This window comes from Physeter macrocephalus, chromosome 5 (genome assembly GCF_002837175.3).
Source record: "Physeter macrocephalus isolate SW-GA chromosome 5, ASM283717v5, whole genome shotgun sequence".
NCBI lineage: Eukaryota > Metazoa > Chordata > Mammalia > Artiodactyla > Physeteridae > Physeter > Physeter macrocephalus.
Genome location: NC_041218.1, coordinates 97,686,252 through 97,758,340, shown reverse-complemented (window position 1 = coordinate 97,758,340; position 72,089 = coordinate 97,686,252). Strand labels below are relative to the sequence as shown.

At 42.4% G+C, this 72,089-nt stretch overlaps 1 protein-coding gene across 2 annotated transcripts; it reads left to right on the top strand.

Moving 5' to 3' along the window:
- The first annotated feature begins 25,278 nt into the window (after nt 1–25,278).
- INHBA (inhibin subunit beta A) lies at nt 25,279–42,888 on the top strand. 2 transcript variants are annotated; one of them, XM_055085096.1, is made up of 3 exons: nt 25,279–25,356; nt 27,791–28,319; nt 37,491–42,888. In XM_055085096.1, the coding sequence occupies exons 2-3, from the start codon at nt 27,932–27,934 to the stop codon at nt 38,378–38,380; spliced, it is 1,278 nt and encodes a 425-aa protein (XP_054941071.1). In that variant the 5' UTR covers nt 25,279–25,356; nt 27,791–27,931; the 3' UTR covers nt 38,381–42,888. The 2 variants fall into 2 exon arrangements, with proteins under 2 accessions (XP_054941071.1, XP_007125740.1); XM_007125678.4 differs by lacking the exon at nt 25,279–25,356 and having other exon boundaries at nt 27,607–28,319.
- The last annotated feature ends 29,201 nt before the right edge of the window (nt 42,889–72,089 follow it).

The following is a 72,089-nucleotide window of genomic DNA, read 5'->3' as shown; positions in this document are numbered from 1 at the left end:
CCACTCAGCACACACTGAAAGTAGAAAGGAAATTCTCTTGTCTAAGAAGCAAGATGGGCTTCCTAAATGCACGTCTGCCATGGATCCCTGATCTTCAGTTCCATTTTCATTCCCATGTGACTTCTTTGAGAGGGGTTTTTTAAAGTCTAGTAATAAACTGGTGGGCTACTGGAGAAATATCCTTCCATGGAAAAATCTGGGAAACAGCTAATTAGAGGAATGGGACTTTAGAGAAACCTCCTGTTGGCGATTCTCTAGGACGAATCAGTGAGGTGTCTAAGACGGAGGCTGCAGCCACTGTGCACGGCCCACAGGGGTCCTTAGGGAAGTTCCCAGAAGACCCTGTGCTCTAGAGAGTTGTGAAAAAGCAAGTATTGTCAGTACTTGAGGGGAGACTATTTTCCAAGCAGAATATTAACTTCGTGTGGCTTTGGTTGCCAATTTGGCAACATTACAGTGGAAGATGTGAACAGTGATAACGTAGCTGTCAGCATTTCATCAGACATTCTCCTGGATTCTCCAGCTCTCATCTTTGCCACAAAAAGGCTGCCACGATCCAAATACAGCAGCTTTTCCAAACACAGAGGACCTTTTGGTTTGGCTTTCCACATCTTATGTCAGAGGGAGGGTTATTTGCAGGAAATGAATTGGAATCACTCCCAGCCTCCTATAACGGTGGCGATGCATCAGTATACGTTAGCTTCTTAGGTAGAGCTCAGGCTGCTAAAGGAAAGAGAGAATTCTCTCCAAAAAAGTCTTTTTGGCAGGGATGGTGGATCTGGCATTATAAAGGCTATGTTATGAGTTTGCGACTTATTTATAACAGATATTTTAAAGCACTTGTTGCTAGACTCTGAAGCTTTACTATTTAAACAACTCCCCTTATCTGCCCCCATTCTCACCAGACACACAGCCCTCCCAGCACTCATAAACTCAGTACTGTCTCCTCTGGAGTATCTTCGTGCTGGGCGTCTTCAGTTGTATTATAAATGCGTTAATTCCCGTAAGCGCAGGATGCAAATGCTAGTGGGGCAAGGGTCTGTGAACCCATGCAAAATGGAATTTTTTAAAAAGCACTTCCTTTTTTCTAATACCATGACAGTACAAGATAACGACAGTACAAGATTTAGAATGTAAGACCCGGAGGGTGTGCAAACAACAATAATGAAAATCAAACAACTTTTAAGATCGTGGGGTTAAGTATAGAATATATATTTATGGCTTGGTTGTAACCGTCGGGCATGTCTAGCCTTGCCATATATTGGTGACAGATCAGGAGGCAGCTGTCTCACTGTTTATTCTTTTTCTCAGTTTTCTGACATTGGCTTGATTCATAGTGGTAGGCAATAAATTCTAAGGTTGAGTCTAGTTTCTTTTTTTAAAAATAAATTTATTTATTTATTTTAATTTTTGGCTGTGTTGGGTCTTCGTTGTGGTGCGCGGGCTTCTCGTTGTGGTGGCTTCTCTTGTTGTGGAGCACGGGCTCTAGGCACGCGGGCTTCAGTAGTTGTGGCTCGCAGGCTGTAGAGTGCAGGGTCAGTAATTGTGGCGCACGGACTTAGTTGCTCCACGGCATGTGGGATCTTCCTGGATCACGGCTTGAATCCGTGTCCCCTGCATTGGCAGGTGGATTCTTAACCACTGCACCACCAGGGAAGTCCCTGAGTCTAGTTTCTAACCCTCTGGCTAAAGATTTCCCATTCCCTCGTTAAGCAAGCTAAATATTTTATTTGAAATGACATCAAAATCATAATATGAAAATCATTCAAATGAAATTGAATGCCAGTGGATTTAATTTAACAAGCAACTCCCTATATGACAGCGTGGTAGAGTAGAAAACACATAGTCCCGTGAGCAAATCTGGCTTCTATAACTAAGGCAAGCCACATCTTCTCTGTGAGTCTGAGTTACTTTCTCCACCCCAAACAATCTCAAGATTCTGTGCCTCTAGGGATGATTGTTGTATCACTTAGGACACTTTCAGCTGCAAGTAACAAATGACCGAGCTAAAAGTGACTTAACAAATAACAAAGTGTATGATCTTACTCCACAGGAAGTCTGGGCACTGGGTAATCCCAGGGAAGTTCTCAATGTAGCTCAATGATGTCGGTTCTCTTGCAATAATCTGGGATTTTTCTTCTTCAAGGTCACAAGTTGACTGCACCCAGTATCACATCTGAGTGACATTCAGAGATAGGAAAATAGGTATCTTTCATATTTCCATTTTCTTAAGGGCAAAGAAAACTTTTCCAGAAGTTCCAGACTTTACTTACTGGCCAGAATTGTGCACTGGGTCCATCCCTTGGTGAATCAGTGGTCCAGGAAACAGAATAACCCTAGTTAGCTTGGATCAATCAGCACTGACCCCTGCAGCAGGAGGAAGTCTCAGTCTCAGTGAACGTGAACAAAAATCAGGGTTCAGTGGGATAAAGGCGATGGCGACGGGTCTTGTGTAGGTGATGGGCAGTGTCTGTGGATTCCACTCAAGCTCTATTCGCACGTAACAGTGCACACAAGACTCACTCGCTTGTATGTTTCAGAGTAACCTGAAAGCACAGTAAATACTCCAAACGACAGATCGTCCTATCCAACTAAATACAATTCCATTAGCTACTACACAGTTTGAAAACCCTCCTCTTTGAACATATTTGGAGTTTGTTCAAAGTACTTAGGAACACATATTACATTTCTCAAGCAGGATGTCCTAAACCTACTGAGTTTAATTGAATCCTTGTAACTAATGACTGAAAACACATGGCACTCCGTGATATAGATTATGGGGGAAAGCTGCTTCCTCATTACTGCCCAAACCTTACTACGTGGTGATGGTGGGGGAGGGATGAAGAGTGCAGTGTTGCTTCTAGAACCCATCATGGTCAAATCGTAAAGTTCACACAATCAGTTTTTACTGCTCTTGGTGTTGGATAATTTCCTTCCAGAAAGATCCAGAAGATTCCCTTTACCAGGTGTTTCCCACTCTTTCCATTTCAGGGAGCCTCTTCAGTTTAAGATGGTTTTGTTCATGACCAACACGATGGTCTGTCTTCCCTTCTCTTCATGTGGATGATAACACAGATAAAACCAGGGATCACTTATGACCAGGACAAATGTCAGGAGGCTGCCACCTTTTATTTTCATCACTGCCGCTCTCCAAACCCCAGTAAACTGATGGTGTAAATGATATGGAAGACCATTTTTACCTCTGGCTTTACTATATTGTCTGAAACTTTCCTGTTCCTGGGCATGGAGGGAAAATGGGGATTTTCTGCTGGAGTGGGGCTGGATTTCCTTCTCATCCAAGTCCAACTGAGATGGAGGTGCAACGTGAAGTTCTAGGAGATGGTCACGGTACAAGAGCAACTGCACTCATAAATTATTAGAGCGGAGGTCCCAAATTCTAGAAGGAGAATCAGGATGTTCTCAGCAGTCAGAGGAGTGGGGTAGAGGTGGATGTCTGTTGGGAAATGGATCCAAAAATTCATAGCCAGGATATTATAAGCAAGAGAAAGCCCACCAGGATCTAAGAGCACAGGTAGAGAGAAGGGGACCCAGCTACTTATGCTCATGCAGGTGAGTCAGCCTGGCTTAACCAGGAGCAGTTGGGATAAAAAGAGTCTTCCAGATCATTTACACCATCTATTTACTGGGGTTTTGAGAATGGCAGTGATGAAAATAAGAATGCATTTCAATAAAAAAAATTGTAGAGTGGTTGCTTTGGGATCCAAAACTATTTACTCTCAGGGTAATCTGAGGTTCTGTCAACTCCTTTTTTTCTCATATTTTAACCTTACCTTACTCAAGATTCTTTCTAGATTTGGGGATAATTACTCCACAGGCAGTTAAAGTGTGTCTTCAGGAATAATGAGTTGATGTGGAATTTGTTGTGTTTGCCTACCTATTATTGCTATAGGTTTAGGTGTATATATCTTGTAGAACATCACAAAGAAAGAGTCTGAAGACACTATACGTATTTTGAGTTCAGATTACAAATGTAGTCTATAGATTCACATCATATAGAGTGATTAAGCTGTATTTGCTTATATGTACCAGTACTGAAAAGAGTCAGAAGGGTTTTCAAGGGAGATACACACACACACACACACACACACACACACACACACACACACACACAGAGTTTAGGTTGGTTTGTGGCTTCAAGTAATAGAACACTTGATTAATAGTGACTTAACCAAATAGAGACTTGTATTTTTCAGTTAACACTTCTCGAGACAGACAGTCCAAGCACTGTTTTTTAATCTTTTAGTCTGCCATTCTCAGCATGATGGCTCATTGCCTCAACGTCAAAAGATGGCTGCTCTGGCTCAAACCATCTCTTCTGTGTTTGAGGCGTGAGGTAAAGGAAATTGCTGGCACCATCTATCCTTTTATCAGGAAAGGACAGCTTTTATTGACCAGAACCAAGTCACATGGACATTGCTAGCTGAAAAGAAAGCTGGGAAAGTGTGTATATTATTTTTCAGACTTAATGTAGGAGGTGGCTAAGGGAGAATGGGGTTAGGAAGGGACTTGGAATAAACCAGCCGGCTAGGACCGCCACACCTTGCTACCATGAAGGTCCCACACAGGGAAGCTATTGAGTTCTAAAGGCAAGTTTTTATTTAAAGAAAACTTTGTCTGGCATGCCATAACAGCCCTGAAAAAGAGCAGAAACTTAGAATTTCACAGACTGAATTTAGAAACACTCTGAGAGCTGATGATTATGAATGTGAAACCAGTTTTTAAAGTCTAATTTACTTACTTATTTGCCTACTTATTTCTCTATACCTATACCTATCTCTTCCTAAAAGAAGTTCAGGAATCTTATAAAAATACAGAAATTATTACAAAGTACTGCAAGTGAAAAATGGAGCAAAGGAATAAGAAGAACAAACTGGAAGCAAGAATTTGACTAAAAACGCAGTCCTGGTGGAGGTCAACATGCACTGTGCGTGAACCCAAAATTTGCCTTTAATCTCTCTGTCAGAAAGGAAAATCCTGGCAGTTGATACATAGTTCACAGGGCATAGAAGGTAAAAACAAACAAATGTTTGGAGGAAGAACTGAAAATAGGGTCCTCAAGCCAACTATTTCATTTACTTGCTTAATTTCTCTTCCTTGTTGTTTGCCCTATGTTTCCTCTAAAAGAGACTCTGTAGCGTTTTCTTCACCTGTAGTGGGCATGAACTCTTGCTGGGGTCTGGAGCAAAATCAGTGCAGAGAGCAAGCATCCACTCAAGGATGAGCTTCTCTCTCTGAAGTTATTGCAGCCATTTCTTGGGACTGAGGTCTTCACAACTGGTTGGAAACATGGAGTGTTTTTCCAGTGCTTCTTTCATTAAGGGACATTTTATTGTTATTGTTGTTATGCACTTGATAAACAATTTTGCTTTATTTTCTTTCTTAGGAGAAAGGAGACAGATTTACTTTTTGGAGAACTTACACAGTGTCAGGTACTGTAGCTCATTCAATCTTCCTGCTGCCTTGGAAAGAGTCTCTTATCGAAGATGGAGAGGCTGAGGTCTAACAAGGTCAAATTACGTGCTCACGGTTAGACCTCATCAATGACAGAGACAGGATTCGAGCTTGGATTTGACTCTAAAGCCTAGGTTCGCCCATTGGACCACTTTAAAGGAACTGCATTTGTTCATAAAATCAAGGTCCACTGTCAGAGTTGGACATCTGAGGTTATGTCATTTCCCCTAATTCTCTGCCCCCCAACCAGCTTCCCTGAAGGCTGTTCTAGGAAGATTCCTGGACTTGGAATCGGAAGGCTTGCTTACTACTTCCTGATCTTTTACTTAATAGCCAGGGTAATTCACTGAAGCCTCCCAAAGCCTGGTTTACTTATTTGTGGAGTGAGGATGATGCCAGGACCCCACTCACTTCCTGGCAGTGGTGGAGGGAGGGGAGGGATTGGTGTAAAACGCACCCTAGATCCTCTGTGTTGCGCACGCTTCGGAGAAATCCTAAGCTTTGATCACATTCAAGGCATTATTTTTTATTTATTACTGTGATCTCAAGATTTTCAAGGATATATCATACAACATGGGGAATACAGCTAGTATTTTACAATAACTATATATGGGGTAAAACCTTTAAAACTGTGAATTACTATATTGTATGCCTGTGATTTATATAATATTACTGTAGATAGACTATACTTCAATAAAAAATAAAATAAAATAAAAATTCTTTTAACAAATTCTATTCAAAGATACTATCTCATTTTGTTGAATTTTGCCTTTCTTTGATGATTAATTGGATTAAATAGTTTTTCATAAGTAAAAAAAAAAGATTTGCTATAGAGAAAATCTTACTTATCCTTTAGTTTTCTGGCTTCAGGTAACTTTTGAGGAAGGTCTGACCTTTCTGTCTAGGAAAACCCTGACTTTGTGAACACACAGTCATCTGTTCAGGGCACTCACCTCAACTGTAATCAAATAATCAGCTCTTATTGTGTGAGAGGGGAGTTTGCCGCTTTACTTGAAGCTCTGTTCCCTGCACCCACTACACTGGTTAATGGGTATCAATAGGGATTTGATGAATTTTCACGTCAAGGATACTGTCCCGTTGAGGAGTTACTTAGAAAATTCCTAAAAGGTGAAAGGGTGAATTTCTCTTACCCTTTATCACCTGCCACTGGGGTCGTTCCTTTGGAAAGGGAAGGCTTTTCAGGTCGTGCCCAAGGTAAATAGATGGCTTTTGACTCAGACATCTCACAAGGCTGATCCTATTCAGCTGTAAGAGGAAGCACTCATGCTGGAGAAGTAAGCACAGGAACTGCTAGCTAATAGATCCTAATTGACATTTCAGTGCCCCCTTAAAACATGAATTGCCTGTGTGCTGCAGTTATTCACACACACGCACACGGGCGCTCACGCCCCTCTACATGGGCTCACGTGCACGAACATGTACCACTGCACTGGGCACCTCTGAAGAGCCTTCCCTGGGCAGAAGGTGACTTGGGAAAGCCAGCTCATTCTGTAGACCCCTTTGTTACTAGAGGCGAAGTCAGCCACCACGTAACCACAGAATCAGGAAGTCTCTGGATCCAACCCTCTGGATTCCCAGTCTTCTGTCTCAGCATAATTCCCAAAATTTAGGAAAAAAAAATAGGTGGAAAAAAATTATTTTTCTCATAATGAATGGATGCAAACCAAACTCAGCTTATACCTAGAATCCAGGATCGTGTTCTTGGACTTGGTTACCTGGAAACAAGACATTTGAAGCAGGGTCCCCCCAGCATGACTGCCTAACCACCAACACAGTTCGGGTACATGTACAAGACAAGAAACTCAGACTATGGAAACATTCAAGGGAGACGGTTGGAAAAATTTCTTTTGACTGTGCAGCCAGTCAAGCAATGGAATAAATTACTTGGGGAAACATTTGTGGCTCCCTAAATAGAGGCGTTCAGGAGAAAAGGGAGGTGGAACACACACCCCCATTGTCACTATCAAGCAGCATTTATTGAGTGTGGACAGGGTACAAGGTAGCTTTCCAAACGTGGACGCACCCCCAGTTCCTGTGGTAAGTCTGGAGGAGAGCTGCATTTCGGGCAGCTCCGGGCTGAGGTGGAGCTCATGACTCATGAAGACCCTGCCGGCCAAATGTGCAGCTCCGCGGCAAGCTGACAAACTGAGATGCCCCCTGCTCAGCAAACCATGTCTCAGGCTGGCTATGAACACGGAAACATCGATTACTATCGTGATCATTAGTGGCAACTCTAACAATTAGTACGCTTAGAAGTCTATGCGTCATTTGACTTGTTACCATGTTTTAAAACATTACTAATCCGACAAATCTCTGTCTTTATATGATAGAGAAAATTGTGATTGGGAAGAGCACCCAAGTCGTGACATCTACTGCCTCATTTTGAACAGAAACAGGCTGGTTAACAGAAAATGGCCTGAATACAGGGAATCTGCTTTTCCTTAGAAACACTTCACTGATGGAAGATAGAGGCATAGTTGAATTGATTCATTGTTTCGCTGAAAGAAACATGCTCCTGATTCACTTTTTGGTTACCTTCAATACCAACAGATAACCAAACCGAGAATTTGGGGACCCGTTTCATTAACTCTGATTTCACTGCGGCCTGACTGGCCAACCTGTGCATTGATCCATGAAATAAAGAAGCACTTTTCATTGTACAGAAGAAAGGAAAACATTTATTCCTCCCCAACATTTGATTCCTGGCTAGTCAACTTAGCACCCCACTTTCGCTGCATAGGTAGGGCTTTCCAACGGGGCTAAAACATTGCTCTTTTCCCTTCTTTCCTCTACGTTTCTGTCCCTTTCACCTTTCTGCATCAATCTTGGGACTGTCACTTCCAGAGAACAAAGGGACAGATGCTGACACATTGAATCCTGGAAATAGCACCCCCTTGGTAAAGCTCTCCTGGGTAGAAGTGGAAGTACCTCTTCAAAGGTGTCTCGGGAATCATAGGTTTTCATATATGCCACTGGTACAGAATATCACAGAATCAGTCCTCTTAAGAAGAACACTTGCCAGATTCTAGGAATCACTACAAACCTTCCTTCCAGGGTACTTCACCACATCATAGAAGTCAGAGAGCAGAGCCGAAGAATCCACACACTCTGTCTAATTGCAAACATCAAATGTGATAGCTCTCCTTGCAATGGAAGAGGAAAAGGAAAAAAGGAAATACCAACATAAGAACTATGCAGTTGAAAAAAAGGGCCCATGATATATAACATTCAATGGAAAAGTATTCTTCCTACAACTATTTACTAATAGAAGAACATTTTAGAAATCTGGCATTCTAAAGCAGTCTAAGAAGAAGTAACCTGGAAAGAGAAGGCGATGTGATAAAAGGCAATAGAATAACTTACAAAGAAATAAAGGATGAAAAAATAGCTATGAGAGATAAAAAAGACTTGTAAAGAAAATAAGATTGCAATAACAGAATTAAAATCTGTACTAGAGACTATACAGAACATGATCCATATTAAATAAACTTTAACACTGATGTGAGTGACACACTACAGTAGCTCTTCCAGAAAGAAGAAACATACCAAGAGATGAACACTGAGAGAAGAAAGATATGTGGCTCATAAGATGAAAAGCCAAGCTAAGAATTAAAGATGTCTCTGGAGAGGAAACCAGACAAATTATAAGAAAACATTCTTGAGCTAAAAGAAACACCAGAGTGTGCAGGCTGAAAAGCTCTAAACAGGCTTCAGGAAATATTAATAAAAGAATCATCTATCCTTGCATCATGATGAGTTTTTGAGATGTGAAGATAAAGAAAAACAAAATAAAACAGAGCTTATAAGCATCCATGAAAATAGAGAAGATAGGAAAAATCTAACTTTGAGAACAACAAAAAATTCAAGTGGGCTTCAAACCTCTCCAGTAGCAAATAGAAGGCTATGAAGAGAGAACATCAGTAGAGTGTTAAGCTTAAGAGATTAGTGCCAGGGAATCTGATTCAATCAAGTTTTTATTCACACATAACAACCCAGAAAGACATTCTCTGATATGTGCTATGGTATGAGTTATAGGTACAATTATAGGTACATAATTATGGTGCATAGGTACAATTATGGTGCAATTATGAATGAAGGCTGGTGATGAGTATTTGTGAAACATATTGTTTTTAAAGTGATTGAAATAGCTTTTTAAGACATTTACTTAAATTCCCACAAAACCCTGGGAAACAAGCATTTGATGAGATTTACGGCCTCTAGATTTAGAGAAACTAGGATCTTAGCTAGATTAAGTAATGCCAATTAGAATCTCACTAATACAAATGTCATCAGGATTCTTATTTTCTGATTCTTGATGCAGAGGGTACTAGTAATCAGAGTAGCATTACCTCTTTCTATTTTTGATTTAATTTTAGGAAGTTTCTATAATAAAAACAAGAGAAAAAAGAAAATTGGCTTGAAAGGTTGACCATGCTTAAAATATGTTCCTCTTCTCTTTCCCAGGTTTAGGTTAGTGCCTATGTTTCATTAGATGCTTTCTTTAGATTCCACTAACAATCTTGTCAACGACAAGAGGGAAACTCCTTCAACAATGATGGGTTCTTATTTTTAGGTCCAAATATGTGCCAGGCACTGTTCTGGGCACTAGGGCTTAAGAAACAGAGAACTAAACCATACAAAACCACATGTTCATGTCTCTGACCGTCAAGAGTTAGAGGAGAGGCTTTTTGGAGAAATAGACCTGCCTAGACTACAGCCAAGGCACCCATTCCCGTCTGGCAATTAACATGCCAGCTGTGATCATTAACATAGTTCAACTTGAGTGTGAGGGTGTAACCCAGGATCACAAGGCATGAGGAAAGACAAAGGTATGAAAGATGAACAAACAGAAAAACTGCTGATGGAGAAAACAAATTATTCAGGGCACAGAACAGAAAGTGTTTTTTCTAAGGGCACTTTTAAAAAAGTGTCCTTAGGCCTATTTCAATAGAAATGAAACCCAAAGACATAAAGGAAATGGAGACAACACAAAAGCTTTTACAAATTAAAAGTATAAGTTAAACAGAAGTAAAGGAAGGGCTGGAAGATGAAGTTGAAGAAATCTCTAAGAACACAGAGCAAAGATATGGAAAACATGAAAGAAAAAAGAAAGAAGGAAACAATAGGAGCATTCACCCCAAAGATCCAACATTGGATTAATTAACAGTCATGGGCTGTGGTGGCACCATTTGCTTCTACTGTGGTGGTAGTGGTTGTTATTGTTTATGTATTAATAAAAAAATAATAGCTAACATTTGTTGAGGGTTTTCATTGTGCTGGAACCTGGGCTAAGGTCCTAACCCACAATGTCTTGTTTTATTATCCTACCAATTTTTTAATGGAACAGTGAGGTTAGACCAGAGAAACATTTAGAAGGTAAATTATTATGATGAGGTTATTGATTATATTTAGTTGTGGGGAAGAGAAAATAGTCGAGGGGTAACTCTTGGGTGATTGGATGGCAACAACTGAGATCAGAAATGCAAAAGTAGGAGCTGGTGCTGGGGACCAAGTAGATGTGTTCAATTTTATCACGTTGAGTTGAAGGTACCTAAAGGATATCCAAATGGGTATGATCTCTAGATGGTTGACTATGTGAGTCTGAGGTTCAGAGAGAGATTTAGGAATCACTCACCTATCAGTTAAAACCAGAGTGGATGCAATAACTCAAGGAGAGTCTGAGTGTAGACAGAGAAGAGCCAAAGGTCAAGGAGAAGGGAGCCCAAGAGAGAGACTAGGAAGGAACATTTAGTGAATAGGGATCCTAGGACCAGAGTGTCAAATAGCCATGGGATTAGAGAGGTCTGGGGAGGGAGTGTCCAAGGACAGAAACACACGCACAGAAATTTTTGATGTAGAGGATTATTGGTAGGTAGTATTTGTCCGAACAGTTTTAATGGCATTCTGGGAACAAGCCAGATCAGAGCTGAAGAATGAATATGAAATGAGTTCATCAAGTTCTTTATCTTCTTCATGTGTGAATAAGGTCTATGCCAGCAGGTATTGTAGGACTAAGAGATAATGTCTGTAGAGTATTTAGCAAAGTGCCTGGCACATAGTACATGCTCAACAAATGCAGGAGATAGGCATATATACATATATATATATATATATATATATAAATTTTTAAACTAGTGTGTTGTAGTGATTGAGTTGCATGAGTTTGGGATCTGGATAGACATGGGTTTATAGTCTACTCTGCCACTGTACAGTTGTGTAAACTTGGACCAGTCGCTTTGTTTCTGTGAATGTCCTTTCTTTCACCTATAACAAGGGGGATGGAGAAGCATCTACCTTCTAAAATGATTTCTAGGTATTATCCATCATATTTTTCCTGTTAGTAGTGATACAGTAATTTCTGAATATTTGTATTCTGTCGTCAGGGTGAACTCTCCTATTAGTACATGAATTGATATAATTAGGGTTTGTCTGGTTATATAAGCATGGATACAGTTTGGTTTAACATTGGTATGTGTTAGTTCTTCCTATCCTTCTCTTTTCCCCACGTGAAAGATAGAAAGCCAGGTCTTTTGTACATCTTTGCTCTGGGAACTTCTGCAGGGCAGACACTTCCTAAATTTGGAAAAGGCAGTGATGAGTATCCAGAATAGGAAGGGAAGAGAGGACATGGCCAAGGGCAGAGTAAGAGAGGTGGGTGGAGGACGGCATTCACATTGCAGGACCAGTGGAGACTCACAGGAGGCTGGGTGGTGCGCTGAGAGAGAGCAGCAAAGTCTCAGTCCTTCTGGGACCTTGTGGCCCAGATACTGGTATCTCAGCACTAGCCAGTGGGGACCTAAGGGCTCTTTCCGTTGGCTAAGGAAAGAGAGAAAGTCTATATGTAGTGGACTCCAGAGAAGCAGGGCCTGAGGAGGGAGCAGCCGGTCAAGGACTATGTCAGGGCTACTATAGGAGAAGGGACCAGCAAGGCGGGAGCAGCGGCCGGAAGAGGGCTGTGGCCCACACAGTGATAATTGCAGATGGAAGGACTCAAAGATGACCTGAAAGCTCTCACAAGGGAATGAGTCAGGGTTAAATATCTGCCAAGCCCAGAGTGCATGAGGCCAGTTTAGTTTTCTCTCACTAAGTTTTATTAGTGGTGGTACAGGCTCATCTCTAGAGGTAGGAGGTGGAGGACTTGTCATAGGTGAGAAAAGAAAATAAGGAATAAGTGTAATGGATGTGGGGGATGAAGAAGGGTAAAATACAGTAAAAGAGCAATAAAAAACATAAAGGCTGCACACTGTGTAGCATCTTTCTAACCCAGTTAATTCCAAAGCCAGGGAACAAACTGAAACCTAAGGGACATTCATCAAACAGAAAGGGATGTGCTTCCAGCTTAGCAGAATGGGCCCTGGCCTCAGGGTCACATTGACAGCTCCTGCCCATAGCTCCAGACACCATCAGCACCCAGCGCTCCAACTAAATGTCTAAGACTAAGATTGAAATAGTGTTCAGGGAAGTAGAGAGGAGGATAAGTGAAAATTCACCTACTGTTTTGTGTGGAACCATGAAAGCCACGAAAGAGCCAAAGCACTCTTGAAAGAAGAACAAAGGTGGAGGCATCCCACTTCCTGATATCAAGCTATATTGCAAAGCTATAGTAATCAAAACAGTATGGTCTTGGCATAAAAACAAACACATAGATCAACGGAACAGAATAGAGAGCCCAGAAATAAACCCACACATATATGGTCAATTAATTTACAACAAAGGAGCCAAAAATATACAATAGGGCAAGGACAGTTTCTTCAATAAATTATGTTGGGAAAACTGGACAGTCACATGCAAAAGAATGAAACCAGACCCCTATCTTACACTATATACAAAAATAAATCCAAAGTGGGTTAAAGACTTGAACATAAGACTTGAAACCGTAAAACTCTGAGAAGAAAACATAGGTGGTAAGCTCCTTGACATCATTCTTGGCAATGATTTCTTGGTATGACACCAAAAGTAAAGGCAACATAAGCAAAAATAAACAAGTAGGACTACATCAAACTAAAAAGCTTCTGCACAGCAAAGGAAGCAGTCAACAAAATGAAAAAGCAACCTATAACATGGGAGAAAATATTTGCAAATTATATCTCTGATAAGGGGTTAATATCCAAAATATTTAAAGAACCCATACAACTCAATAACAACAATAAAAATCTGATTTAACATGGGCAGAAGAACTGAATAGATATTTTTCCAAAGAAGACATACAAATGGCCAACAGGTTCATGAAAAGGTACTCAACATCACTAATCATCAGGGAAATGCAAATCAAAACCACAATGAGATATTACCTCACACCTGTTAGAGTGTCTGTTATCAAAAACAAAAACAGCAAAACAAGACATAACAAGCGTTGATGAGGACGTAGAGAAAAGGGAACCCTTGTGTACGTTGGTGGGAATGTACAGCCACTATGAATACAGTATGGAGGTTCCTCAAAAAGTTAAAAATAAAATTACCATATGATCCAGAAATTCCACTTCTGGAATTTATATATACAAAGGAAACAAAATCACTATCTCAAAAAGATACATGCACCCCATGTTCATTGAAGCATTATTTACAATAGCCAAGACATGGAAACAGCTTAAGTGCCTACTAACTGATGAATGGATAAAGCAAATGTGGTATATATAAACAATGTAAAATTATTTTGCCATAAAAAAAGGAAATTCTGCCATTTGCAACACATAGTTGACCTTGAGGACAATATGCTAAATGAAATAAGTCAGAGAAAGATAAATATTGTATGATCTCACTTATCTGTAAAATCTTAAAAAATCACCCAAACTCATAGATATAGAGAAGAGATTGGTGGTTGTCAGAGGTGGGGTTGGGGATGGGTGAAATGAGTGAAGGGGGTCAAAAGGCACAAACTTCTGGTTATAAGATAAATAAGTTCTGGGGATGTAATATACAGCATGAAAATAAAAATAAAGTTAAAAGAACAACATTAAGTTGGACAAAGATATGAATGGAATAGAAAGCTCAGCAACAGATCACCGGAATAAAGCATAATGTTCATATCTGTACACGTTCAATACGTGATAAAAATGTCATTCCAAAAGGGTAAATGAATAAATGATACTGGTGAAAGCTTTGGAAAAAAAATTTTAAGTTCTAGCTCTTCCTTCTATGTATGCCAAAATATATTCCAGATATTCTGGATTAAAGAATAAAATGCAAAACAAAATTTAGAGAAAAGTGTAGATAAATATCTATTTGATTTCCTGATGGAGAAGAAGCATCACCAGAAAGTGGAAGATTCCTAGATTAGTCTATGTAAAAATGCAAATTCTTTTTTGGTCAGAACACTATAAAAAAAATTAAACAGCAAAGAACAAACAGGGAAAAATTAAAACAATGGGTTTAAGACAATGGGTTAGGGTCCTTAATATTGAGTTCTCATTAATAATAAAAATATTTTAAATACATACATATATATAAATTTAATACAATTAATTTTATTTAAAATATAAAACTATTGATACATGAGGGGTTTTTTTGTTTGTTTTTTTGCGGTACGCGGGCCTCTCACTGTTGTGGCCTCTCCCGTTGCGGAGCACTGGCTCCGGACGCGCGGGCTCAGCGGCCATGGCTCACGGGCCTAGCTGCTCCGTCGCATGTGGGATCTTCCCGGACCGGGGCACGAACCCGTGTCCCCTGCATCCGCAGGCGGATTCTCAACCACTGTGCCACCAGGGAAGCCCTATGAGTTCTTACAGATAAAAAATATAAACAATGGGCAAAGGACATGAATAGCTACTCAAAAGAAAACTGTGAGAATGGACAATAAAATGCTTTACTTTAACTAATAATTTTAAAAATTCAAGTTAAAACAAACCATATACCATATCTGGGCTGGGGGAAAGACTACAGTAACCTCCAGGCTAGATCATGGGGCAAGAGCTATGCCCTTACACTACTGGTTGTAAATAAGTAAAACCCTTCAGGGGAGAAATTTGGCAATATATATGACGATCTGAAATACATCCGTACTCTTAGATCCAATAACTCAATTTCTAGGAATTTATCTGAAGGGAATAATCAGAGCTGCATTCAAAAATGTAAAAATATGTCTGTAATACTATTTATAATTGCAAAATTTTGTAAATGACTTCAATGAACAATAATAGTAGACTGGTTGAAAAATAAAGACACGTCTCTATGCTAGATTACTCCCCAGCCATTAATATTTTTCAAGGACTAATTGGACCATTGAAAATAACAAATGAAAAACACCATCGTGCAAAATTATATTTACAATATGTATTTACGATACATATTTTCAATCTGATCTCAGTTTTATCTTACACATACTCATGTGCATACTCTTGTGTTTATATATGGATATATATTATACATACATATATAAACATATACATGAGTATGTGTAATCATATAGATATATAGGTATGTATGTATATATAGCAACATTCTAATAATGATTATTTCCGGTAGGGATGATTCTATGTGATTTACATCTCTTATAGTCATCTATTTTTTCCACATTTTATGCAAAGAACCTGTGTTACTTTTAACATCAGGACCGATGCTATTTAAAAAGCACCAATTTTGGTGTTGGGTTCCCCTTATTGGTAGCTTCATGAGCTTTCTTTCTGTCCTGATGCACCAGAAGAGGGCGCCTCAGCCTCTTCCCACTTGCATAACAGCTGCATCACCTGGTAGGTCAGGGATGCTCCAGATTCTAACTTGACGAGTGTCCCCCTGGAGGTCACATTCCTTTCCTGGGTCTCCCAGAAATTTGTACAGCAGAAGGAGATGCTGATTTGAATGCCCCCGTGAAAGCGTCTTCTGGTTTGTTGCAAACAAAGCCCAGCGTTGATGAGCTGTGCTTGTCGTCCGTTCGCCCTAGTTCCACCGTGGCAGCTGCTAGAAATCAGGAGTCCCTCCTCACTAGGAGAAGATGGAGGCAAAGCATGACTCTATTCCATGGCTTTGCCTTCCCGGCCACAAACAGATTCGGGGAAGTGGCCAAATTCACACCTACAACCTAACAGACTTAACTCAGTCCTTGAGCCCTCCTTTGCTTCTTGGAAAAGGACCTGCTATTCTTCATGGTATCAGTTAGGGGGCAGCAGATATCCTGGCATCCTTTGCTGTCGAAAGGAAGCTTCCAATTTGGAGATCCTAAAGTTGCTGTGTAATGTATGACTATTTTACTTATGGAATATGGTCTGGCAGTTCCTTCCCGCAACAGCTGATGATCTTTGGGAGCCAAACCTCTCACCTCTTAGAGTGCTTATAATTCAACACTGAGCGAAGGTGAACCCAAGCAATAAACTACCCAAGTAATAAAGTGTAATTACTGCATTCTGCTTCATCGAGTCAGTTTCTTCACTATCTAAATATTACAGAGCCCCAGCCTTCTCTTTCGGTCTATCATTCTGTCTGTCACACAAGCCTAAGTAATCTTTATTTTGACTCCTTAAAATACCCTCAGGAGGGGACTGCAAGTAAAGGGAAGAGTGGAGACATTTATGAAATGCTTCTGCAAGGGCCCAAGTTTAAGAGGATGAAGTATAACTCGGCCCCGATAAAAACATTTTGTTTTCTGATGCATACACATTATGGAGATGCTCCTTTTTAACTTACGCAGAGAGAGCGGGTACCACTTCCCAGCTTGACAATTTTGTCTGTTCAGAACGTTTTAAAGAAACCACGGTATCTTGAGTCTGAGCTCTTGAGCATCTTCAAACCAATGTCTCCTTTTGACTTTAGTCACATGTCTTTTTCAGTTGTCAGAAGTTCCCTATCGGACAGATAGGACATGGGGAAACCGGGCCACAGAGAGGCGGACTGACTAGTAAGAGTCAAGCCAGTGATATGGCCAAAACGTGCAGTCGGGGCTCGCCAGGACCAGTCTGCCCAATGCCTTCTCATAGCACGTTTGCCCATCTTTCCAGTGGTCTACAGTACGGCAGGATCCAGGAAAGGTCAGTTCAGTCAGCAAAGCCTTTTAGGGAAAGGAGAATTAACGCTACTAAGTAGCACTTACTCTCTGGCAGGCACGTTCTCCATGCCTTGCAGGCATTAACTCATTGATTCCTCACAAGGATCCTATGAAGGAGATACTAGTATTATCAGCATTCATTGGGAACTGAGCTAGCGATAGGTAATTTGTCTAGCATCCCGCGGCTCGAAAGTGTCGAACGCTGAATTTGAACCCAGTCTATCTAGCTGCAGGGCCCCCACACTTAACCACCACCTTCGAGCACAGCTTCCAATGGTGCTTTTCACATTTCAGATCCTTGGGGCGCAGAGCCTATGCCCTTGGTTACCAGGAGGCCATGGGGAGCTGCCTCCACCCAGATCATTCCGGTCCTCTTCAGGATGAGCTGTCCTCTGCCGTCAGAGGCTGGAGTAAGCCAAGAGTTATTGGGATGCTGTGGTTCTAGAGACCACCTGCGTCTGCATCTTAAGACCAGGAAGAGGTGTTTTGAGCAGGACCTTCCTCCTTGGGACGAGGACCCTTGGTGAGATCTGGCCTCTGTGTGCCTCCATCTGAGAGCTTAGCTTTTCTATGGGAGTTTGGATTTGAAGGTTAGGGATGATGGCTCAGAGGAGGAAAGTGTGAAATGGTAATCGCTTTCATATGACACTCGAGAGATGTTCTAATAAAGCTGAGTAAATTGGAACATGAGTTAGCCGGCCCTTTGCCTAATGATGTCACCCACTTTCTGCTTCCTCCAGCCTATGATTAATAAAAGGGGGATTATTACAGTAACTCACTCTTAGTGGGCAGTAGTGACTTCAGCACCAGCTGAGAAAACTGACTACATTTAGTCGTGCGTGTGCATGTGGGCATTTTTCTTCCCTGTGACTAACATGAAACTAACAGCATCTAATAAAACAAAAGCTCCTTGAAATTTGGGGAACTTACTGGGTGAACTCTTTTCTACAGGGAGACCATTTTATTTACCCTCATTTCATACTCCAGTGATGCAAAAGTACAGGATTGGCTTCGTGTTCCCATTCATTAAGTGATCACAAAATCACCCCTGGCCTGTTGGGAGAGAGGTGTTCTGAAGCTTTTTTCCTTCACAAACAATGGCTCTTCCTTCCTCTATCATCCGATATCGTCTTTAAAGAGGAACTCGATGAATATCAAAAAAAAAAAAAAAAACAAAAACAACGGACAGTGGCCATAAGTTAATTTTTGAAAGTTGAAGGCTAGTTGTAGCCTCCAGAGATTTCAGTGAAACTCTCCAAACACTGTGCTTAATTATAGTTTGCTTTTCCAAAGCTGATAAAGACTAACAGGAAGTCTTGCCTGCCAAGGCACCTTTGCAAACTTGACCTTCTTAAAATTAGAGTGGGGCACCTGTAAATATTTACTAACCAAGCCGAGGCACTGCCAGAGCACACTGCCAGTGTCTATGAAAGTACACCGTGCCCAGAACAAGGGCACTCCCATCCTGCAGGCCTGGATGGGCCTTGGAGGTGCTCTGATAGAGGGGCAGAACCTTTGGACTCTTTCTATTAGCACACGAGGGAGGCAGCAATTCACTGATAAAAAGAAATACACACAGGACTGCCCCCAGCCTTTTTTCCGTGTCTTCCCTCCAAAGCTACAACTTAGGAGCAAGTTGTGGGGCATCTCTGTGGAGAGACGACACTGGATTAAGATCAAGATTTCCGCTTTTATCAGCCCGATGGCATTTATAGGCTAAGCCTATATGTCCTCAAGTCAGCAATATGGAACTTTTAACCCAAGGGCATCCAGGTGAGAACCACGATTAGGACAATCTGTTATCCGTTCTCTTGTAAGTACTTTTCGTAGTCTTCTGGGGCAATAGGAAGATCAACCAGATGTTTCCTGATGGGATTAGAACTGAGTTTTGATAAACAATTTGGAAATATATGTGGTCAGGAAGGCCTTTGAGGGCATGTTTATTCCGTTTGCATTCGTGTTGTGTTTTTGTGTTTTTTTCCCCCTCTTTTTCAAATATCTATTTTTCTCTAGAGGTTAAAAATGCTTATTTCTCTCTCTAGATTGAGTTTTTCACAAGTACTAAATGGTTACTTCTTGGGAAGACATGCAGGCTTTTCGGAATCATTTGGCTTTTCTGAAGCATTTGGCCTTTGGTTCTAAAACAAACATTTACCTGAGGAGACTGTGATTCAGGTGCTGGGGTTGACGAGATGGCTTCTGAGTGTCTAAGACATTCCCCTCGCGCTCCGTTCATCTCGGCACCGTCTCTGACGGACCCTCCCCTCTCTAGGTGATCCAGGTCACTCAGGGACTAAACGATAAGCCTGGGAAGTTGGCCTCATCGTCCGGACAACAGCGTTTCACATCTAAGCTATAGCTAGAGCCAAGCAAATTCCCTTCTGTGGGTTTCACCAACATTCGTTGATGGTGATGATTATTGTCCTTGATGTGGGCTCCCTCACAACACCTCCCCCAGCTCTCACAAGAGAGCAACACCTGAAGGGCCGTGGCCTTCCTAAGGAAGTCTGGAGAATACAATCTTGCTTGGAACATGCATTAGGATTTAGCAAAGCATTCTGTTTTCTCTCTGTGGATATTGATTGTGTGTCATTCCCCTGGGGTATTAAACCAATAAAACCAACCACATCTTATTTGTTTGCTCTGGGAGCAAAAGGCATGGTAATCTCGCTCTTGCGAATTTTACTGCAGGGAATTCACTAGTGCGTGGATTTCTCTGATACTGAATTGCTCAAATGAATAACTCATTCCTCATTCACTTTTTGTCTTCCACGATCTGTTGCCTCCTAACGACTTGGGTGGGGGCCAGCTCATCTCATTTTGTTGCTGGTCACCAAGATTCTGCTTTTGACTAGAACAGAAAGCCATCAGGGAATACATGGAGGCCACACTGGAAAGTTGGTGGGGACGCCTGAGAGGTACCGTCGCTGTGTCAGTATCTGCTGTGTGGTGTGGGCCTCCGTTAATCAGGAAGCACAAGACACATGAGGAAGCAGAATCCCTTGAATTATTAGTCTCCTGCCTGGTTGCTAAGGCCCCTTGGGTCATGGATGGGAAGGAAAGTAGGTGAAACTTTTAAATGATAACTCTAAACAAGGGTGTCTCGACTGCAAAGCAATTAACATTTGGGGCCGGTAATTTCTCTCCTGTGAGGGCGTCTTGTCTCTACTGTTGGGATGTTTAGAAGCATCCCTGGCTTCCACCCAGTAGAGGCCAGTAGCACCTCCCTTCCCAGTTAGGCCAAGCAAAAATGTCTTCAGACATGGCCAAATGTCTCCTGGGGAGCAAAATCATCCCAGTTGAGAACCACTGCTGTAGATGGAGAGGTAGCAGTTTGTTTACTGGGGTTTTTTGGTTTTGCTTTTGCTTTCGCTTTTCTTTCCTTAGTCATTTTGGTTCTAGCATCTGGGTTCCCTTGGTTCAGACAAGGCACTTCCAAATACTCTTAAAACAGAGCAGTTGCGCATAGCACAAAGCCTTGTGGGATATTCTGGTGGTTCTCAGAGAAGTGGGAGGCTTAGGAATAAGAGTTTTGGATTAACTATTTCTGACCCTGTTGTCTTCTAATGAATTCTGGAGGGTTTTTAAAAATTTTATTTTACTGGGGTAGAGTCGATTGACAGTTTCTGCTGTACAGCACAGTGATTCAGTTACACGTATATATACATTCTTCTTTCATATTCTTTCCGTTATAATTTATCATAGGATATTGAAGTATATGGTTCCCTGTGCTATACGGTAGGACCTTGTTGTTTATCCATCCTATATATAATAGTCTGCATCTGCTAATCCCAAACTCCCAGTCCATCCCTTGGAGGAATTTTAATGTTTCCCTCTCTCTCTCTGTTTAGCTGTATTCATTCATTGATTTGACATAAAAGCAAACAGCTTCCTTACTCCGTTTGGAATGTGAAATGCTCATCCTTCTTTGTCCCAAATCTCTCTACCTAACCTAGATCCCAGGCACTGGGCAGGCTCCAGCTGTCCAGGAAACAGGCAGGGGTTGCCAATCTTGTATTCAACCCAACCCATTTGATGAGACTCCAGAAATCTCGCTGCAGCAAATATCACTCTGGATCCCGCCCACGTTTTCTGGATCCCGAGCTGCCTCTCGAGGGAGTCCACTCCCCATCGGGGCAAGGTTTTCCTGCCTTGAGCCCAGAATAACACGTCAGCTGCTGAGAACACCTCGAGTCCTTTTGATTTCTCCCTCTAGTCACGTTTTATGTTCCGTTTCCCAGACGGGATGAACCAGAAATCATGCTTTTGGGGGAACAGATTTTTCACAGGAAGGAACTAAAACACCCTGAGTCGCCAGCAGCCTAGTCAGTGCTCTGAGCCCCCCAGCCTCGTGCCATTTCAATGGAATCAGATGACAACTTCCCAGTCACCTGCTTGGGGCGTTCACGCCTCCTGGTGTTTCATTATTATTGTTTTTTAAACAGAATAACAGCAAAGCGTGAGCAGCAGCTAAAACCACAGAGCCATGAAAAACGGGCCCCTTTTCTAGGCCTGTCTCCTTGTTCCAGGAGTAGTGAGTGAAGAGACCAATTAATAGCATGGATGGAAGCCGAAGGACAGACGGTTTGCTTGAGAAGAAAAAATGAACATTCTCGCTCCTTGATCTATGCCAACTTTGTACGGGGACAGCTGTTGCCACGGGTAAACGCCACTATAGGTTAGCCTTGCCCCAAGGTGTGTGTCACCGCGGGCCCCAGGATGGCACCGGGGCGCCGGTCTCTCCCCGGCTCACACCACTGAGCCCTTATCCTTAAAGGAACTTTGGGTTTTGACCAGCTCGCTAATTGTGATTGAAAACACCAGCTTTCCCAGCAAGGCACAAGCCCTGGAGTTTCGCAGCAGCAAGACAGGCCCTAATTGCTCCATTTACATAAAAGTAGAAACATACAACTTCTAAATATACATCTCTGGCACATCGCGCCTTTTGCAATTACAGTAAAATAAGGTACCACAGTTTCCCTCCCGGCTCCTCGAAGCAAGCTGCTCCACCGGATTCTCCAGGGGCCGCTTCTCCAGGCGAGAACAGAGCCCCGCAGAAGGCTCCAGCGAGGAGTCGGGGAGCTTTGTGAAGTCGCCAGTAAATCAGGCCGCCTGCACTAGGTGCAGAGCGCGGTGGCAGCGGGCCACCGTGCTCGCGCAGTGGCTCGGAGGACCCGGCTCCGCGATCGGAAAGGGGACAGAGCTGGCGGGGCAGGAGCGCTCCCCGCGCGCGTCTGTCCGCCCCGGGGCCGGCCCGCAGGTCCCGGTCCTGGTCCCTGACACTGGCCGTGCTTTCAGCCCTGGCCCTGATGGCTGGGTTCAGAGATTCGCAGCCGCCCTCACTGATCAGTGATTTTTTCCCCCCTCCCTCTCTGAATTCTCTAGCTGCCAAAAGGGGGGAAAAATCAAGAGCTGCTCTTAAAAGAAGTTGCCCTTGCTGGTTGGTGCTCGGGGTAAACATAGAGGCGGCCGCTTGCGCACGGCTTGGCCCGGACTCCGGCCCCGCGAGCCGGGCCCGAGCGGCGGCCGCGATCCGGCGTGATCCCCGGGAGCTGCCAGCAGGTGTTGCTCAAGGTACAGTAGCAGGCGAAGCAGCGGGACCGCAGGGCCGGGGTCGGGGAGCCGCGGGGGGGCGGCGGGCAGGAAGTGAAAGAGAAACCAAGCCGAGGAAGGAACGGGAGATGCTGATCAGGAGCTGGGCGAACCAGCTCCCCGCCCCTGGGCCCTGGAGTCCGGGACGGAAAAGATCACTCCGCCGTCCAGAATAGTCGACAGAAGCTATTTCAACCTGCCAACTTCCCCTCCCACTCCCACCTCACTTCCACCGAGTGAGGAGGCGTTTCCAGCGTGGCTCAGCTCTGGGGCTGGGGATGCAGGTGGAAAATGACATCACAGCTGGTGGGCTGACCTAGGCAGGTGGGCCCTTCGGTAGCTTCCGTGGCCAACGCGATCTGAGTCACCCGAGAGAGGGTGTCTCCTCTGGTCGGGGTGCCGCAGATTCCTGTGACACACATGTTCGGAGAGAGGCTCTGGGGCATCTCAGAAATCATATCACCTAGTATTTTCTGAGCACCGTGCTTGCCCCTGCAGTGGGGTATTGCGGACCCCACTTTATAGACGAGGACCCTGAGGCCTGATGTTATCTGGTTAGTAAGCAGTGGAATCAGGGTCTCATCCGGGTTGGTGTGTGCCCCCAAGCTCATAAACATGGTGGTATTTCCAGGACACCAACGTTCACGTTGGGGGGAGGGGAGCGTTTAGCTGCCCGGCCGGACACGGCTGTCCTGGGCCGCTCATGCGAAAAGGATGGGGGAAGTTCCTTTCTTATAGAGGGGCTGGGTCCGTCCAGTCTGAAACTGATGGGCAGCTTTGGAGTTAACCAACACTGATCCAGTTTCTATCTTTCCTTCTCAGATTCCCTCTGTTCCTGTACAACCTAACGATTTTATTTCCTACTTCATTTCTGCATATGCAATTCTTAGAATACTCCCCCCACCCCAACACACAGCTCAGCACCCACACTTTCTCTGTGTTTAGCCAAGACAGACCCCCTGAGACAGACTTCTGGTGTCCTAAAGGAACCTGCTTAAACTACACATCAGGAGGCCAGAGCCTCTATATTTTGCTTGTGGGCACAGTGAAAAGTTTATTTTATGCATGTTAAATCCTGCATACAAAACAGCATATCTGGTCATATGGCTTTCATTAGCTCCCAATTTTGCACATTTTATTCAACTTGTCATGAGTGCCCAGCTTAGGCTTCAGCTATATTCCTTCAAACAACCATTCCCCAGCATTCTTGTCGGAGGAGTCTTTCTCCTGTGTTATTTCCCTGGCTTGCTAACACTGCCTCCTCCCTCCCCCAAAACACCCTGACCAAGTTAACTCCTGTTTCAAGAAACGTTCACTTCTTTTCATTAGTCTCATGTTATATTTGTAACAATTTAGAAATCATAGGACTTGACGTTCTGGTAAAGAAGAATGATGTAGTATTTTTTTTTTTTTTTTTTTTTTTTTTTGCTAGTTAGACTGGGAAGGATACACATCAAGTTCACTAGCAGAGAATGACTATTTCCAAAGTTCTTGGTGATAAATGATTTATAAAGCAGGCATTCAATTTCAAGATGTAAAATAATAGTGTAAGTCAGCAGAGGGTAGACTATCAGCCTGTAAGTATACATATTTTCCCTTTCTTTTTCTCAATACGATATCTTATTTTTAAAAATTAAGTTATTCAAGATGGAAAATAACAGTGTTAAGTCAGGGGAGGGGAGATCATCCCATATAGGTATACATATTTTCCTATTTTTTTTTTCCGCTTCCTGAACTATCTTATTTTAAAAAGTAAACTCAGAATCTCTCTGAAGAGCACTGTGAATTTTTCTTCCCTGTTAGAAACGATAAAATACTTTGTAAATAGAGGCAACGTCATGAAGTAACAGATGTTTTATGTGAAGATATAAAACCAAGCCTGAATATAATGAGAAGTGTGTGCATATGATTGGTCAAAGAAAAGTTGAAAGTTGGAACCTCGGTGAGATAGAGCTGTTGGATTCCGGGATTTTTCTAAAAGGGAGTCCAGTCAGTCAGAGGTTTTTCACTGCCTCCGTGATCACCCAGTAGTGTCACAGCAGCCAAGAAAGGCTTTCCATTAGATAATGAGTTATGAAATATGTCTCACACTGGAAAAACCAGTCATCTGCTGATGTCATGCTGCTTCTAACCAATCCCAAACAAAGCCCCAGCCCTCTTCTGCTTGACTGGTACCCGTGTGTGACTGTACAAATAAGTAGTACAGTATAAAACTGCTCAGTGCCAATACCATGAAGAGGAACTTGGACAGCTCTTACCACATGAGACAAGAGTCTGCTGGTGAGAGGACCGGAAAGGTAATGCTTTTTCACTCTTACTTCTGAGCTCTTTCCACGTTCATAGTCAGGATGGTGAGCAAGACTTTTACAACTTACTGGCACTTCCGTGCAGATTGTGATCTGTACCTTTTTACGTATGCAAGCAAGTTAGTAGAGCTTTTAATAGTAGAGCGTGCAAATAGATGATGTGTTTCTACAACCCAGTTCAGCACCTCTATACAAGGACCTGTGCCAAAGAGAAAGCTGATTTTTAAGTTACATTCACAAAGAGTAAATTCAGGGAACACACACAACTCACATACAGAGAGAGTTCAAATGATGAGTTGCTCTTATCTAAATGCAGCTATTGGACTCTCAAGTTGTTTGTAGTAGTGAAACTTTGAGTTCTAGTTCAGCCTCTCTTGTAAAACTTAATTGGGCTACAAAATGCTTTGGGTATCGCATATGTGACGCCAAATAGGTAGATTATAAGTCTTCTATTTCCAGGGTATTTTATTAAGCAATGGTGAACACAAATGCTCCCCCTCCTTCCCCATTCTCTTTCACCATCCCCCAATTAAAAAAAAAAATTAGACTCTTTAGGGAAGGTCAACAAAATCTTAACAATAATAGCAGAGTGTAATTGATGGTAACAGACAAAGTCTCCCAGGCAGATGCTTCAGCAAAGGGGGGCAGGGTATCCAATTCAGAAAAGCATTGTTACCTGTGCAAACTGTAATTGTAACTTAGTATCACACTGGCCTCACCCTCCTCCCCTTGCCCTCAGCTCTTATGCTTGCAAGTAATGCTGTTTATTAACTTTTCCTACCCAAAGTGCATTGCTTGACTCAAATGCTCTGAACACACTGGGTGTCAGATATAAGCTGACTGTATCTACAGAAACTGAGGGGGCTTATGTGTGGGGGAAAAAAAAAAAAAAAAACCGGAGAGGGAAGGAAAGCTTTAACAGATGGACCTCTTAAAGATACTTCTTCAAGATAAAAGCAATAAGACAGAAAATGAAAAAGAAAGGGGGGGGGCAGGGGGGGAGGAGAATTAAAAAAACTCAGAGAGGCATTGTTTAAAATTTCACATTTTTCTTTTTCCGTGAACACTGAAATCCATGATGATTTCATCTGTGCTGTTCCTTTGAGAGAAAAAGAAGCCATCAAGAGGCCAGTCCGTGAACAGACTGGTCCGGGATGGGGGTAGGGGGCAGGCTGAACAAACTACCACATGACAGAGAAAATAATTTGCCAATATATTTTAGAGATTCTTTCCCCCTAGGACCAGTTATTCAAGTCACAGGAGTGCACTATTTGTATAAAGTAATGTGGGAAAGGCCAATGGAATTTTGCATTTTGTCTGTGAAGTCAGGGCCAGCGGTGGTGAGCTGTCATCCGGGAGTGTGTGTGCCGGGCAGGAGGGGCGGCGGCTAAAGAGAAGGGGACAGAGCTTCACAGGACAAGAGCATGTACCACGCTGCCTGCCTGCCTGTGGATCTTTCAATGCCCGGCTGCATTTTGCAGTTGGGAAAAGTAGAGTGCATTATATGACCCCAAACGAAAGTTCTATTGCACTCCCCTCTGATAGCCTGCCAGTGTGGATGGCCCTGAACATTGCAATATGAATGAATGGGGGAAAAGGAGGGTCTGCAGGAGTCCCTCTGGCCAGCAAGATCAGGCTGCCCCCGGTGACCCCTCTTTCCAAGCCCCACCTTCCAGGCTGTGGCCGGGCAGGATGGAGGGGTGCTGGGGGCAGGCTGTTTCCGTCTGGTCCTCCCTGTTGATGGAGACGGGCCATTGACTGGGGCTTTGCTTTCCCCTGCAAAAGAGGAAGAAGGTGAAGCAAGGGGACTGGGCAGGGGAAGAAAGGGGAAAGAAGCAGCGCCAGATCAGCAGCAAATCAGGAGAATTTCTTTCAGAAGGGAAAGTAGAACTGCAGAGGAGAAGAGTGATATTTGAAGAGAGGTGTGTGTGAGGGAGCGGTGAGGAGAAGGCAGGCAGCCTGGCAGAGAGAGCGGCCCCTCCCCTTCCTAATCACAGCCTTTACTCACAGACGAACTCCCTCCCTCTCATTCACTCACTCACTTAGGGCCAATCACTCCCTCTCTCTCCCTCCCTCCCTCTCTCTCTCTCTCTCTCTCTCTCCCCCTCTCTCCCTCTCTCTCTTTCCCTCCTTCCCTCCCTCCCTCCCTCTTTCCCTCTCCCTCTCCCCCTTCTCTCCCTCTCTCTTCTCTCCCCCTCTCTCCTCTTTCCCAGTCTCTCTTTCCCTCCCATCCATTCTCTGTCTCTGTCTGTCTCCCCCCCCCACCCTGTCTCTCCCTCCCTCCCTCCCTCCCTCCCTCCTTCTCTTTTACTGGGAGACAGTCAGAACTCTCCTCCCTGACAGCTACAAACCTACAGCACTGACTGCATTCAGAGAGGGAACCTGCAAACAAAACTTCACAGAAAACTTTTTGTTCTTGTTCCAGAGAATTGACTGAAGAGGAGAAAGAAAAAAAAAAAAAAACCCAAAAAGGAAAAAAAAAAAAACAAAAAACCTGTGCGTGAGTGGGGGGGGAGGAAAAGCAGAGCCTTTAAAAAGGGCAATCACAACAACTTTTGCTGCCAGGATGCCCTTGCTTTGGCTGCGAGGATTTTTGTTGGCGAGTTGCTGGATTATAGTGAGGAGTTCCCCCACCCCGGGATCCGAGGGGCACAGTGCAACCCCCGACTGCCCGTCCTGTGCGCTGGCCACCCTCCCAAAGGACGTACCCAACTCTCAGCCGGAGATGGTGGAGGCCGTCAAGAAGCACATTTTAAACATGCTGCACTTGAAGAAGAGACCCGATGTCACCCAGCCGGTACCCAAGGCGGCGCTTCTGAACGCGATCAGAAAGCTTCATGTGGGCAAAGTCGGGGAGAACGGGTACGTGGAGATAGAGGATGACATCGGCAGGAGGGCAGAAATGAATGAACTTATGGAGCAGACCTCGGAGATCATCACGTTCGCGGAGTCAGGTGGGTGCCGGCCCTGGGGGGATGGGGCGGGGGGGGGGTCACGTTGCTCTGACAGTCCTGGGAGGAACTTCTTGCCCTCCAGGGGTACCCTGCCGGGCAAGGTCAGGAGTTATGAGGGGACGGCAGGGGAGGGGGAGAGGGCCGCACAGAGCTGGGCTGCTGGGCTGCTGGGCTGAGCCCCGGCAGGAGGTGGCGAGGTCACACTTGCGTATCTCAGCCCGTCGCCCCGGAGGAAGCTCTGGGCCGGATCTGGAGCAGGAAGCCGCTCTGAGAGAGGCTCCCTCGGCCTGCCGGGGAAACCAGATCAGAGCAGCCCGGAGGAAAGCCGGGGCGTTTTGGGGTGCTGGCCGGGGGCGGGGGGGGGTCGGGGGGAGCCTGGAGGCTTCCGGACCCCATCCCAAGTTTTTACTGGGGGGAGGGGAGGGGCGGCGAGCGCGGGATCGGGGCGGCATGGCACAGATGAAGTCATTGTCTTAAAAACAACCCCTTTTCTTTAAAAAAATCCAATCAGGGGCCACATCCGAGAAGCAGGGCATATTAGTGACAGTCATGTTGACCTTTAGAAATTCTGCCTGTAAGAGCACAAACATCGCATTCGAGGCAGCGAAAAGCCACTTTGGGGGCTGGGGGGGTTAGGGAACAGATGACACTGAACCGGCAGTCCCTTTCGGAGCACTGACTTTTGCTTTCTGAACCAAAAAAAAAAAGAAAAAAAAGAGAAAAAAAGAGTTTTGTTCTCTGTAAAGTTACTAAGAGCTCTCGGCCAAGGAATGCAACCTTGACAAAGTGCTCTCAGATACTACGCTGAGGGCTCCCTCCATCCTTAAGAGGAAGAACTTTAATAAATAGATTCTCACCGTTGGCTCAGGACCGAGCTAACCTGTTGCTGAAGAAAAAAATTACCTGTCAAAAGGGCGGGCTGGAGACCCTGGGGGCCAGGTTGTTTTTACAGTTAGGCGACCCAGATCCTTTTGCCAGCCTACAAGCCCCTGCATGCAGCCCAGGCACACAGATGTGTTCATTTCATGTTACTTTCATGGTAATGCCAGGCTAAAGAACTGTCTCCCTTGCCAAATCCATTTGAAAGGAATGCCATTGTTTTGTTTGGTGGAGCATATGGCCAGTAAAGTATATGCCGGGACTCCCAGCATTGCTGTTTAAAAGTTTTTGCCACAGCAGTATAAACAATGAAGGCAACACTCAGAATTTCCAGTCCTGAAAACCTGTTGACTCAGATGTTATATTTCCAAGAAAACTATGAGAGACCTGGGCATCCTTCTGGGGGAGACAGCCTGCAGGCTTGCTGGCTTCCCCTCGTAGGAAAAGCCCTGGTGTGTCCTGCGGGGCAGTTGAGCTGTCTCACCAGAAGCTTCTTTCTTTTCAAGAACGTCTGACTTCCTTCGCTTAAAGCTTTTTTTTTTGATGCAGCTGCAAAGGACATGATACTTTTGACTTTATCTTGTGAAGCTTATTGAGTGAAAAAAGGCAGGTTGGAGTTTTTGAGTTACCACCCAGTTTTTCTCAACCATTCCTGGGGTCCTGAGCGGGGAATGGATTCCAGTGGTCTAGGGACTGCTCCTGTCACAGAGGGACCCTATATATGTTCCTATATACCAGTTGCCACACAGAATGGCCTTAATTGAAGCTCTTCCTCAATTGGCTTTTCCCACATCATATGACTAGGTAGACCTCTGCCTTTGGCCACTTTTAACTCTACGCCTGATGCTAGCAATATGCCCACTTTCTGACTTCTCTGACTTGTGTAGCAAATCACTCTCTCGGCACTGAGGGATTTTGCAGTAAACGAATTTGACTTTTTACCTTCTTTCTTACTTATGGCCCTCATCTCGGTGCCAATCTTTTTCTCAGTTATATGAAATCTCGTCATTTTTCAAAAGATCTTTTCTGGTAGGTGTTTAGTTTGAAAGAAATTGAGCTACTTTTTGAAAAGGTGGATTCATTTGTCTTACATGTTGACTAAAGTTTAAGGTCTGTAATGCAAGAGTCCTCCTGGTTGAGTTCACAACTTGACTTTGGGTGAGCCGCTGGATTCTTAGAAAAGGTTTATGACGCGCTTGCTTGTTCTTCTTGTTTGAGAAGTTTCACGCCTCAACTTTAAGTCGATTTTGTATGATTTCACAAAAACGACTGCTCTGTGGACAATCTACTCTCCGAATAGAGTAAGTACCATGTGAGTATTTTGCTGTTCTTTTGCTGACCCAGGAAAGAGATTTATCTTCGGGATGATTGTAGTGAATATACGAAAATGTCTTGTTACTTTTGGAACAATTCAACCTCAGCAATGCTCAGACGACGTCAGACGTCAAGGTTCTGGGGGCTAGCAAAGGGCATTCATTTTTCTTTTCTTTAGAAACTGTTCTGTTCAGCATAGAATCCAGTCAGTAAGTCATCTGTCACCTGCATGCATGTCACAGATGTTCGCCCCTAGATGCATCCTTCAGCCTCAAGATTCCTCATTTGGGGATTCCTGTTTAATTGTGGCCTCTGCTCATCAGGATGGTCGAATAAGGCCAAGACATGGCCACCGCAGTTGAGGAACTCCAAAAACTCAAGTGCCAGGAACTTGTTGAACTGAGTCTGTCCCCTTGTGCTTAGGTGGAAAGCACCCCATCTTGGTAAAGCTGATATGAGTTGTGATTGACTAAGCAGCGAAGCCTTGCCCTCAGGCTCTCTGACATGTATTCCCACAAACAAAAATTATTTTCAAGTCCGTCACCCCAGATTGCTCACCGAGGTGACTGTATTCTTTGCAAGGCTGGCAACAGAATCCTCTGTTGTTTACTTTAACACCTTAAAGGAAAGGAGGAAGAGATGGGTAGGGCCAAGCCAGCTATCACCATAGTTGTCATTGAAGTCAAAATCATTGGTCTTCTTGACAGCTCTATCTTAATTTCTCTTTTTTTTTTTTTCATTTGTGACAATAGCTGGTCAAAGTACAATAACACTGTATCCTTGAGTCCTCCTATGAGGCCAAATTTATACTCTGATTCTGGTAATGAAGTTAGCAGTTGATAGCACTTGTTGAAGAACGGATAGGGGAAGAAAGACAAATCAAGCACCAAGAAATAGAAAATGCTCACATAGCCCAGCCATGTGGCTTTGAAAGCAACACATAAAGCTCCTCCCTTGGAAGATAATAGGTACAGAAGATTTGAGTTAGAAATGTACACAAATGTTCCCAAACAGGGGTCGAAGGCAGCTTGCCGGGATGACTAGTTTCCCCCACCCCAAGAAAGCCGTCTCAAGGTGGAGTTGACTCCCATCACCCCACGCCAGTCTTCTGAACTTGCCTGGGAATTCACCCTCACTGGAGGGTGTCTTTAGGGGTTACACACGTTCTTCGCTGAATAGTGGGAAGTGATCGGCCACAAGAGGGCGCATTCCAAAGACTTTTGCTCCTTAACCAGTTAATCTGTTAGGGAAACACAATTTCACCCACTGGAAGCCCTAGCCTGAATCGCCCTAATCTTGGTGATTATCAGCTACCCCCTCCTTCCTATCATTCTGCAGGAACAGTTAGGATTTTATGGGTTGGGAGGACATGACTACTACCTGTAACATTTTAAATGAGACAGAAGGAAAGGAAATGGGAATTCTAGTGATACATGTGAACATTCCGGAGCTCTATGGAAGACAGAGGAATGATAAATTTCAGAAGCAAACAAAGCAGAGCGGGGAGAAATGTGACCATGAATCATCAGCAATACTGCTTTGCTCACACATCTCTCCCTAATACGGCCGCCTGGGCTTTTACAAAAAAAACCTCTTCCATCTCCCCTGATGTGGTTGCCTAGTTGTCCTGTCTTATCAACGGTTTTCAACAGCGACAAATGACAAGTGACTTCGAACAGGGAGGAGAAAGTCTATTTATTTAACACCTTGTGGGAACAGAGCTTACGGCTTTGGAGGATGTGTTTGTTTCTGAACCGGGAGTGTAGAGAGAAATGGTTGGGAAAAGATGTGAAGAGAGATGTGTTAGTGGTTTGGGCCGGTGGAGGAGGTGCATTGGAGTCGGGGTGTGGGTAGAGCGTCAGGGTAGAAATGCAGTTTTCATATTTGGAGAGCCAGGAATCGTACCTTCCCAGGACTTTTCCTGAAGACACGTGTTCGTCTTGCCCCCTCTTCTGCTAAAATATACTCAGGCACGATCTCTTCGCTGTCGTTCGGAATACTTCCTACCCAACTGATTCCTAGCTCCAAAATCCGCAGTGTAAGAGTTCTCAGGAACTTTGAAAGAAGTCTCTGAAGGACTGTGGGTTGAACCTTCAGAATTTTTTTCTGCTTCTTTTAGGAAACTAAAATCCCTTTCTCTCTAAATACTTAAAGTTTTTCATCCCCCTTTAAATGAAAGATGCAGGAATGTGGCTGAGCATTTACAATTCAACAGCACATCCTAAGAAAAGATATTCAGGCTAAAAAAATCAAAAGCTAATTCATAACCAAACTTGTAGTTCTGCTACAGGCAAGACCCTCTCCTGTAGGTTAAAGGAGGCATAACCTTTAAGGCCTCACTTGCTGCTTTTTGCAGAAACCCCTGGAAACAGTCCAAATGCAAAATTAGTGCTTCAGGGAACACACATGCTAGCTCTGTATTCTCCCACCAAGGACTATACCACGTCTAGGCACAGGGAAACCTTGATGAAGGACGGAAAATTAAAGTCATAGCCGCGTTTTACACCGGAGGCTTCCCTCCACCCCCCTCCACCCCCCATGGTGACTTTAACTTCTCCATAAACAACAAGGCTCTTTACATTAACGTCAGGGATTTAATCATTACCCACATGGAGAAGGGCAGCATACTCTGAGCAGGACCCCGGTGAGGGAAAAACCATATCACAAATGAAACACTGCTTGTTAGTATTGCTTATTTCATTGGCGTTGTTCAGGCGCCCATGAACCTGAGATGCTGGAGCGGGGGTTATGGGGAGGATGGAGCAGCATTTTGTATCCTGATGTGGGCGGAGGGGAACAGCCAGGAGCTTGGCTGCTTAACCCTTGGCATGCCGGTTCAGTGAGTGAGTTCTTAAAAACACTTGAAAAATTCTGAAAGCACAAAAGCGAAGGAAAATGTGCTTTCAGGTGTTTTCCCTTCCAGCCTTCCAAAGTCTTTCCTCCCGTCCGGCAACATTTCTGAGGTGTCCCCTATAAGGTGCAGTAGTCACCCCTCCTACCCATTTTTAGGCCCTTTTTTCCTCTCCCTTTGGTATGTGTCCACCGAGCTCAAGAGAGGTTTAAGTGATGAAATATTATCACCCACATGCGTCTGCGTGGGACTTTCTTAGTGAATTACTCAGGCGGAGCAGGCTGTGATACAAGCCTTGCTCACAAGCCTCGGGAGAGAAAAAAATAGCACAGAGGATGAAAAGAATATTATCAGAGAGTAGGTAATGAAAGGTTAGCAAAGCCTCCAGCTATATCTAGATAGGTAGGTAACAGTGTAGGAACCCAGTGCACACCTGTATAAACTGATGCTGTACCACAAAGCACTATGGGAAGACTTCCATTCCGAGATTTTCTAGCAGGAGATATTTAAGTCAAACCTGAAACTGACTAGCGATTGATCCTAAACACCTCAGCCTTAGGCAACCTCCTTCCATTTTTCGAGTTGCTGTGCGTAGAGATTTGAGGATTGGAGCATGCTGAAAGCATCACTGCAGTATAGCCATCTGTCTCAGGTAGAACACAGATAAAGCAAATATAATCAAGTGACTACTTATATTTTTCATGCCTAAGAAATTTGAGGGTTGTACTATCTTTCTGAGACCCACAGCCCTGGTATATATGAATTCCATCCAGCGTCTAGCTGTCTCCTTCTCCCCACCCCCTTCTGCAATGAAAGCTAGATGTAAAAGAAAAAAAAAATATGCACTGCTTAATAAGTCAGAATACAATAGAACTTTGAAAATGTACCTGCATGTAAGGTAGACATTGGGAAGCCTTGAATCTCTCTCTTCCCCCCGTTCTCCTGAGCATTATGGCAACAGCATTTTCGTGAAATTGGATCTCAGTTTTATTTTTTTTCCCTGATAAAACCTCATGCAATATACAAATAGCAGTTCCAGAAATGGACACCAGGAGAAGGAGGCGACAGGCATGTCAATTAGTAGGGGGAAAATCCAAATGTCAGAAATATGGGGGAGAGATCCGTACGCAGGCAGTGGAGGCAAATACAGGGAAGCCGAGTCCCTCTGCTCAGATCATGAAACCGATGCATATTTCAGCACGGTGCCTCTTCCCAGTACGCAGGCGATGCCATGCAGTTAATTGCCAGCCAGGACCAGGATGAAAGTCATTTTATGATGACTCTCTGATCCTAATATAACAGCACCTGACAGATTGAGCCCCCTCTAATGAGTACTCTCTTTGTACAATCCTCTCTCAGGAACACTAAATCATTTGCTTCCCAGTACGGCTGCCTGTGAAGAAGGGGCGGAGGCATATCTTGCATTAGAAGCCAGCTCTTGTGAAATGAGGGGCCGCCCTGTAGGCTGTTGCTGGAAGCAAGGGGCCTCGGCCTCGCTGACCCTCCAAAGGCAATTTGCACGCGCTGTCGCTTGGACAGGTCGGCCAGTGAGCATCTCACCACCTCCTCCCAGCATGTGTAGACTTCTCTGGATTTTATTCGAGGAAAGTCCAGTGTGGGTGGCTCCACAATGCCGCCTGGACCCTCTCTTTACCCGGGGACCGTGTCCCCTCACCCTCAGCGCGCCACTGGCAAACATGGGTTACGGCAGAGCAGAGCCTGTGGGAATGAGTTAGTCAAACCCAGAGGGCTCTCCCAGCCTGGGGACGGACAGACTCTCCCGTTTCACACTCTTTCCTAGAAAAACAAAACAGAACCTTGTGGCCTCTGCCTTCTCTAATTTTGCAGCTACTACCTCTTTGTCTTTAGAGTGGCACCCTGTGCGGTTTAGGGTTTCGGAAGCAGAAGGGAGAACAGCGGGGAGCTTGTTAACATCCTCCGTGGAGCAGGGCGGATGTGCTGGAGCTGGAGGGCACCACACTGTCCTCCCGGCCGGTTCGCAGAGCCTAGGGCAGCTTCCGGCAGCTTTTTCCTCCGGTCTCGGCAGGACCCTACCACGTTAAGTCTACAGCCGACCGTCTTTTTAGATTTCAGTGGTGAAGCTCGGTCTCCTGGACTCTCCTCTTTTGCTCTCTGAAAAGACAAACAATAACTACCATCCCCCTCCCCCCCCAACCCCCCACCACCCCGCCCGTTCTTTAGCAAAGGAGAGTACTGGATTCCCATTTTGGAAAAAAAAAGTCATCGTGCTTCCTAAAAAAAGACAGTTTCCTCCTCTGACTGCTCCCCGCTCTGGTGATCTAATCATAAACCTAACTTCATGATTCATTTCAACTCCCGCCAGAGATGCGAGGTCTGCCCCTCACCACCCCCGCCATCAGGGCCAGTGTCCTCCCAAGTTTATACAGAGATGCCGGAGCACCTTTCCTATGCAAACCTTCTCGGCCCCGGCCTCCGTGAATTTACCACTAGCACAATCACACCGTGCAGGGTGTGTTAAATTAAGAACAGAATCTACAGCTCGCCATGCGCCGAAGAGCCTGCCTCCTGCCGCAGAGAACTTGAAACCGGGCCTAAAATTTATAGTACCGTAAACATCTCAGGGCTGAGAGTGATAAGTGCGGCTGGATTTCCGTTAGCTCTAGAAATCCAGGCAGGGAGACCCCCTCCTCCCCCCCGCAACTCCCCAGGGAGTTGTGAGTTCTAAGATGAACTCTCAGATGGTTGGCAGATTTGGACTCGGGATGCGTGTACTCAGAGTGGGAAGCAGGTACATGCAGGCAGTGGTCTGGGGGATGTAGGGGGTAGGAGATGGCTCTCTTAAGCTAACTCAATGCTAAGGGCGCCTCCATGTGTTAATAAGGAAGCAGGTAATTGCCTACTTTCTGCTAAATTCTGGGCTATGACAGTGAATGAGACAGACAGGACCTCAGACCTGGGGCGTCCTAAGCTAGACTGGCAGGAGGGTGTGGGTGGAGACGTCAGAGGTGGCTTAGGAAGAGGGTCGTCCCGTCTGAAAACGGAAACCTTATTAAGCGCGGCCACGGAGGATGGTGTTTGGGGAGCAGGAGTCTTCTCGGCAGGAAGAACAGCAAGTGTCACTGCCTGGAGGTGAGAGATTGTATGAGATGGTCAATGCTGCGTGTCTGTACCGTGACGATGGGGTAGTGAGAGACAGCTGAACTGGAAGGTGGGAGCAGCTCAGGCAGAGCCCAGACTTCTGTGCAGTTTCTGTTTTATACCGAGGGCAGCAAGAACTCAGTAAAGGATTGGAAGGAACAAGTGATGCAGACACATACACCTGTGGGAAAGATCCCTTTACCTGCTTAATGGAGAAACGATGGGAGAGGGGGCCTGACTCCACGCCGGCCTGGCTGCTTGCACGTAAAAGAAAAGGCTGTTGCAGTGACCCGGGAAAGGAATGACGGGGAGTGAAGTGGGTTGTGGCCGTGGAGGAAGAGTAGGCTAGCTGTGTGGGTACACGCCATGCAGACTGACACAGCGGGGGGGGGGGGCGGGGGGCGGGTATTTGCGTTGGGGATGATACTATTTCTACAGCTTGCTAGAGCTTATAGTGTGTCTTCATCTATGTTATCCCATTGGGCCCTTCCAAACCTATGGGATAATGGGTCAAATGTCACCACGTCATTCCCATTTTATAAAAGATGAAACTGAGGTGAAGTCAGTTAGTTCACAGACCCAGTCTCCGAGACACACTCAGATCCAGACTCTCTTCTTTCTAGAGCGAGAGTTGACAGACTTTCTCTGGAAAGGGCCAGAGAGTAAATCACTTAAGCTCTGTTGGGCCACGGTTCCTCAAATCCAAGTTCTAGCGCACGAGCAGCTGTAGGCAGCCTATAAAGAAAGGAGCCTAGCTGTGGTCCAGTAAAACTTTATGGGCGCTGAAATTTAAATTTCCTATAATCTTCACAGGTCGCAGCATCCTAGTTTTCTTCAACCGCTTAAAAATGTCAAAACCGTCCTTAAGATCTGTGGGCCTTCATTTCAGGAGCCCGGTTGGAGATGGTGTGTAACAGAGGCCCCCATGCTGGCCTGAAGTTAGGGAGTGGCCGTGAACCCCAGAACTCACAGTGTCCCTGCTCTCTCTTGTGCTGTTTCGTCCTCAGGTACAGCCAGGAAGACGCTGCACTTTGAGATTTCCAAAGAAGGCAGTGACCTGTCCGTGGTGGAGCGTGCAGAAATCTGGCTCTTCCTGAAAGTCCCCAAGGCCAACAGGACCCGGACCAAAGTCACCATCCATCTTTTTCAACAGCAGAAGCGCCCGCAGGGCGGCTGGGACGCTGGGGAGGAGGCCGAGGAAGTGGGCTCGAGGGGGGAGAGGAATGAAGTGTTGATATCAGAGAAGGTGGTGGATGCTCGAAAGAGCACCTGGCACATCTTCCCCGTCTCCAGCTGCATCCAGCGGTTGCTGGACCAGGGCAGGAGCTCCCTGGACATTCGGATTGCCTGTGATCAGTGCCACGAGAGCGGCGCCAGCCTGGTGCTCCTGGGCAAGAAGAAGAAGCGAGAAGAGGAGGGGGAAGGGAAGAGGAGGGACGGAGAAGGAGGGGCGGGAGGGGACGAGGAGAAGGAACAGTCGCACAGACCTTTCCTCATGCTGCAGGCCCGCCAGTCTGAAGACCATCCTCACCGGCGCCGGCGGCGGGGCTTGGAGTGTGACGGCAAGGTCAGCATCTGCTGTAAGAAACAGTTCTTTGTTAGTTTCAAGGACATTGGCTGGAATGACTGGATCATCGCCCCCTCTGGCTATCACGCCAACTACTGCGAGGGTGAGTGCCCCAGCCACATAGCAGGGACGTCGGGCTCGTCGCTCTCCTTTCACTCGACCGTCATCAACCACTACCGCCTGCGGGGTCACAGCCCCTTTGCCAACCTCAAGTCGTGCTGTGTGCCCACCAAGCTGAGGCCCATGTCCATGTTGTACTATGACGATGGGCAGAACATCATCAAGAAGGACATCCAGAACATGATTGTGGAGGAGTGTGGTTGCTCGTAGAGCGCCCAGCCCGGGGGTGGGGGTGGGGCAAGAGGGTCCAGAGAAGACAGTGGTGACATGAAGACATGTTGAAGGATTCTGACCGAAACAACCAGAAGAATAGAAATTAAACAAGCAAACAAAAATAAACTAAAAACAAAACCTGAAGCGGATGAAGGAAGATGTGGAGAAATTCCTTAGCCAGGGCTCGGAGATGAAACAGTGAAGGAGGTGGGAATTTGGGGGGAGAGGGAAAATGGGGTACCCTTCACTTCTCCCTCCGGCATTCAAGGGGTGACAGCAGTTGCTCAAATGGGAATATTGTCCTCTCCTTTTCGGTTCCCTTTCGGTATGAGCCTCGAAGTCAACTTGTCCGGCCTGCAGTAATGTGGGCTGACGCAACCCACATAGCATCTAGAAAGCCATGCGTTTGAAAGGGCCAGTTATAGGCACTTTCCCACCCAGTAACCCAGGTCGTAAGGTATGTCTGTGTGACCCTCTCTCTGTGTATATCAGCCCGTGCACGCACACAAAGACACATACCGCACACAAACACACACAGCCCACCACACACACGGACAAACACACAGACACATACATCACACAGCACACACACACACGCCGCACAGACACGCACACCCCCCCCACACACACACACACGGACACAGACACACACACCATACAGACACCACACACACACAGGCATTTCCACACCCCCCCCCACACACACACACGCACACGTTCTGGTAAAAGAACACTAGTGTGCAGGTGGTCACACCTTCTTTTTCTGCACCACTTCCACAACAAAACAAAAACCAACATGAAAAAAAAATTGAGAACAAGAATGGGAAGCACGAAAGATCAAAGGAAAAAAGAATACCAAGTTACATTTCGTTAAGGTGCTTATGATCTTAGAACTATGCAACCTAATAGGTTTGAAACTGTTTACCTGAGAGAGAACAAAAAAGAGAGACTTTTTTGTATTGGGAGTAACCTGATTAATTTTTATTTTCTTCAAGGAGAGATACTTGAAAGGAATATGTTTGTCCATCTGTTGGATCCAAACATTTCTATATTTTGTAAATGTTGTGTTTTTTTTTTAATCGTTTACTATTTGCACTACAATGGTGTTCGACCTGTCTAATCCTTATTTAACAAGTATTTTCTTTGGGTGGGGCGGGGCGGGCTCTGAGCTGCACTTAATGTGAGCTATAAAAGAACTGCTACAGCACACAAAATAGCTATTTTTATTATTATAATTCTAATTATTATTATTATTTTGTACCTTAAAAAAATAGACACATACACCAAAGACATTTGTGTGAGCCTTTAAACAGTCTGTCTGTGGTTGGTATCATTAACCGTCAATGAGTCAGGGGTTGGGATCCAAGGTTGAGTAGGTGGATTGTGTTCAGGCTTGAAAGACCTGAGAAGTCCGGTTTTTTGACTCCTTTTACATCCACGAAACAGGACATTTCATACTGGATGTACAGTAGTTGTACACTGTTGGCTATCAAGGTCAATCAGATTCATGGAACGCTCCATGCTTGTATGTGTATATATACAGTGCTCGGGTACATGCATGTCTGTGTGTATGTATACATGTGGCGCAGCGTGTCCATACACATTTTAAGCACTTCAGGCTGTCATTTTTTAATGTTCTTAAAGCAATGAATGTTTGTGTGCAAAACACAGTATTTTTAAGAAGGATAGGCTATCGTTTTTTGCTTTTACTCTGAACTAGGTGGGCACATTTCAGAAATTTGGACGGGAAAAAGCCTCGGAATTCCAGTGAATATGCACCAAGACCCTCTTTCAATGTACAGGGATCCAATTCCCTCCTGTTTCTTGTCCTCCACCCCCGTTCTACAAGTTATTTACTCCCTGCTGGGAAAACAAAACAGGAAACTCACGTTCAATCTAGGCTGATTAGTTTTGGATAGCATATGTATTATCTGTTGGAATCAATCTTAAATCAGAAGCTTTTCAGGCAAAAATTAACCTTTAGGCCAGGGTAAAAGAGGTGGTTGTGTTTTGGGTTTTTGCTTTATTTTTTTTTTTTTTATGATTAAGGCCTGGTTGTGAGAAATACTTCCTGCACAGCTGGGCTCAATAATCACGTTGTCGCTAGTAAAACGATAAATAATTCGGGGAAAAGGTGTTTAAGAGAGTAGGAGTAAGGAAGAGAATGGGGAGCAGGGATGGGGGGCAGTAGTAAAAATTGCGACTATTTTAATTTCCAGCCAAAACTCTTGACGTATACATTGGTACGCGTTGATTCGATGCAAGAAGGAAAAAAAACAAAATACAAAAACCACTTGGTTTTCTAAATATCAAAGTACATGCTTAAAGCTAAATGGTTACTCATTTATTCTACAGTATTTAGCTTGCCTAGATCAGAAGTTATTCATTTATGTGCTTTTTAAAATACAGAACCTTATTTGTACTGACTTGTTGGAAGTTTGCAAAAGTTGGAAAAACAAAGTCTAGTTCAGAAAATTACATTATTAGCATTTTGCAAAACATTGAAGCTTTCAGCCCTATGTCAATTCATAGATTTTTAAAAAATATTAATAGTAGGAAAATAAAATATCAGTGAGAAGCCAGATATTACTCAAGGTGGTTTAGCTCTTCTTGAGAAAGAGACTAGATCAGTCTGCTATCACACTAGGCTGTATGGAGGCAGATTTAATGTCGTTACCTGGCTATATTTACTAAAGTCTAGAGGTTGGAGGGCTTGTTGAACTGCCTCTTTCTTTTGGCACTGGAACTAACGAGAACCTGTAAATAGCCTGGGAAGCCAAGTCGTAGTTCACTGTGTGGTAACAGAGCTGACCCAGGCGATGGCCAAAGCAAAAAGAGATTAAAAAAACAGCGGATCCCCCTTTGTGGCTTCCACTCATCTCAAATACGTATGCCATCTACTAAAGCCTTTAAGTCCTGGACGTATTGAAAGTACGATGGGGTTTGATGAGTGGCCACAGTCATTAGAAGCAGAGCTAAATGATATTCCATACGACAATATTTTAATGGGAAGATTTCATTTACATTAAATTACACATCTTTGAACTTTAACCAAAATATTTTATTAAGTGTATACGGCCTTGAAATAACATGATAAATGACTACTATCTTTAATAATAATCTTGGAAGTTATGCAGCTCTGCGAACAGCCACACTTTTCAAGGAATAGCATGAGGTCGAAAGAAAAAGCTCTTAAATTCTACCAGATTGGGTCTTCCTTGTCTGTTTTCCTAAAACAAGCGTGGCTTCACCTGACCTTTGCATCTCCCTGCTCTTTCTGTAGGGCCATCTCTAGGCTTTTAAAAATCTACCCACACCAATCTTCAAAGCTCTGAAAAGCCTTTATTACCAAATATTTTTTTAAGAATGATAAATATGTTGTAGATTGGATTAACATTTTCTTTTCTTTTCTTTTCCAAAAAGTAAGGTGAATTCTGGCACACTGAGTTGGGATTTTCTTGTCCCTGAAGATCAGCCGATTTCATGCTTATTTAAGATTGATTCCACACTGATTTGAAGGAGAGTACCTGCCTCCTCCTCTTAGATAGAGCAAGTGAATTTTTTGTCACCCTCGTGGGATTGGACATCAAGATGACTCTAAAAATCAGAGAAGGTATTAAGCTTAGATTCAAATTATCATGTTCACTTGATAAAATGATTTCCTGTGGGCTTTTTGGCAACTTCCCTTTTCAAGGTAGAGAAAACTTCGTCACCCTGAAAACCTACACAATAAATGGAACTTGTAGAAGTGGGCAGAAGTCTTGGGGGTGGACACTGTGTGTGTTTCAATTAAACCCTTTATCACTGAGAAGCTGTTGTATGGGTCAGAGAAAAATGAATGCTTAGAAGCTGTTCACGTCTTCAAGAGCAGAAGCAAACCACATGTCTCAGCTACATTATTATTTATTTTTTGTGCATAAAGTGAATCATTTCTTCTGTATTAATTTCCAATGGGGTTTACCCTCTATTTAAATGCTTTGGAAAACAGTGCATTGACAATGGGTTGATATTTTTCTTTAAAAGAAAAATATAATTATGAAAGCCAAGATAATCTGAAGCCTGTTTTGTTTTAAAACCTTTTATGTTCTGTGGTTTATGTTGTTTGTTTGTTTGTTTGTTTGATTTTGATTTTGGTTTTTTTTTTTTTTTTTTTTGGTTTTTTTTTTTTTTTGGCATACTACATGCAGTTCTTTAACCAATGTCTGTTTGGCTAATGTAATTAAAGTTGTTAATTTATATGAGTGCATTTCAACTATGTCAATGGTTTCTTAATATTTATTGTGTAGAAGTACTGGTAATTTTTTTATTTACAATATGTTTAAAGAGATAACAGTTTGATATGTTTTCATGTGTTTATAGCAGAAGTTATTTATTTCTATGGCATTCCAGCGGATATTTTGGTGTTTGCGAGGCATGCAGTCAATATTTTGTACAGTTAGTGGACAGTATTCAGCAACGCCTGATAGCTTCTTTGGCCTTATGTTAAATAAAAAGACCTGTTTGGGATTTATTATTTTTATTTTTTTGTCTTATTGGTTTCCCAAGATCAACCTTGCACACATATTGCCACGTCGTTTGCTGGGTGATCATTTCATTTCTACTGTAATTATCTGGAAGAGTATGAGAAAAATAGATCGAATGGGAGAGAGAGAACAAAAGCTGAATTGAGAGTGCATATAGAAAAATAATATATATTGCTATGGCAGAGGTTTGTAATGGGCTGCAGGTACTTGGACCAGCAATATTTATATTCGATTCATTTTTTTAAAAATTTCCCATTTCTCAATGGGAAAATTCTTGTAGTGGCAAGTAACATGAAATAAAGAGACATTCCCTCTTTTCCTCCCTCCCTCCCACTTTTCTCCTTCCCTCCATCCCTCCTTCTTCCTTCCCTCTCTTTTTTCTTCCTCCTTTTCTTTCTGGATAAAAAAACTGGAATTGCTTGGAACAACCAGGGCTCAAGAACTACATACATAGGAAAGAAAAGTACTGGGACCAACCAGACCAATTTGGAATCACACAAGTACAGTCCAGAATGAATTGATTGTACACCCTTTTCTTCTATAGGTTTTTCTTTATTATCTGTGCCCATCCCAGAGGTTATATGGAGAAACTAACTTCCATAAATGCCCCTGTGAACAAGCATGTCTCCATTCATCATCTTATTTGCTGTTCCCACATTGTTGTCTCAGCCAACCAGAACAGTAGATATTGACAACCCTGCTTTCACAGATGAATCTGAGGCATGGTTAAGTAGCATTAATTGTAACTAGGATTCCAAGCCAGGTCTGTATTCAAGTCTCAAGTTAATTTCTTTTTTTTTTTTTTTTTTTGCTGTTCCATACTTCCATTTCTTTTTTTGTTAGTTTCCTTATGTTCCAAGGAAAAAAAGGTGGTGGTGGAGGTGAGGGTTGAGTGTTGAACACGCTTCTAACTTTTTAACACAGGTACTTTATTTATACTCACCAGACAGTTTACTTATCTCCAAGTGAAATGCCCAGTTTATGTAAATTCATACCAAACCCTTCTTATCTGTTTTAGGTAGGAAAGTTACAATTTTCTAAAATTAGAAAAAGAGAATTGTTATAGTTTTGCTTTATATTTACTAATTTGTCTTTTCTATGCTTATATTTTGCTAGAGGAAACCTTTCGTCCGAAGTATTTTACTGTATGGGCTCAGTGATGTGTGCGTGTGTGTAATTGTGTGTATGTGCCCACATTAGCACATGCATTAGCCTTCATTTCCTGTCAAGTTTAATAATGAATGTATATTAGGAACTAAGTAAAAACCCCACTGAATTACAAATGAGTAACTTTATTATGAAATTTATACGGATGTTATCATAAGTAAGAAAAAATAACTAAAAGAAAACAAGTCAGTTATAGAAAAATATATAAATATGTGTACATGTAAAAACATATATGTACATGTAATACATATATTACACATCTAACATGTGATGTATATATACATATATAGGGGGCAGAGAGAGAGAGAAAATTTGTCATCATTTAAAGGAACCATCTAAATCCATTTCATTTAGAGGTTTGGTCCTTTCTCAGAAATCAGTTGTCTGAGGATGTGTTCAAACAAAAGGGAAGAGAGCAGTGCAGTAATTCCTTCCTGCATCAAATCAAGTGTCTGCTCCCTTAAAAGAATTTTGGCGTTTCTTCTACGATCCGATGTTTTCTTCTCTTTGGTCCGTGAAAAGGCAGGATCCATAGAAATTCTCCATAACTCCCTTTCAGGGTTTCTTTAATTGTCATGTCACCAGTGCCTACAGTAAGAAAAAATAAGGAAGACAAATTGCTTATCCACAAGCAAGGCTCACAGAGCTGTTTCAAGACTTCTTAGATATAGATGATTGCACCGCTTGACTGTTCACTTTTGAGAAGAGCCTGTCATCCTAGGAATCCTACCACGCCTTCAATTCACTAGAGGGACACCAGAGAAGTACTTTTCTTGCAGAAGACTTGGCAGCTAAAATCTGAAAGCAGTTTTGGGAACTATTAGGCCAACTGATGGAATAAAAACGATGAAGGATCGTCTTTTTAAGAAACTGATTTCTGCTTGGGAAGCAGTTAGAGGAAGTGTTGAGAGAAGGTCTAAATCACTGTCAGAAAAGAGCATCGAAAGAGCCACCCAGGGCAAGAGTTAATTTGCTACTGTCATTCTGACCGTCATGGTGGTGGTGGTGCCCGCATCATTGTCATGTGCGGGACACAGTGTTTTAAGACAAATACAATAATGTGGCACCAACGATCCCAGGGAGTACGCCTTTCATTAATGAAGTTGTCCATACAGTTCAGGACCGTAGCTTAAGCTGTTTGAAAAGCTTGGTACTCACATGGGAGAAAAACATTCATTATGGGGAAACTCTTCCATTGTGAAAGAGAGAAAGAAAGAAATAGCAAACACTGCTAATGTATGCCAGAAAGGGCAGGCCTGAGGCAGGGGAATGACAAAGCATTGGGCTTCAAAGTGTTTATTGTCCTAGAGCTGCCAAGCACTTTGAAGACAATCATCAAACCCTTCTAAACTGAACCAGGGAGGCTTCTCACCATTGATCTCAATAACAAATGTCTGTGTTTCATGGTCAATTTTTTTTTAATCCTTCAAAGACTCTAAGTAAAACTGTCATTAAATAGGCTATTTTAGAAGATAAAACTAATTTTCCATCTGAGTAATCATATCCCAAATATGATCAAATTGCCAACTAGATGAAATGGCTTGAAATGGTATCGCAATAATACACTTAGTAGATATTTTTATGCCAAATTATTATGGGTGTTCACAATCCTGAAATCAACTAACTAAATCACCAGTCTCCATAAGATCATGGACAGGCCCATGTTGCCAGGAAGTTACTACTAATGGCCTCAGATTAAAAACATGGAGCAAACAAATACAGCCTCTTCCTTTTGGACTTGGGATAAGATTTGAATTACATTGAAGATTCTAGCTACTTTGGTTGATTTAATCATTCATTTAGCTGCTTTACAAAAGCAGTCTGGGCGGAGGACTCAAAAGAGTTTTCTCCCAGTTAAATGCTGCCCAGTAGGTAGGACGGCACTGTGACTCCTCGAAAGCAAATGCTCGATGGCCCCATCAATGTCCCAGCAAGCCAAGTGTCAACAGGGTACAGAGAATCAGGATAAGCATGGCTTCTTTTTCCCAAGAGAGCTTGTTCTCACGCCTGTACCTGGGGGCCCTCCAGATCATTCCTGCAACCAGGCATCATAGGGTGAAGGTGAGCAGCTTTTATCTTTGGGCTTTAACCACTTCACAAGACAGGAAATGTAATGTGAACCCATTTTATAAGGAACAAGTACCCAATTATGCTTCTGTTTCGACCCATCCATCATTTGGAAAACTGATGTTCAAAATAGTCATCCCAGAAGTGGGAGAACATGGATTAAGCCCTGGAAGTACATTCTATGGAAATCCCTGTAAAAAACACCTTTCAGATGATCAAAAAATGGTGGGGGGCGGGTGGGGAAAGCAGATGAAACCCGGGGCTGGAAAGGATGAGGTCAACTGTGACTTAGCCTCACCAGGAAGTGATCTGATCAGTACATGTGCTGACCCCTAGGAATCAGATTGCTTGAGGTTTCTTTTTGTCGTTTTCCTGAAGGAGAAGGAGGTGCCCAGGGGAAAGTAAGGTGGGGAAAGCTGCACCCTCCACCTGTCAGACTCCCAGGACTTGGGTCTAGACCAGTGGAGAGAAGAGGCTGCAGGCAGAAAAGGAAGAAGCCTTTACATCAATGACTCCGTGTAAAGGGGCCATTCCTTTGGTACCCGAGAAACAAATTGTGATACTCTATGGAAAAGAGGACCATATTCCCAAATTATGCATTGAAAATAGCACTACGGGTGATGCATAGAAAATGGTCCAACAGCTTTGGGAGCCGTGAGAGATAGGACCTTCACCAGATTTTGGCATTGTCAAGGTGGCCTCTGGAAGCAGTGGCATTATGATGGATCCCCACTGGAGGTATGGAAGAACCTGAGAGAGACCTTGTAGGAACAGAAGCTGACTGGGTGGTTTATGGGCACATGTGAAACACCTGAGGTTTCCCAGGCAGAACTGGATAAAATTTAGGGATGGGTTATGGACTTGACTCAATTCCATCTTTGAAAAGGTGGGGCAAGAGCTTATGAAATTCAGCCTGTTTTATTCAGTGCTACCACCTCTGCTTCTACAGATTTGTAAGGGTGGAGGCAACTGGGTTTACATTGGCATTATATGTGGTGACACAGAAAAGTGTGGTAGGTCCTCAGGAAATATTTTTGAACCCAGATTCAAACAAATCACAGAGGTATTTGTCTTATTAATGCAAGTCTTTAAAAGCAACTCCTTATAAGAACTCTGGGAGGTGGGACTTCCTTTTCAAAGACGGACCATAGCCACCATTTTGCAGGTGAGAAAACTGTGGCACAGGGTAGTTAAATAACCCATTCAAGGTGAAACACCTAGCATGTGACAAGAAGTAGGGTTTCAACCCAAGGAAGCCTCGAACCCACCATTGCACCCTCAGCCATATGCTTTATTGCCTTTCCACCAAGAGCATGATTGCTCTTACCCTATGATTCTGCTGGTTACACACAACTGCCTTATTCTACTTCTGCCTGTGGATTGTGTATTTACAGCTGATACAACCAACTGCTTCTTCAGTTGGTAACCTGCGGAGCAGAGACATTTTAGTGAGGAGAAATAAAATGCTGGAGCATAAGTCAGGAAATCCAAGCTTTAGACAGCCTCTGTCAGGAAATAACTCTGTCTTGTTCAGTCCCATTCACATCTTTGGGTTTCATTGTCCCTGTCTATAAAAAGAAATGAGTTAGAATCTCCACAAGTGCATTTCAGCCTCAAGATTCTAACATCCAAACTGTCCAGATCTGGGTTAGACACATATCTTTGGGCCAAAGGACCTGCTTCTCCCTTTGTAGCAGATATTACCCCCAAGGACCTACCTAATTATGAGATATACTTTTAAATTGATTGTCATTCTGTTTTTGATGTCCCATTCAGTGCTTTTGTTGTAACAAGAACAACAGTGAAACATTTGGCTTAATTACTTCTTGTGGAAAAAATAATTGTCAAAAACACTCAACCAAATTGGCTAGAAGAGTTGCTTCAGAATTACTCACGTTGCTTTGAAAGAAGAGGTCAAAGCAAAGAGATGAAGTTTGGCTACACGGCAGATGTATTTATGTACAACGTAATGTTCTTTTTAGCCTATCTGGCTGTTTCTTGAATGCATTTATATATTTCTGGACTGTGTTTTACTCTGCACATCAGTGGATTTCTACCTCTTTTCTCTTTCACTATAAAGAGAGTGTAAGTTTTCGCTTCTGTGTTGTTATTTTCAATCATTCCTTATTTCTTTAGAGTATTCTTCTGGCTTTTTCTGAAAGCCAAGGTAAGGTCATTAAGGGTAAAACATGTAGGCAGAGAAAGTTTCAAATGGGGCTTCATGTCCAAGGCCAGAAATTCTCCAACTTTAATGTACACAATCACCTGGAAACCTTCTTAAAAATACATATTTCCATGCTCCACTCACTGAGATTTTTGAGACCGTGGGTCTGGAATAGGACCCAGGAATCTATTTCATAAAAGTTCTGGAGTAGTAGCTTGCTGCTTTCCACCTTTTAAATTATTCAACAAGTCAATACAGGGGAAGGGCTCAGTGAGGATGAAGTTTTACTGGTTTGGTTTTGGTTTGGGTGTTTTTCCAAGTGAATGGAGGTTGCCAAATTAGAAAAGTTGGGACCTGCCATACTGTATTGGTAACCCTGAATTCCTCTCTGGGAGCAAGTAGTAGGTGGTGTGGCTAAAACTTATACCTCCCCGGTCTGGGTTTTTTTCTCTGTTCCAACAGTCTTTTCCAGAAATGTGGGTAGGAAATGCGAGCCCATGGTGCAATGACTGAGGAAGTAGACACTTTCTAATTTAGTAGATAACAACTACTAATAAAAGATTATTAGTAGTTGTTACCTAATTAGAGATGGATAAGGTTTTAAACTGTATGTATAGGGTTTAGTGATATATTCCTACCTCCTTGTTTTCCCTTTAGATTTAATATGAAGGCAATTTTAATAATCCTATAAATTCATATCTGAAAAAAATCAACCCGGTTTCACACTGCATTCACCTTGCTGGAAATTGTGTATGCATGGAGAAATGGAAGATCAGTGGATCATGAAGTGAACACTAAATGTATTTGGTCCAGGCTGTCCTTGGTCTTGGTGATGTGAGCAGATGTTCGCATTCTAGATTTATTCTTCTGTATGTGGGAGCTGATGATACCTATTCTGCTTATGTTCCTGAGGTGCTATAAGAGTGAGCTTATGTCAAAGTGCTCTTTCCATTCTCTTTGGTCAATAAATACAATCTCCCAAGGCATCCGTTTTTTTCTAACCTTTATTTTTTTTCATTCAATAACTTAATGTCATAACTAAACCACTCAGCACTCCACTGTGAGATGAGTGGATGAAAAAGCACAATCTGTTTGAATATAGTTTTTAAAGAATGATAGTGACTAACCTTCATCAAGCTGGATTTTTGATAGTAGTTTTTTTGCTAAACTTGAAAAGCTATTTCTCCATAAAATAGTAGAACCAGTCTCCGAAGCTCTTTGGACTGATGTGCTATACATTTACCATCTCACTCCAAGGTAAAGTCACTGCAAACGCATTTATTGTACCACTTTCCAGAAACCCACAACAGAAAGCTCTTTTATTTGAAAAGGCAGAAGGACCCCTTTGGCCCATTGAGAGGGTACAAAGGAAGCTGAGTTAACTGTCAGTAAAGGAAAGTGTTGGAAGGTATTTCTAATCATTATAGTTATGCATGCCCTGTAATACTTGGCTTCCAAGGTTTTTTTGCTTTCTTTTTTTATCTTTTGAGTTAAAGAAATGAATTCGATTAAACATACAACATAGTGGTGAAGAGAATAACTTCTAAGTTAGGTGACAGAAATTTTAGGTCAGCTATTTAGTGGTACTGTGACGCTGGGCAAATTATTTAACTTCAATAACCATGTTTCTTTCTCCCCTTTACTTTAGGATAGAAGTAATATTAGGTAGATATTTTTCAACTGGAAAGACTTCTAGATGGTAGAGCTCAGTGTCTGGCGTGGTGAGTTTACCATTGACCCCTGCTAGAAATATCTAATTATATTTTTATGGCTCCACCCTCCAAGAGTGAGCAGAAACGTGTCCTTCAGTTAGACCCATGGCCCACGCATTCTGGAACTTGAGTTCTGACAGTTTCCCCACAGGATATTTTGAGAGTTGATGTTGTTGCCAGCTATGATGTCAAACACAGAGGGTTATTGTTTTTGACCCAAAGGGCTTTCTTTAATAACCCTGTTATAACTATCTTTTTCAGCTTAGTCTACCGCTTGAGGTAACAAATTCTATTAGTTTAATATATAAATTAAAGTAATACCTAGTTTTGTTGAATTGATAGAAACTGAAGTGCCCCCTATAGAGAATTCTTTTTCATAATTGAAGAAGAGTCTTTTAAATACTGAAAAAGAAATTAGGGTTGATCTGTGTGATCAATAGGATACTGCAGAGGTGATGGTATGTCACTTTGGAGATGTTATAAAAGGGCCTTTGGCTTCTATCTCTCTATCTCTGTCTCTCTCTTCCTTTCTGTCTGTCTCAGATGACACACTTTGGGGGAAGCCAGCTGTCATGTCAAGAGAAGCCCCATGGAGAGGCACTGGTGGTGAGGAACCAAAGCCTCCTGCCATCCTCTTTAAGTCTCGCTCCTCTTTTATAAGTTTAGATAATCATACCTTCCTCTTGAGTCATTGTGGAGTTTAGATATAAAATATACAAAGTTCAAAACAAGAAACAGACCCTCAATCATAGCTGACTTTATCATTAATATTACTGATATATTTATTAAACTTACCCAAGTCATTCAGCTTGTATGTGGCAGAGATAGGATTCCAGAACGGTTATATCTGCATCCTCAACCCGTTGCCTGTCCGCTGTACACTAGTGTCAACTGATGCCCATAAGAAATTTGGGTACATTTTTCTTTTTTTGGTTATACATTTGTGTGGATTACAGGTATCCCTATAATTCTCCTCCAGTGACTCCTGCAAAGAAGGGACCTCCAGTTGGGTCAAGGGGATGCATGAGAACATAGGAGCAGAGTACTAAAGGACAGGGAAAATTCTGTGGTTACACACGCATAAGAAGAAAGAGAGAAAAGAAAAGAAATATGGTACATGTCAACTCAGAGTGAAGAGAATGGAGGAAATGCCATGTTAGAAAGTTTTGAAGCAGTTGCAAGGAGAGAGAAGCTAGATGTGCTGTCCTGGGGGAGTGGCTCTGATTAGCAATATGGATAAAGATCTTCTTTAACAAAATTTATTGGAATATAGTTGATTTACAATGTTGTATTAGTTTCAGGTGTACATCAAAGTGATTCAGTTATACATATACACATATTCATTCTTTTTCAGATTTTTTTCTCATATAGTTTATCACAGAATATTAAGTAGCGTTCCCTGTGCTATACCATAGGTCCTTGTTGGTTATCTATCTTACATATTGTACTGTGTGTATGTTAATCCCAAGCTCCTGATTGATCCCTCCCTTCCACGTGTCCTCTTTGGTAACCGTAAGTTTGTTTCTGATATCTGTAAGTCTGTTTCTGGTTTGTAAATCAGTTCATTTTTTAAGATAGATTCCACATATGAGTGATATCATATGATATTTGTCTTTCTCTGTTTGACTTACTTCACTTAGTATGATCATCTCTAGGTCCATCCATGTTGCTGTAAATGACATTATTTGGTTCTTTTTTTATGGCTGAGTAACATTCCATTGTATATATGTACCACATCTTCTTTATCTATTCCTCAGTAGATGGACAAGTTCTTGGTGTACATCACTAGGAGAAAGATCAACCAGAGTGGATTCCTTCCTGTGGATTTGAACCCAGAGTGTGGGTGGTGGCCAGCTTTGCAGTGAGGTAGATAGGGCTAGTAAAGTTGTTAAAATTGAGCCAAAAACACATGACCAGTGTTGATAGGAAGATGGAAGAGCTCATCTTAGCTGGGAGGTGGAAATGAGGTGAGTGGAGCAAGATGAGCCATGCCCCCAACAGGGAGAGATCAGAGGAAAGGCTGAAAGAAACAGAAGGATGAGACGACATGAAAAGCCCACGAGGAGCTGCTAAATAATTATACTTGGTGTTGTGAGCTGAGTTTCAGGAGACTGGTTGTTTTATTTTGGTTTTAAGGAACATATACCTAAATATGGTAAAAAAAAAAAATAAATTAAGTTGTGTGCTGAAACTATTAGATGAGCTGAATGGGATAAGATACCCCTCAAGACTTGAGGTAGAGGCATCTGATGTCAGTGGTACAGAATCTGGGAGGGGTCCATTACTTCCTCCCCTGTACTTGGTCAGCAACCACAGTTCGCTCTGGTGTCCTGAGGGTTAGAAGACAGCCCACAGGGGAAGACAGCTGTACCTGGTGGGGATGGTCCTCTCTGGGAGGAGCTGGCAGGATAGGTAACAGGGAGACACTTTGGTGAGATATTGAAGAAGAAGCGAGAGTGCAAAGATTTTCAGAAGCCCAACTGAGAAGCAGAAATGACATGCAGTAAATGCTGTATCCACTCCAGAGTATGAGCTTCCTGATGACAGGAGCTCTGTCCACCCGGCCCTAACATTGAAGAGTGTCTGACACAAAAAGCCCAATAAATACTTTAATGAATGAATAAATGAACCAATAGCACATTTTATGAATATGTCCAATATGGAGTTGGATACGTATGTCTGATCACAAGAGAAAGAGATCTCGGTTCAGTGTAGGCGTGGGAGTAATAAATCAAGGCTTTGAACACTATTCCAAGGACAGGCTGAGAGACAGGAACCTACAGGGCATCAAAATTCAGGGAGTGAGCCGAAAAGGAGAGGACATGAAGGGTCTAAGGATGTGGCTGTAGAAGCAGGAATAGTGCTAGGAAAGAATGGTGGAGAAATCATGTGTAGAAGAAAGGAGTGCTCAAAAGGGACAAATGCCCCAATAATAAAAAGACCAAGGAAGATACTGACTGAAAAATATCTGTTGGATTTAGCAACAGGGAGGTCATCTGTAACTTTGGGGAGAGCCATTTCATTGGAGTAATGGAAGCAGAAATCAGATTATTCTGACTTAAGAAGGCAATGGAAAATGAAGAAGTGAATACAGTGAAAGTATTGTTTTAATAAGCTTAACTGTAAAGGGAAGGAAAGCCACCAGACAATCCTAAGAGAGGAGCAGAAAATGAGAGATAGCTTTTTAAATGAAAGATTTCAGCCTGTTTGAAATTTTAACCCAAATTTCAAATTGGACTTCCCAGACTCTTTTTTTCCCCCGTGACTCTTGTGATCAAAACAAGATTGACTTGAAGTCCATCCTCAAGTAGTTGTTGTGGTCACTGCTTGGGGTGGGGATTATTGATTGCTTATTTTCTTATGGTCTGACCTCATTTTTTCTTAGCTTCCTCAGTCATCACTGAATTGACCAGACTGGAAACTTAGCTCCTCTTCAAGTTTGTTAAAATCTACACAAGTTGGCAATTTAGGGGCATTTAAGGGGTATTGCTGAATGTAAGCTATTATCCATTTTATACTTCCGAAATAAGCTTAAGTTCTACTTTCTAAGAGTCTCTTTCTTTCTTTAGCTATTTCTTGGCTCTACGCATTAGAGAAAAATCCTTTCTCAGTCATCTTTGGGTCTGATCATACATGACCTTATTATAATAATAATAATTAATATTATGAACATAAGATCCTCCTCTTCCAATAGCCCCTTGAATAATGGTTCTTCTCAGCTGGCCATGTTTGCCTTCTGTTTTATGCTCCTTACCAGAGACTTGTAAACCATCACCATGTAGATCACATCCAGGAAACACAATATTTTTCTTGACCTGCACAGTATTTTTTAAATTAAAGTTTTAAATTTGAGATATTCATAGATTCACATGCTGTTGTAAGAAATCATACAGAGATCTCATGTACCTTTTACCCATGTTCTCCCAAGGGTATGCGCAACTCTGGACAATAGCACAATCAGGATATGGACAGGGATACAGTCAAGATACAGAACAATTCTCTCACAAAAAGATCCCTTCTGTTGCCCTTTTATAGTGCCACCCACTTCCCTTCCATTCCTGTCACTCCTTAACCTCTGGCAACCATTAGCCCATTCTCCATTTCTGTAGTTTTGTCATTTCAAGAATGTTATATGAATGGAATCACACAGGATGTAACCCTTTGAGGTTGGCTTTTGTTCACTCAGCATTATTCTCTGAGGTTTCATTCAGGTTCCTCTGGGTATCAATAGTTCATCCTTTTTTTTTTTTTTTTTTTATTGCTGAGGCCATTTCGTTGCATAAATGTACCAGAATTTGTTTAGTCACCCAGTGAAGCACATCTGAATTGTTGCTAGATTTTGGCTATTATGAATAAAGTTGCAATAAATGTTCATTTTGTAGGAGGATAAACCTTCATTTCCCTGAAATAAATGCCCAAGAGAGCAATTGTGGGTCATATGGTATTTGCTTGTTTAATTTTATAAGAAATTGCCAAACTGTACCATTTTGCATTCCTACCAGAAGTATATGAGTGACCCAGGTTCCCTGCAGCCCTGCCAGCTGTTGGTGTTGTCATTTTTTTACTTTAGCCATTCTGATAGATTGGTAGTCGTATCTCATTGTAGGTTTAATTTGCTTTCTCTTGATAGCTAAAGATGTTGAATATCTTTCAGTGTGCTTATTTGCTGTGGATATACCTGCTTTGATGAAATGTCTCTGATAGATCTGCCTTCTTCTTTCTACCTCTAAGAATCTTCCTAAGTTTGTTTTATAAATAATGTACAGGGTTTTTAGCTCTACTTAGTGTAGGAATAAGGAAAGGTATGTCTACTTCATCTTCCCGGAAGTGGAACTCTGCTCCCCTTAACAGTGTTTTAAATTCTTGCTGCTATTCCCAAATCTAGATTGCTCAACTAGACCCATCCACTGAGCTCCAGGCATGTGAGTTCACCTTTCTGAATGTTTTCACCTGTATATCCCGTGAGAAACCTAAATTCAACATGAATATACGGGCTCCCCCGTGGTTGCTCAAAGCTTCTCCTTCTCAATAACTCATCCTGGTTATTATCACCGTATGGCCATCCAAGCCAGAAACCAGAAATCATTCTTACCTGCCTTTCTTTTCCTCATCTGCCATGTCTTATCCAACCGAATATTTAGCTCACACCTGCCTTTCTCACCCATTACTTCTGTGGATGTCTCTTTCTTCAGGCTCCAGTAAAACTTAAAAATGTATAATGTCCAAAAATGATCAATGCACATCATCTTCTGTTCTAATCATGCTTCTCTTCCTTGTTGAATTTTAATTAATGCCTCCCTCATTTTCCTATTCCCTATAGTTAAAAATTTTACTGCATTTTCTACTCAAGTTTGCCCTGTATCCAATGTTTCCAAATTTTGTCAATTCTATGGTGTCGATACCTCTCCCGTCAGCACCTTCCTATATATCTCCACTGTCATCATCCAAAGCCTAAATTTTAGTGGAACTATGTTTATGTCCAGCTGTACATCCCATCTCATCTATATTATTGCAGTTGCCTCCTACCTGGTCTCTCCTCCAGTCTACGGCCATCCTTCGGGTACAATGCAGGCCGGTTAATTTTCCTGACGCTCTGTTTCTTAACTTGATTCTCTTACTTCGAGACCTCCACTGACTCTCTATTGAATCATGTCCAGGGGTTTTGGCTTGATGTTCAGGATCCGCCACACTCACTTCTTTTATTCTGAGTTTCTTCTCTGCGTTTTGTTTATTTCTCTCCCCTGGACCTGGTAGGTCCCCCGCAGCTGCTCCAGGCAGGTTATGAATGATCAGCTTAGCCTGTGCCACTGCCTTAATCCAACAGCAGCACAGATCGTGTTGTTTGGTTTATTACTTCTGGCCTTTGCTGCATGAAACGTGAGGTGGAAGGGGGAAGAAAATACAACAAAGCAAAGATGAGTGATGTGAGAAGATGTGGATAAAAAAACATCAACTCTGTGTTGAAGCAATCCTCATGTAAACAAGAGTGCTGCGTAGTCATTCTTCACAAGAAGAGGAGGAAAGCATAGGCTCACAGTGAGCCATGCATACGACTTCAAAGATAGGAACACATCAGTTGGCAATAAATATTTATAAAATGAGACTTAGGTATTTAGACCGTTAGCCTGCCACATACTTTTTCACACAATGAAATATGAAGCTTGAATCATGATAAAGACAGGCAGAACAAATAATAGAGGACCTAAATTTAGGCTTGGGTAAATATTCAGGTTTATTTTAAAATATGGATCTACGCACACAGGCATTAGCGGCAAAACCAGACTTTCAAATGGCCGCACTGCTTTTCATTCATTTCCCTTTGTTTTCACACTATTTTTATGAACGGAAAACGTCTTCTCTCAATTCATAGTATCTTTTCTTTTGTCTTATCACACTTGATCATATCCATTATGACTAGGACATTCTTGCCTTGTCAAGTCATGAGATTCACGTGTTAAAGTAAAGGGAAGAAGAACTTGAGGCTGATTGCATCCCGACCAAATTTTCAGACTTTCTTCAAAGTCTGTGCTAAGTGATTCCCAGCTAAGTGTCTAACGTAGAGTCTTCTTTCTCCACTGATCTTCCTATAAATTCATCTATCACAACCATGAAATAATAAGCTTTAGGAGCGAACGTAGGCTCTTGTTTAACAGAAGGGGTTGGGTGAAGGTCAGAATTTATTCAAAATTCTGGCCTTTTTGAACTTTTTACTGATTAAAAACGAAATGTCTCATTTTCTTTCCTTTGAGACAGTAAGAAGCAACCAACTAATGAGACAAAGCATTTAAATGAAGCAGCTAAAGAATAGCTAAAGTAGCTAAGAGGTTTAATGATGTGCTGTCTGTTCCAAATGAAAAGAATTCTTTTTCTGAGACCTTCAAGGTCTCCAACGCTGAGGCCTGGCTGTGGTGGAGGGTCATCTCCCAGTCTGAGGCACTGCCTAAACGCCATCACTTAAATGAGGATTTCTACTCATAGCTGTGTGGAATAAACCACTGTAATCTCCAGTGTTATGGTGTGGAAAACAAGCATATAGTTTAGAGCTAGGTGATACAAGATTGAGTCTCACCTCTGTGATCTGGAACCATTTATGTGAGATTTCTGGCCTTTAGTTCTCTTACCTAGAACATGGGAATGATGTCACGTTCCCTGGTTTTGGGAGGATTAATTGAGGAGGTTCTCTGCACACTTATGATGACTGTTGTTATTGCAGGTAGGAACAGCAAGAGAAATAGGGGACTAACTAACCAAGCTAGTCCACTGAAGAGAAGGACACGTTCAAAACACTGATTTTTGTGTTCTAGCACTTCCTACTATGATGTTATTCAATAAATTTATTATCAGGTTTTTGAAAACATTTTCTCATCTCGCACCTCACTGTGTCCTTTCAACTGCCCGGTGAGGCCAGGTAAAAGTATTATGATCAGTCCCCTGTGACTGAAGCAAAATATTATATATACAGAAAAGAGATGCCCAAATCCATACTGCTATTTCGTTTATAGCCAAGTCAAGATCCTTCCTTCTACTGTATATAGAGTGGTTAAGTTCTACAGAATCACAAATTCTATTGGCAAAGCCCTTTTCAATTGAACAAGAGGAATTAAGACATTCCCAGGAAAGAAACTTTTGACTATGGCACCCATGAACCCTTCATAGCCCTCATCTGAAATTCACTGGGTACCATTTCTGCCCATCTACAGTGGATCATCGTAAAATCCTTGAAAACGTGGATATTAAGTATGAATATGATTAAAAGCTGTTTTTTTCTGCCGTTCTCCTTCCTGCTGTACTTTAAGCATCATTACCAATGTACAAATGCACAGATTAAAGCAGGAGTTACATAACTGGGGCTGTAGCTTGCCTGCCATAGTGGGAAAAAGAAAAGGGACTTGGGAGCACATGACATGTAGTTCTGAATTCTGCCTTTGTCACTCCCCAGCTCTGTGACCTTGGTCTGGTTATCGACCTCATGAGCCTCAATTTCCTAATATATAAAGATGGTGATAGATTGAGGAGATGATAAATACTTCCTAGGAATAGTGAGAATATCAAAGTAGATAGTGTTTGAAAATGGCTAGCCCACTGTCAGAGGCATAATAAACCCTCAATAAACATTGTTTGTTTATTTCCTTTCCTCCCACATATTGTCTTCAGTACATCTTTCTTGGGTGGAAATCAATATAACGAAATCTCAGTTTTGGTGGAATCTTAGGAAGCATGGGTTTCCTCCTTCTGAAGTCGGATTTTGTCTAGACTGGAAGCATGGGTTTCCTCCTTCTGAAGTCGGATTTTATCTAGACTGGAAGCATGGGTTTCCTCCTTATGAAGTCGGGTTTTATCTAGACTGGAAGCATGGGTTTCCTCCTTATGAAGTCGGATTTTATCTAGACTGACCTGTTTGAGTCTAGCATTCAATGAATGCACAAGCCACTTAGCTGAGTGAAAAATTTGCTGTGACCATTCCTTATAAGAATATCTTTAACGTCTTTGAGGTTTTTAGAGCATTGACGAGCTTTTGGAAGCGGGCTTAGTTAATTTGTTGCTTTCTTTTTAAAACAACCTTATTAATGAGATCGGTAAAGACAGCTAGGCTATCCTAGAGACAACCCAAGAATGGGAAAAACAGATCCACTGAAAGTCTGACCTGAAATCCAAGGAGCTGAACTAAAGAGGCCTTCTGGTACGAAATCAAATGTGTTGAGAACTACAATGGTTATTTTTTCATGCTCTGTTAGAGGGGAAAAAAATGTGTCCTATCTCTGGAATAGCCAACAATTTAGTAAGATGGGGATAGCTGAAAATCAAAATAAAAAGTACTTTTGTGGAAAATATTTCATTTTCCTAAATATCCAGTGAAGTTTATAAAAAAACACGTATGTAGAAGGCACCCTAGCCTTCTAGATCCCAAGAATTTTGAAGATGGGAAAGAAAACAAGCCAGCAGTTCTTGCTTCCAATCAGTAAAAATTTAAATTTACCTTTGGGGTGTATAGTTTGTTTTTTAAACAGCACTAGGGTATATTTATTTGTGGCCTTGAAGAAGGCTGAAGATCAGCAGTTAAGCATTCTACTTAACAATTTAAACTGAGAGCAAGGGTCACGTGAATGACATCCTCATAGAATAATACTACTTTTATGGGATAACCATTATTTTTCTCTATGTAGATTTAGACTTCTCTATGCCTATATAGTTATTACATGTCCTGGTGGAGTTGTGTATTCACTCACTCAAAAAAAATTCATTAAATGCTTACTATGTATTCATTACTATTCTAGACACAAGAGATACAGCCATGAAAGAAAGTCTAAAAATCTTTGCCCTCAAGGAAATTATACTCTACCATGGAAAAGAGTCATATATGAAGACATAGTATTTACTAGTTAGTATATTAGTATAGAATATGAGTATATAGTTATTGGCAGGATTGAATATCTTCAAGAGTTGAAAATGGGCAAAAGAGATCACTGAGTGTCCTTTCAGTGGAAAATCTTGTCTAAGAGACCCTCAGGGGATGATGTGAATCTATAAGGTGTGCACCTTGATTGTCTTTGATAGACTAGACTATCTTACAACTCTGTAGGGATAGAATTTAAGTTGTAGAAACTGATACAATTATAAGTTTCCTACCTATAGCAATGAAAATGCTTCCTGTGCGTGGCAATGCAAATGAATTTGGTAAGTAAAGGATATAAATCTGCAAGATGAATTCTCAGTGAACCAGTTTTAAAATCTTACTGATTCATTCACTAGAACTAAATAAAATCTTTGATTTGTTTTCATTTTATATTTGTACGAGAATTATGATTTTACCTTTTTAAAAATTATACATTAGCATAATCTGTATATACAGTTATATAAAATATTATGGTAGTATATAATGTAGAATATGATGAGGTGATCTGTGCTATGAAGAAAAGTAATCCAGGAAAGGAGATGGAGGGAGGAGAATTCCAGGCCCAGGAAACCACCAGTGCAAAGGCCCAGAAAGGCAAACCCTTCTAAGGGTCCCAGGAACCACTCAAGGGCGTGGACCAGATGAACTTGGAGAGGTACCCGGGGAGGCAGGTGTCATATAACCTTGGAGGACTTCAAAAGATTTTGGCTTTTCTCTGAGTGACATGAGACGAGAAGGCCAGCCTCTCACTGTTCTGGGGCCGGGGAAAGAGGACAAATGAAAATCCACAGTCACACCCTCGACCCCACCTCTTGGCCATCCCTCAAGCTTAGAGGTGTGCGTGGGTCCTGCATACTTTATCCTAGAGATGATAGACAGAGTAGTAGTCTGGGGCTATTTGGTCAGAGGATTCCTGTTCAGGGTACTCAGATTGTAGTGATTATGGGGGTGGGGGAGGGGAGGGGAGAGGAGAGGCTCTGTGTGGTTACCTCTTTTGGGCCCCTGAAAATAGCTGTCAACCAGAACTGGCGGGTGGAGGGGAGCTTGGACATGTGGGGACCAGGGCACGAGCTCTAAGACTGGTTACTGGAAAAGGCTTGGAGGGTTCTGAGCAGAGGTGTGAAATAATAGGACCTAAATGGTAACAGAGTCCCTTTAAACTATTGAGTGGAGAATATGCTGTTAGGGATGGGAGAAGCAAGGTATAAAAATGGTGGTGAGGTAGGAGCCTCCTTCATTAACCCAGGAAAAAGATAATGGGTGTTTGGAGCAAGTGAGAATGGTGGAGGTTGTAAGAAGAGTCCAGATTCTGGATATAAACTGAAAGTAGAACTAACAAGATTTATGGATGCATTGGATATGGGTTCTGAGAGAAAGGGATAGTTGAGAGAAGACTCCAGACTTCTGGCCTGATAACCTGGAAAGAGGGACGAGTTGCCACAGAATTAACTTGAACTAAATTTTGTTTTTCTTTCAATGTATTTTTTGCCATCTTTCTCAAGAGGCTGGGGCAGAGAGGGCTAGGAGGACTTGACTGAGGTATTCCTAATTCTTTGGAGCCTGATTTTTGAGACCAGAGTTCAAGAGAAATTCTTGCGGGGAGGCAACTAGCCTATTCAAGCTGATGGAAACCTGCAAGTGAGGCAGTGGTCACCCTTATTGGTCCAGGAGCCCCTGGTCATAGTCATAAGTTGTTTGCTGAGTCTTTCTTCCTTTCAATTATTCCCCAAATTCCAGCAGTCTCTGAGAGGTTGGAGCCCAGTCTTCATATTACTCTGGGAAACTGAGGCAGAGCCTGTGCTCAAACTCTAGACAAAACCACACAGAAAATAATAACATCATCTTGAAGGAATCCAGGCTCCCAGCAACAAGAGGTGCCCTGCCATGACCTTCTCATGAGAAGACTAGACCATTGATTTGAAGCAAGATGTCTCCTCAAGATGAAAATGGCAGCAGGATGGAACCACCTTCGTTCCTGGAGAGGGAAGCCCCGGGTAGAGCCTGGAAATCCCACGGTCCTTTTGGAGGGAAGCTGGTGCTTTTATACCTCGAATGGTGAGTTCTCACAGACTAGTACAGTCAAGAAGACACCTGACCTATTTCACAACTAGTGAGAAATAACAGTACGCAAACCCAAATAAAAAGACTTGAATTAAAAATCTCGATATTTCTAAAAATGAACGGACACAATACAAACAATAAAATACATGGTGAGCTTTGGAGTATTGTGCCAACTTTGGTAGACGACCCAAAGTGCAGTCTGTGAGGAGATGCAAAAGGGATCAAGTGACAGGGAAAGTGTATGTCCATCTAAGGAAACCCTGTCTGAGGACAAAAATCAAGACACACTGGGGGACCCTCAGCTCCTTCTCATACTTTCTTGGAGATGTGCTATTTATTCAGTCTTATATCTGGAGATTTTTATAAGATTTTTCTCTTTGCAGTGTTTTGTTTTTCTTAAATCACAACCCAAAATCTATTAAAAATTATTCTGACCTGATGATTGAATATGTCTAACTTATTACGTTAAACTTCCTTCCACGTCAGTTATCTTTCCTCTCCAGGTGTCAATATGTCTTTTTGATTTTGAAATGGGACAGCTTATCATACCATCAATTCTATATCATTCAACAAAATTCTCCTCTTTCCAGCCTCACGCCTATACCCAGGCTTTGCTTTTTGCCTCCTAAAATGAAAGGTAACATTGATGGACACTTAAGTGATCCTATATTTTTATCTGCTGTTTCAGAGGGATAGAAAATCACAGTATATTCGTTTCCAAGGGCTGCTGTAACAATTTATCACAAACTTGGTGACTTCAGAGAAATGCATGCTGTCACAGTTCTGGAGACCAGATGTCCAAAATCAAGGTGCCAGCAGGGCTGCCCTCCGTCTGAACACTCAAGAGTAGAATGCTTCCAGTCTCTGGCAGCTTCTGGTGGCTTCAGGCATTTCTCAGTTTGTGGTGCATGATTCCAATCTTTGACCCCATCTCCCCATGGCCTTTTGCTCTGTGTCATCTATCTTAAATCTACCTCTGCCTTTCTCTTAGAAGAGCACTTTTCACTGGACTTAAGACCCACCCTGATAATCCAGGATGAACTCATCTCAAGGTCATTAATTAGATTTACAAAGATCCTTTTTTCAAATAAGGTCATGTTTATACATTTCAGGGATTAGGACATGTCTCTTCAAAGGCCACAGTTCAACTCACTACACTTGGTCATGGGGGACTGTTCTCTACTCAGAGGTCTTTGTTACCACAGTGGTTGTTGGTAATCAAAAGTGATGCTGCCAATGTGAATTTCGTCAAGAAACAGACTTCACTGGGTTCCAGGACGAGCAGTTGTGGTGTGAGTCTGTTCTTCACTAAGTATGTAAACCATCTTAGGCCAAACACAAATATCCTTTCATTGTAAAATTATAGACCAACGGCACAGAGTGTGCTAAATAGTTCACTTAAGAGTGATACCAACTCCTGAGTAGGCTCCCCTTTTTACATTTCCTATTTTATAAGAGCAGAAAACACTTGAAATGTCAACATTGTACAACAGGTGGTCAGATTTAGCAGGTGTCCAAGGGAATGTGAAACTGCTTTGAAAGTAAATATTTTCTGGTTGGATGTCTTCACTACTTCAAAGAAGGATTGTAACTGGGCACTTGATGGCTATAGAATACAAGGGCATGGTGGCCATAAACTGAAATTGATTCAGACTGAAAACTTCCAAGGAACAGAAAGCCACAGCTCGAAATGAGGAACAGCAAATGAATCTATTAGTTAAGATAGAGATACTGTAAGTAAATATAACAATATGAGATTGCCATTTTGAATAAGCCTTATTAATTATGTGAATTAGTACAGGCAGCCCTCAAATGCAAATCTGTAACTTTCATTGGCCAGATGGGTTATGGTCCCAATAACAGACATTGACTCAAAGTATGTTCATGTGTGTGTCTGTGTGCTAACATATGCTCATCATTTAGCCATGTGCAACGCACTCCTTCTTCTGTAAGAAATAACTTTTGAGCGGCCAAAATTTGAAGCACATGTTGTTGCCATAACAAGATAGGGTACCAAGGCAGAATTCACTAATGTGATTAGCAAAGATCTAGGAGTTTCTAAGCAATTCTATTATAGGTAGACATTCTGGTACAAGGACAGGAAAATTGATGACTGTTTTTGATTTAGAAGTATAATACTCTAATTATAGTGCAGAAACGACTTATAAATCTATTAAGAATTAGAAATGGCAGAACGGGTAGGATTTTGAGATGTCTCAATGACACTTAAACATAGTGGATTAGGGATGTTCTACAAGGGACTAGAAACCTATCTAGTTCCAGAAATGAGATCTGGAGTGCTCCCCTCCCATCCATGTGAATTAATTCTGACCGATATTTTTGACTGTGTTCAGTCTCACTGACTTAGGTCTGAGTTACAATGAAAAATGTTTTCATTTAAGCCTCACTTAGTAACTAAATCCTTGTGGCATTGCCTGAAATTTCCCATGTAAGTGCAATAGAGAGCTGCGGACCATTTTTCCTTTTGTTCAGAATTTAGACAACAAGTGGTTGCTTTATGGGGCTGGGCACAGCTTCCAAAGAGAATGCAAAGACGGGAATTTGGTGATGGTGGCGGGGTTCTTTCAGGAACCAGACATATAAAAACAACCCACAGACCATCTCTTAATAAAGCAAGTTGAAGACTGAGGCAAGGGTAGAACTCCAGGGGTTCGGATTCATTGGTTCTTATACTTTTCCCTGCAAAGTTACTAAAATAACTAAAATTATTTCCACTGACAGTTACGCCATTCCAAGAGAGGCAAGGAAATTGACACCATGCTGATTGCCTGGGTTAATACACTCTTGTAACTGGGTGTTGTGGGGGATGAGAGAGAAATTGACCCGTAAATTAAGCCTTCCAATATTTTTCACTTGACCTGAAGGAATGCCAAGGAAGCCCCATCATGGATGTTATCTCAAGGATAAGGTTAAATGGCCACCATAAGTTATGACCATTTAGAAGGTTGTTTTCAAACTAGTTCATGCCCCAGAAGCCAAATATTTTATGGGAACCAATTCTATTTACAGTGGGAACTGTTTTTTGAGAGGTAGTGGAGCCCTGGACCTGGAAACTCATTCCTCTTATCCTCCACCCCAGCTCCACCTCCCTTGGGGTCCCCTGAGGCAGAATTTTAAGACTACATGAAACAATTGGTTGAAACATTGTTTAAAAAAATCACTCATCTACCATGAAGATCAGGGAAACGCTGCTTTAGGCCCAGGAAATGATTTCATAGCATATTTTTCTTCTGTTCTGCTGTCACTCTTTTTCTTTCCTTTTTTTTCTCTTCGCTTTAATTTTACAGGTTTGGTGTGTCATTTTTCCCTAAATTACATAATCTTAATGATTCTACTATTAAGGTTAGCCCAGTCTCACCCTTGGGAGAAATAGTTACGTGTTTCTGTTGTGTACCCACCCACAATTTACGTCATCAGAGAGCTTGCTCCATAACCTATTATCACCTCTTCATCTCATTTTTTTCCCACTGTAAAACCAATTTTCCGTTGTCTTGACCATGAAGACATCCTAGCTCATTCATGAAAGATCATCTTCCGTCTCTGTCTTACTGGAATTAAAACCCTTTGTTTCCCTGCTCGGACTCTTGGGTTCAACCTCCTCTTGGCCGCCTGGACCCCTTTTCTAAGGAGGGGGCCTCTCGCTCTCAAGCAGGGTAGCCCTCACGCACCCCTCCATTCTGAAATGGCAAAACCACCTGCCTGACCCACCAGACTGGCTAAATGAAAGCTGACCTTTGATAAAGTGGACATCAAATTGTCCACGTAGGGGCGTGAGCCCAAAAAAGAATTGTCCACACATCTGTGCGCCCCGACTTTCCATAACATCGTGGTGGGGAGGACATTCGTTGTGGGAAGAGAATTTTGATTGAGGAGATCGCTCTCTGTTTATGAGTTTTCTAAAGATCTCTCACTCTCTCTTTCTCCAATGGATGTAGAATCTGATGCAGAACCTACTAGTTATTACTAACTACTTAATGCTTTCAAAAGCAAAATTGTTACAAAATAAAATAAGCTGAGGAGTGGTTGAGAAATCTAAGCCCAAATAAATGTAAAATATTAACAGGTAGCTTGCATGACCTCTTTTGCTCTCAGTCACTATTTACTTTCCACAGGAAGTGAAATTACAAATGGTAGATCATAGAAGTTTGCCCATGATGTCTCTGCAGAAAGCTTGCTTCTTGAGAGCAGGGAGTGTAGGAAGGTTTCATTAGCATATTCTACTATATACGCCTAAGTCCATAATGCTCAGTCTGATTGAATGAACGTGTGTGTTGAACCAGATCCCTACCAGGCTCTGGCTGGAAGCTGAGCCCTGGGTTATAGTCTGTACACACGGGGTAAACACACCCTTGCTACTTGCAGAGAACCTCAGTATCGTTTTCCTTCTGGAGAGCCTTATCTTCTTCATTTCACCTGGGCAAATCCATAGATTAAAACCGCCGTAGTGATTCTTTTTCTTCATCACATAACCTGAGCTGTTTATCTGAGGATAAGTACCAGTAGTGGGGAAGGCAGTCACTCCTCAGGCCTCCCTCAGGCAAGATGGTCTCTGCCCATTTGACTCTCTCTTCCCAACCTGCATTCCCCTGTAGGAGAAGAATGCAACACTGGGGCTTCCCTGGTGGTGCAGTGGTTGAGAGTCCGCCTGCCGATGCAGGGGACACGGGTTCGTACCCCGGTCCGGGAAGATCCCACATGCCGCGGAGCGGCTGGGCCCGTGAGCCATGGCCGCTGAGCCTGCGCGTCCGGAGCCTGTGCTCTGCAAAGGGAGGGGCCACAACAGTGAGAGGCCCGCGTACCGCAAAAAAAAAAAAAAAAAAAAAAAAAAAAAAAAAAAGAATGCAACACTGATGCTCTTCTGTGTTTTATTTAAGCCAAAATAAAAGGTCTTCTGTATATTTTTTTCTTTATCCCCTGTATTAACAGACATGTTGGATTTATTGATTTGCTCCAGTCCTAATCATGCTAGACAGTATTTAGTGTTGTGCAGTATTTTAATACTCCTTTCTCAGTATGTGACAGATTAGTCAAAAGTAAAATGACAATATGGAGATAATGACTGGTAATAATATAATTAATAAGTTGGGTTTTAGAGATTTATGCATAGACTCGCAAAGAAACAATACTTGTTTTTAAATGTCCCTTGACCATTTATAAAACCTGACCACATTTTAGGCCAAATATAAAAACAAACTTTTTAAACTAGCAACATTAGGATCTACATTGTTTGACTATGGTGTAAAGATCCTGAAACTAGAGCATATCTTGTGTGCTTGAAGACATGAAGTGCTCAGTACGACTGAAGCAGAATGAACTTGGAGGCCATTGTAAGGACTTCCGCTCAAACTTTGGAGACACAAGTGACAATCTGCGTTTTTATTTTTATTGTTTTGTTTTTTGAAATTGCATAGAGTGAAATGTTTTTCATATGGATTTTAATAAACATATAGCATCATATATCCACCACTCCAACACCATACAGAATAGTGATCTATGTGTTTTCACAGTCTCAATCGGGCAGCTTCACTATAAATAGGATTGTAGAGTCAAGGACATGAATAGGAAAACCAGCTAGGAGGCTGCTGCAAAAAGCATGGATGATATGTGGCCTGAAGCACGATGATGGCAGCGGAGGTGGTTTAAGTTTCCTGTATTCAATAAGTAATTTTAAGGTTGAGCCTGTTTGATGTACTGCCAGATTGGACATGTATAATAAGAGAAAGAGAAGAGTCGAAGATGAATCTAAGTTACTTTGAAGAAGTAAAAGGAGGATGTTGATTCTGAGATGGGAACAACAAGAGAAAAAGTTCAGGGTGAGATATAAATAATGTTAATTTTGAATGGTCTATAAGACATACAAATAATGAGTCAGCCTTTGGATGTATGATTATGAAGTCAAGAAGAAGGTCTTGGCCCAAGATATATAAATTTGAGAGCTGCCAGCACATAGATGGCACTTAAGGCCACTAGGTAGGATGACATCACCAAGGGACTCTCTACAGATGGAGAAAAGGTCAAACAACTCAGCCCTGGAGGTTGGAGAAGTTTGAGAGGTTAAGATGCACCAGCAAAGGAGACTCAAATGGAGCAGCCATTGAGATATGAGGTAGACAAATGTGTAATATCTTGGGAACCAAAGCAAGAAAGTATTGCAAGGATGAGGGAGTAACTAACTGTTTCAAATCCTGTAGAAAGGTCAGATAAGATGAGGACTAAAAAATGCCACTGGATTTAGCAACTTGGAGATCATTAGAGACCTCCACAAACACTCTTAAAATAGTTCTGGGTATAAAATAAAATCTGACTGGAATAGGTTCAGTCTAACAGAAAAAAAAAAAGAATTGCAGTCGATGCCCAGAGTTAGATCTTTTTAGAAGCTTTGATGTAAGTGAAAGGAAACAGAGGTAGTAGCTGGAAGAAGTAGAAGCAGTTGGTTTGTTTTATTAAAATAAACCACTGTATGCTCATGGAAAAGTTCAATGAAGAGAGAAGTCTGATGATGCAAGAATAGAATAAGAGAATTGCTAGGAAAGTTCTTAAGAGGATAAGGGCATGAGATCTTCAGTACAAATAGATGGGTTTCCTTTGCTAGGAATTTAGACAATTCATTCACACAAAGGAGTTAAGATAGTAACTAGACTTATCATGGTGATCATTTTGAAATGTACAGAAATATTGAACCACTATGTTGTGTACTGGGAACTAACATAGTGTTGTAGGTCAATCATACTTCAAAAACAAACTTATTAAAAAGAGATTAGATCTGTGGTTACCAGAGGTGGGGGAGGGGAGAAGAGGAATTGGACGAAGGCAGTCAATAAGGTACCAACTTCCAGTTTTAAGATATATAAGAACTAGGAATGTAATGTACAACATGACAAGATAATTAACAGTGCTGTATGTTATATATGAAAGTTGTTAAGAGAATAAATCCTGAGAGTTCTCATAGCAAGAAAAAATATGGTTTTTTTCTATTTCTTTAATTTTGTATCTGTATGAGATAATGGATGTTCACTAGACTTACTGTGGCCATCATTTTATGATGTATGTAAGGTAATCATTATGCTGTACACCTTCAACTTACAGTGCTGTATATGAATTGTATCTGAATAAAACTGGAAGGAAAAAAGGTGTTAGGGCAGAATACATGAGCACTGACATAGGTAGAGAGATTAGACTGAGTAAACTGAGGCAAATGCTCTTCTGATTGCTTTCATTTTATCATCATCAGTAGAGAATGATGATGAGGAAAGAGAAGACAGAAGTTTTAGAATAACAATGTTCCTTCCATGACAAAAGAAAAAGAAAACGAAAAACAGCATCCAGTAACTTGGTTGAGTACAAATATATACCTAGCCAGGCATGGTCATAGGAAAAGCTAAAATTTCATTCTTTTTTTTAAAAAATAATTTTTAAAAAATTAATTTATTTATTGTTGGCTGCATTGGGACTTTGCTGCTGGGCACCGGCTTTCTCTAGTTGCGATGAGCAGGGGCTGCTCTTCGTTGTGGTGCGCGGGCTTCTCATTGTGGTGGCTTTTCTTGTTGTGCAAACATATACCTAGCCAGGCATGGTCACAGGAAAAGCTAAAATTTCATTCTTTTTTTTTAAAAATAATTTTTAAAAAATTAATTTATTTATTGTTGGCTGCGTTGGGACTTTGCTGCTGGGCACCGGCTTTCTCTAGTTGCGATGAGCAGGGGCTGCTCTTCGTTGTGGTGTGTGGGCTTCTCATTGTGGTGGCTTTTCTTGTTGTGGAGCACGGGCTCTAGGTGCGCAGACCTCAGTAGTTGTGACTCGCGGGCTCTAGAGCACAAGCTCAGTAGTTGTGGTGTACGGGCTTAGTTGCTCTGCGGCATGTGGGATCTTCCCGGACCAGGGCTCGAACCCGTGTCCCCTGCATTGGCAGGAGGATTCTTAACCACTGCGCCACCAGGGAGGTCCTAAAATTTCATTCTTTATTTCAACTTTTAACCCACTGTATTCACACATGATTTCTAATGAGCAGCAGTATTGTATCATTTCATTTTCCACTTAATACGCAACATCCATTCGTCTAATCTGATAGTTTAATCTATAGGTTGTGGCTTTGTGAATTACCTAACATAAATATTGTCATCAGTTGCCTCCACCAGAGGAATATTGCTCTTAACTTTAATATTATTTCAATTACATTAAAATTAATGTGTTAATATTACCCAGCCTTACCCAGGGTGTTAGGCAACAAGACTGATTACTATTAACCACCTTGAGATACATGACGTTACATTTTTTTTTAATGACGTTACATTTCGTGCAAAGATTCTTCTTCAAGTATTTTTTAAGTCTACAGGTTGTAACAGATACACTCATAAAATCAATTTATTGAGTGACAAGCAGAAAATTCAAAGATGAATCAGAATAAACTTAACTAGGAGAGGAAACATCACAGTCCAACTTATATAGCATGAGTAACCAGTGTTAAGTATATAATTTTGTGTCATTTACATAGGTGTGTGCATTTATACTGGTCATCATATCGAATGTACTTCTTCCCATGGATCACAGTCAAAAAGTTTGAGAGTCATTGATTTAGACATTCAAGTACGACCTTTGAGACATACAGCTACTCCTGGTTTAAATTGTTATTTATGTTTATTGTCACCATAGCAGTCAGAGTGTGACGGTTCCAGACCTAAACCAGACCCCGTCACTCATTTGCTCAGATCCCTCAAATGCCTTCCCCATTTACCTCAGAGTCACCTCCGACCCCTTGATATTCACATCCCCTCACTCACTTCCTTTCTGTTCCTCAAACACGCTAGGCAAGTTCTTGCCTCAGGAATTCCCAGCTCAGGAATTCTCTCTCTGCCTAGAATTACCTTTTCCCAGTTACACCTCATTCTCTTGCATCCTTCAAATTTTGCTCCCATATCTCCTTCTCCATGAGGCCTCCCCCACCCACCCCCATTAAAATCGCAAAAGCTGCCTCCCCATCTGGCCCTATGTACCCCACTTACTCTGCTCTATTTTTTCTACGGCACTTGTCACCATCCTGCATGAGTTACTTGTTTGGGGCTTTTAGTCTCTGTCTCTCTTGACTAAGATGTGCAGTCCATGAAGACAGAAAGTAGTTCTGGTCATGCATATACACCTCTGGCACTTAAAACCAGGCATGCCACGTAGTAGTAAACGCTCAATAACTATCTTTGGAATTGATTGCATTTATAAAAGAACTGCATTCAAATCCATAACCCACTTTTCTTTGCCTCTGGGGCCACTGGAGGTGTCAAGATCTTTGCATAATTCGCACCAACTCCAGCTCATCCCTCCTTTCTGCTGTAGATTCACTGAATGGCTGCCCCATGGTTTATGCTAAGCCCAGGAGATAACTAGATGAAAGGCACAAGTCATAGCAAAGAAGCACATGCTTCCTGAGCATCCAACAATATCCTTTAGTGATCTACTTCCCACTGATATTCACAGTATCACACTCTTTTTTTTCTGGCTCTTCACAGGCCTCCACCTTCACACCAAAGCTTGTTTTCTAGACCTAATGGAACTGTAGTTCTCTGGATAGGTTGTTATTTCATACTTGCATACTTTTAAACATATTATTCCCGCTGCTTTGTGTTTTTCTGCCCTTTACCCATTTAGAGAACTCATTTATTCATCAAGAATAAAAATTTTCACTTCGCTTATGAAACATTTTCTGACCCTTCTTTGTCACTTCCTGTCGTCCGGGCATTCTTGGTACTCAGAAGGCAGCCTTGTGGAGCAGAGAGGGGACAAAGAAAGACAAACAAAGCTTTGCCATTTACCAGCTATGTGAACGTGGGTAAATTACTTTTGCCTGCTTCTTCCCTGTTAAGTGAGGGAAATCTTGGCTGTCTTATGGGACTGCATTAAACCTAATAAGATGGCATTGTCTAGTATGATGCCGGGGAGTGGCAATGGTGGGTGTGCATAAATGTCCCATTCCTCTCCCCTCTCCTGCAGCACTGTGTTTGGATTCCTATCAGCACTCACTTGCTTTGGGCAATTACTTTTTTTATTCATCTGTCTTCCATAATTGACTAACAAACCAAAAGGTCAAAATGATGCTCTAGGCATTTTTGTATGTTTAGCACCTAACGCAGTTATGGGTACATAAAAGGCGCTCAATCGATGTTTGTAGAAAGATGATGATAATATTCATAATTAGAAATGGCTAACATTTCTTAAGTCCTACTGAGTCAGCTCGTAACATAGATCATCTTTGTGCTCCTCACAATGCTGCTGTGAAGCAGTGTTCTCATTACCTCTGTCTTACAGATGAGGTAACTAATCCTCAGAGTTTAAATAATTTGCCCAAAGGCACAGAGCTCTGATGAGATAGAGCGAGAGTTTGAAGCCAGTCAGTGCACTGAATAAGCTTCAAGCTATAGACCACACCTCTGACTGGAATGCTCTTATGTCAAGGGTAAAACTTTGGTCAGTCTTGATGCTATTGCCATGGTTCCCCAACTCGACATACAAAACAATCCTGCCGGACAGACCCAGACATCTGGCCAATGGGAACTGGACAAAACTCCATCTGGAAGCCATCAGCACCTCTCATGGGTCAGCTGCAAGGGAT

Bases quoted from the DNA above. Each gene is read 5' to 3' on its own strand.
- INHBA (XM_055085096.1), top strand. From the start codon at position 27,932: ATGCCCTTGCTTTGGCTGCGAGGATTTTTGTTGGCGAGTTGCTGGATT. The intron at 28,320-37,490 runs GTGGGTGCCGGC...TTTCGTCCTCAG, and splicing joins CATCACGTTCGCGGAGTCAG to GTACAGCCAGGAAGACGCTG.